Source organism: Natator depressus, chromosome 3 (assembly GCF_965152275.1).
Source record: "Natator depressus isolate rNatDep1 chromosome 3, rNatDep2.hap1, whole genome shotgun sequence".
Classification (NCBI taxonomy): Eukaryota; Metazoa; Chordata; order Testudines; family Cheloniidae; genus Natator; species Natator depressus.
Window position 1 is genome coordinate 191,476,211 of NC_134236.1, and position 56,177 is coordinate 191,532,387.

The following is a 56,177-nucleotide window of genomic DNA, read 5'->3' on the forward strand; positions in this document are numbered from 1 at the left end:
ACGCAGCTGTTCCAGGAGGCACTCTAGACAGCTGCATTCCACAGGGCCCTGGGCTGGAACCCGGAGTAGAGGGTGGGCCTGGGTTCCCCCCAAACCTCCCAACTCCTGATCAGACACAGGAGGAGTTGACCTGGACTGTGGGTTCCACCAGAGGTGAAGGTCTCTAGGCTGTTCCCTGACACACATGGTGGATCAGCAGAGACTGCGGGGATTGTTCTCCTTTTTTCCCATGCTGGCCAGTGATGAGATTAGCTGAGTGAACAGCAGGTTTAAGCCACTAACAAAAGTGGCCAAACTGAGGGCTGTCATGAATCTCCGAGGAGAGCAAATCTGCCAATAAGCGCAGGACCCACCAAGGCAGAGGAGGAACTTAGTCACAGCTGGTATTATCTGGACACCACACTGCGCCTCCTGGACGGTGCGAGTGCCACAGACTTCACACCACCATGACTATTTCACACAGCGTTCAGAATGCTGAGTTGTATACCAGGAGGCCAGCGGCTCAAAGGGAGCTACAAAACCTCCCAAACAACCTCAAAGAAGTGTTCTAGACACAGAAATGTCACAGCTCTGAAGTCTGATATCTGAAGCCCTTGCTGGGCTAGTCCATTGGCATGTTCCCCTTTCCAGGGCTAGCCAGATCCTCTTGGGTCATGAGATTTTGCACCTTAAACTTGGTTCTTGCCTGTGTCATTAAGGGTGGGAGAGACAGATTCCACATTTGTCTACAGGCTCCAAGCCCTTCACACCCTCTATCAGCTTTCCCCTCTCACTTCTGGGAGGCGTGCCACAGCTGCAGGATGGAGGCACAGCCTACATTAAGTGACTTGGATAAGGTCAGTGAGGATGTCTGAGCCTGAGCTGGGACTTAAAGCTGGGATTCCTAAGCACCAGGCCAGTGCTCTGTCTGCTAGCCCATCCTGCCTGTCCCAAGGGGCAGAGGAAGAAATGTTTCCATGGCAGGTTGATTTAACAAATAAATTTTCTCAAAGGGTTAGAAAAGCAGGCCTGGTGATAGATAATGACAATGAACGAGCTCCATCTCCTCACAAGCTGTGTTGCCAAAGTGATGAACTTTAGCTGGTGTTGGGTTACAAATCACTTTAATACTAAATGCGGGGGCAGTGAAATGTTGCTACCCTTATTGTATGAGTAAAGGGCAGCAGAGCTGTACTTAGCCTGTCCTGACTGACGGGGTCACCCTCAAATGAACAGAACTCACTAAGCCAGGAGCTCAAATGCCAGACCCCTGTGAAGGGAAGAGGTGATGGGGGGCAAGTGTCCCTGCCAGGAGGTGGGGGTGCTACCTGAGAGTCCTAGGCATGGTTTAACCTGCTTCTCCCCCGTGTTCAAAGCTCGAGTTAATTAAAGTTCTAGTCGAAGTCTTTTGTGTTGTTAAGGGATCACTAGAACTGGAGTCACTTGTTGTGGGACAGCATTTCTGTCCAGCCTGCTTCAGCAGGGAGGGGACGTTCCCCCCCTGAGAGCTGGGTAGAACCTCAAGAGACTGACCTGCAGGGGTTACGGCAGAGCAGCAGGTGGCCGTAGAAAGCGAAAGCGTGCAGCAAGGCAGCCAGGGGAATGGAGCTGATGGAGTGGCCAGCGGAGCAGTGGGCGGGGTGGCGATGCCAGAGTAAGTGCATAGAGCATGGAGCAAGCAAGGTGCCTTCCTCCCTCCCCCCCACCAGGTGGGAGGTGAATTCACACAGATGCACCTCTGAACCCTGGGGCCTCTCTGACCAAGGAAGGACAACCACTGTGGGTGGGGTGTGGTGAGGGAGCAGAGAGGGACATAGTAAAGGATCTTTTGGTTGTTGAACTCAAGAACCTGAGGCAAAAGACACTGCCCAGCATTGTCTGGGGTGGGGCTTTTGCTCATGGTTGAATCCTGCTTGTGGCGTTTTCCCTAATTAGTGCTGAGTGACTTCCCTCCTTTCATTAAAAGTTTCTTTTCTACGCTCAGACTCTGTGCTTGCAAGTGGGGCAGTATTGCCTCTTAGAGGCACCTAGGGGCGGTGTGTAATTTTCCCAGGTTACTGGGTGGGGATTGAGCTAGTTCTGTGTTGTATAGTTGAAAAGGAACCCCTAGATATTGAACCTGGCCCTGGTTGCTGCCGACTCCACCTGGCAGAAGGGTTACATGATGTTTTACCCAAAGCATTATGCTAATATAATGGGTTATAAAGAGAGCATGTTGCCTAGTGGATAGAGCAGTAGACAGGGAATCAGGGCAGCCTTAGTTCTAGTCCTGTCACTGGACTTTTGGCAAGTCACGCCCTATCTGTGCCTTGGTTTCCCCATCTGTAAAATGGCAGTAATGATACTGATCTCCTCTGTTAAGCACATTGAGATCTACTGCTGATAAGCTCTGATCCCGGTAGCTTGTTCCCTTGGTGACAGATAACTGGGTGTTCCTCTGCATCCCCAGTTCCAGGCATCCATTCCCTTCAGCTGTAAAATGGGTACCCTGCTGCTTATGTTTTCCTGTCTAGAAACTCCCCCCCACCCCCGGGGACTAACACTCAATCTAGTGAAAAAATCTAGTGAAGGTGAAAAAACCCCAAGGTCCTGTCAATCTGAGCTAGGACAATATTCCTTCCCAACCCCTAATCTGGTGATCAGTCTGAGCCTGAGCATGTGAGAAGGATCCACCAGCCAGGCATCTAGACAGAGGATTCTCTGTATCACCTCAAAGCACTGGTCAACCCAATCTAGTGTCCCATCTCCAGCTGTTGCCCATCCCTGATACTTCAAAGGAAAGCAAAAAACGAACAAACAAAAAATCCCAGAATACAATTGTGCACTGGGGAAAGAAATTCCTTCCTGATCCCTGCAGGTAACTGGCTGAAAGCCTGAAGCATGAGAGTTGATTATAGTCAATATCTTAGATAGAGGGGGTGTATGGGGATGGATAGATAGATAGATTAGATAGATAATGACAATGAATGAGCTGCATCTCCTCACAAGGTCCCAGCTCTGTGGTGTTTCCCTGGGAGGCCTCCCCACCCTGCTGTTACACTGACCTAATGAACCATGTGGGGAGCGTCTTTTACCCACAAATCCCCTCAGTGCTGCCAGCAGACTGCTTCCTTGAGGAAAAGCCTGGGTCCTCCTGCCCAGCTTGTGGGAAATGAGCACCGAACCCTGCAAAGTCTCCTTCTCAGCCCTGCAAGGGACATGAATGTGTTTGTTTATCTCATGACTACATCCTAAATTCCCAACCCGTACAGCATCTAAAAGGGCCCTCAGGGTGAAAAGCAGCCCCCCAGCCCCATTAATAGTGCCTGGAGCCAGCCTGGCCCCCAGGGAGGGGTTCTGCAGCCCAGAGTTGTGGGGCAATCCCCTCTCTCAGGATGGGTCACAGAGCCACAGTGGCAGCAGCCCCAGGGCGATGGGGACAGAGGGAGTTTGGATCCAGAGCGTGAGACCATCCTACAGTCGTGGGGCTGGGTCCGTAGCCTGGTCTCTGAACCTCTTCCCAGCACAATGGGGCGCGATGGGCAGATGGAGCCCGGACGTACCTGCTGACAGCATTTCTGACACCCTAGAGGGGAATGAGAGACAGAGCAGAGTCAGTGCCCTGGGACCAGCCCGACCCCTTCTGCCCCAGATGGGTCCCTCTGCTCTCTCAGCCCCAGCCCTGCCTGCTGGGGAACTGCTCATTCCCAGGTTTCCAAAGCTTTGGGTTCATGTTTAAACTGAACTGGGAGTCTCTTGGCTTTGTAATGACTGGGGTTTGGCTGGGGTTTCTAGCAGGCATGGGCGGGGGGTAGCATAGGCCGGGGAAGGCTGTGCCTCCCCAAAGAGCCTGGCATGGCCCTGCCCACGCTCCACCTCCAGGCTCCCTCCTGCCTGCTTCCAGTTCCCTTCCTGCTCTGTTGTCAGTGGCCGAGAGGCTGGGGGAAGCAGGCTGGGGCCGGTGCACAAGGCCCCAGGGCTGGAGGTGCTGGGGCTGGGGGCGCTCCGGCCACATCACCTGCCCGTCCGCCCTGCGCTCTGGGACTGGAGCTGGGAGGGTGTGGGGGGGCTGGCAGCAGTGGGGGGGGGGGGCGGGCGTGTTCTGGGCTCTAGTGGGGGAGGGGGAGTGGAAGGGTTGGGGCCTCAGCCAGAGTGGGAGGGACCAGGGGCTAGCTTCCCCCAACAGCTCGTTCACCTGGAGGGCCTATGAGAGTCAGGTGCCCAAGTCCCATGGGAAGTCAGGGGGCACTGGGGGCTCCTTGGTCTCTTTGAAATGCCGGCCTTTGGTTTCAGTCACTTCTGAAATTAGAGCCCAGCAAACCCAGAGGTAGAGCAGTGTAGTGGCTGTGGACACTGAGCTGGGAATCAGGCGGGGTGAAAGTGAGCGGGTACGGCGTACCGGTAAGAAGCCGGCACCAGCCCGTACGAAGCCCACGTTAAAGTGCTGCCACGGCAGCGCTTTAACGTCCCTGCCTCTTTTGCCTCCCCCGCCAGCAGGGTCCATACTGGTAGGGCCGCCGATGGCAGAGGTGGGGTGGGGGGGCAAGAGGGCAGCTGCCTCGGGGCCGGCCATTTAATAGAGCCCTGGGCTCCCGGCCACCACCGCTGCTACTGCAGCAGCGGCCAGAGCCCCAGGCCCTTTTAAATCACCGCTGGAGTCCCGGACGATGGGGGCCAAGCAGCAGAGATGGGCTGGCCGGGGAAGGCTGACCCCCCCAACCCCGCCCCTTCCACCGGAGGCCCCTCCCCTTCCGCCCAAGGCCAGTCCCCCATCAGTAAGAATTTATTATTACTTTCACCCCTAGAATTAGAACATCTGGGTTCTGACACCCCCTCTGCCACTGACTGGGGATGAGACCCTGTTTGCCTCAGTTTCCCCTCCCACCCTGCATCTGCCTGGTCTGTTCAGAGTGTGAGTCCTTCAGGACCGGGCTGGTCTGTGTAGTGCCTGGTACAATGGGGCTCTGATCCCAGCTGAGGCCACCAGATGCCACTGTGATGCGAGTTAATGGAACAACAAACTGAATATCTCCCAGGGGCCAGATCCTCAGAGGAGCTGAGGCACCAACACAAACAGCTGGTTTGTGGAGATGCTCAGTACCGACCCAAACGTGTTGTCATGGCTACGGGTTAGCTGCCCTTCTGACCCCCACCCCTTCTGTGGGTGCGCTAAGGGAACATCTACACTGTGAAAAAAGATCCGCGGCAGCAAGTCTCAGAGCCTGGGTCCACTCACTCAAGCTCGTGCTGCAGTGTAGACATTTGGCCCAGGCTCTGAGACCTGGCAAGGGGGGAGGGCTTGAAGCCTGGGCTCCAGCCCAAGCGGGAAATCAGTGGAGCTGAATCAGTGGAGCCAGGCTCAGAGACTCCCAGGTGTAGATCTGTTTTTGCAGTATAGATGTACCCTGAGTGACCCAGACAGCTGTAAGGCCTCATGCCTTTACTTGCCTGGGTGGGATCACATCGTTCTCCCAAGCTCAGACCAGGTGTAAGGTTCCAGCACCCTGTGGCTCAACAGTGCTTACGCAACAGGTCCAGCTGGGTTTGGTACCCGCAGTTCTGCTCTCGGAAGCTTGGCCAGTGGTGGATACAGCCTTATTAACCAAAATTCTGTCCACAATTATCAATAGCAACAAAGCAGCACATAAGGGGAAAAGTTCCAAAGGCAACAAAAGCCTAGACACTTCTGTCTTCCCTAACAGCTCAGCCCCCTTGGCAGGGAGCCCAGGCATGGCTGACATGCTCGAGTCCCGTCTCTGTAGTCTGGATTCGCCATGGGTGAGTCTTCCTGAACTCCAGCCGGGGGCCTATTGTTCTTCTGTTTTCTGAGCCTGGTTAAAGCCATTCGGGCAGCTCAGCAGGAACTAGAACATCATAGTCGTGGGTGTGTGAAGTGAGAGGGTGTTGTCCAGGCTTTTGTCCTGCCCCTGCCGGCACATAGACAGAGCCTCAATGAGTGAACTCGTTACATGCATTCACCAGCCATTGCAATAGCCCAGCCAGCTCCTGACACCAGTAAATCCATCTCCCTGGCTGAGCATGTGCCGGGGCTGAGCATGTGCAGCCCTGACACTGGCCTTCTCTGGGAAAAGGGCAGCGTTATCCCTCTCCTGCTCTCTTGCCACAAGGTGGTAAACACCAGTCCAGAGGCCTTAGCCTGTGCCAATCCCTCCTGTAGGTACATGCCCAAATTCAAGAACTGCTGGTGTGATTCGTTCCAAGCTAGGAGGACTAATTCTCCAGTGGCCCACGATGTACCTACTTGGGGCTGCCACCCCTTGTGTGGGGGGAGGGGGCAAAACTCTGGCTGATGGTGGATGTTCATCTGAGGCCTTCACGAGGCTCCCCATGGTTATTGCTGCCCCATTGCCCCTCATGGCAGGGCCATGCAGTCTGCGCTCCAGCTACCCCGCCCCAGAGCTCACCCCTGCCCCAGAGCTCACATAGGATGTCGCTCGCCTGCCCAAGGTGGCGCTGCCAGGCTCCCACCCCTGGGAAAAGGAGCCTGGCCAAGGCATTGAGCCCCGTGACGTTCCCTGGTGTTATCTGGACCGGTGATCTACTAGGTCACTCCAATCCTTGACTCTGGAAGCCAGCCTTAAGTTCTGAGAACCCCCACTCCTGGGCTGTTCCCACACAGCCTCTGGCATGTAAGCTGCTCCCAGCTACGGGAGTGAGCACTTTTGGCCAGACACTGCTTGGATTGTGCAACCGAATGACACTAGCCAATATCTCCGGTCCCAGACACAACCCTAGGAACCCCCATCTTGCAGTTTTTCGGATTTTTCAGGGGAGTTGTTGGACAAAGGGAGGAGGGGTGGTTCAGATTTTGGGTGGTTCCCTCATTTGCAGTGGCAAGATGACAAATGAAAGAAGATTGAGAAAAGGGAAGTTAACGTTTTCCCTAAAGACCTCTGAAAATTGAAAAAAGGCAAAATAATTGTTCCTCTTTTAAACCCACAAAGTAAAAGCGAAAACTTAGCATTAGCTCAACCTTGACGCCAGTTATTCTGCCGTCCTGATTCTGAAGAGAGCTGTGTGTGCTCTACTCCCAGCAGAGTCACTCAGGGAGGCCACCCTGTCACATCTCCCAGAAGTATCTACATCCACACGGATTGCTCTGCTGTACCTCCTACATCCTCAGCTACACCCAGGAGAGCTCCATGGAGCCCACTCTGCAGGTGGCCTCTTAGCTTTCCCTCTCACCACTCCCAGCCAGAAGAGCGGCATACAAAAGTGTTGAGGAGGTGGCAACTGGAAGAGCTCCTGTGCCTAGAAAAGGTGGCCCCACCAACAGGCATTCCTACACTACCTCCCCAAGGTAGCCTACACATTTCAACCTGCCATGATCTCAGGCAACCTCAAGCTTCCCTTGGAGCCTTTCACCATCACCCAGGCAACCCTCATGCTTCTCATCACTGAACCCTCCCACCCAAGCACCTTCTACTACCCACCCTAAACATCTCTTCACCTCACTTCCCTAGAGCCTCCACCCAATCATTCAGCCTACCTCACAGCAATGACCCTCACATCTCAGCAGCTGCCCCAGAAAACTCATCCCACCCACCCCTAAGCTATCTTCCCTTCTCACCTACCCTAGGGAAGAGGCTACATGTGTGAGCATAAGGAGGACTTTTTCCACTCTATTTCTGGGAAGGGCAGGGAGAATAGGCTATTACACACTCTGGGGAGGGCAGGGAGAATAGGCTATTACACACACACACACACACACACACACACAGAGCTAGGGTGGGGAAGGAAGTCAGTGAGTTTTCTGTCCTCCGCGAGAAGTATCACACATTTCTGCCCAGAGGTTGGTGAGTTTCTTGTGGTGAATGTATCTGAGTTTTTGCCCTAATTTCCACATTTCCATCTGATGTGTGATGTGCCTCTTCATCTATGACTCCTCTCCTACAGCAGTCTAGTTTCCAAGGGTGGGGCTGCTAGCATGAGTTTGTTTCACTACGAAGCAGAATGTGGGTCTGAAGTCAGTGGTTTCACTTGCCATAGAGGAGAAATACATAGAAGTGACAAGAACGTGGCATTAGGGGTATGAGAATAATTAGCAAATTTCTATACTAGTCAGATTCACTGTAGGAAACACAGCAGAAGTGGGCTTTTTAAGAGACAAAGAAATAGATTCCATGTAGAAGTCATGATTCAGTGGATGCTATCTTGTTCCTATTCTGGATTTAGGCCAGCTGTATGCCACATCTTCATCAGATCAAGAGATCTTCCAAGTGGGGTGTTTAGTCAGAAAGGGGCATTTTTAATTAATTGCATCCCAAATGGAGATTCTACAGCCCTGACACTGACTAAAATTAGAGCTGTTTCAAGGTGCAAAGAATATTTCACACCTTTGATGGAATAAGAGATTGAAGAGGCTCCTGCATGATAAAGCACACATCTTTCAGCATATATCCCAATATAAAACAGTGTGAGGACTGCGGTGTGCTTTTGGGGCAATGCCCTGCAAATATTGTACCCATTAAAATGCATCGTATCTTGAGGCAGATATAACGCTGCTCCCAAATGTTATGTGCAATTTAAAGGGAAATTGCATTCATGCATCTCAGATTAGCACTGAAATTTCAAAGAATAAGCACATCTCACTGAATAATCTCTGAAACTCAATTGAATACACAGAGACATTGATATTTGGTGTCATCTTTTGACAGGTCAAGCATTGGCATACCCCAGAAGGGTACAGTTTTCTAACGATATACAATACATTTGACTCAAGACTCAAGTTCACCCATAACCAGCCTTGGTTAGAGTTCCACCTGCACTCATGAATCAGCAATGTTAACTTTAAGTTTGAACTGTAATCTTCTCAACAAAGCTTGGATTTCTCTGGATAGCCATGAAAATGTTGAGGCTGCTGTTTGTCAATGCTCTTGGCGTTTGAAAACATCCCTCTAAAAATCATACGAGAAAGCACCTAGCACAATGGCACCCTCATCTTAATTGGGGCATCTAGGCACTAATGCAATACGTCACAATGTTTTCTAGTAGAGTTACTAGCCCCCCGCTTCCAGTACTAGCAAACCAGTAAGCATGAACCTCGTCTATGGGTCTGACCAAAAGCACCCCTGCATCATACCCTACACACTACTGTAATAATCTTTGAACAAAATACACCTTGTGAGGTATCATTTGAAGACTAAACTCGCTGGTCAATGACATCATGGTAAATGTATATAGCAACATATGTAAATTATCAAATTCCCCTCTGATATTCTTAGCATGTGTTCAAAACCACATTCTTCTGCCTGGGCAGGGCTATTCTGGCTGAAGAAATGTGTGTTCACCTCAATTTACATATAAGTAGTTGTGATAAATAAAGTGGAGGGGAGGTCCCTTTTATGGACACCCAGCCAGACAGTTAGCTATAAAATCCCTCTTGGTAGCTGTTCTCTGCTTGTTTTACCTGCAAAGTGTTAACAAAGTTCCCCGGGTAAAGGAAAAGGAGTTGGCACCTGACCAAAAGAGCCAGTGGGAGGGCCAGAACTTTTTTAAATGGGGAAAGAAACTTTCCCTTTGTCTATTCTCTCTGGGCTGGAGGGACAGAGCAGCCATGCTATAAGCAGCTTTTAGCCAGGTATGATCATAAATCATCAGATCATACCTAGAACTACTTATCTGAACTCCAAATGTGTAAGTAGATCAGAATGTTTAGCTAAAGGCAATCAGGTATATTTTTTAAGGCTTGTGGATCACCTCTGTGCTAACCCCTGATGCTTTTGCTTGCTTGTAAGCTTTAAGCTGAACCCCCCCCCCCCCCCCAGAAAGCTATTTTGGATGCTTAATTTTTGTAATTGTTTCTTTTAAGATCTAGCAAAAAGCCTAAGTTCCAGATGGATTGTTTTTAATAAAATTTACCTTTAAGAACGGCATTGGATTTTTGGTGTCCTAAGAGGCTTGTGTATGTTGTTTGATTAGCTGATAGAAAACAAAGGAAATTAGCTGTGGCTTTCTCAGCTCTTCCCTGGAGGGGGGGCGGGGTAAAAGGACTTGAGGATACCCCACAGGGAGGAATTCCCCAAGTGCTCCTTCCTAGGTTCAAAGGGACGGGGGGTTGCATTTGGGTGGTGTGGCAGTGTTTACCAAGCCACGGTCAGAGAAAAGCTGTGACCTTGGGAGTTTAGTACAAGCCTGGAGTGGCAAGTATTAATTTTTAAAATCCTTGTGGGACCCCACTTCTGCACTTGGAGTGGCAGAGTGCGGATTCGGCCTTAACAGTAGTAAACAGGGTCCTCAAGACAGCAGGGAGAAGAAATGGCAGGAGACAAAGCAAATTTGCACATCTGCAAACACAGGTGAGAAGAATGAACATGGAGCCTACACAGTCAGACTCCATATCACCTTCTTTACTGTTGCTTTGAGGGATAACCCTCAGAAAAATCCATTTAAAAGGTTTAACTGAACTATAAAAGAAAGGGGTATAAAACCCAAAGTTCTCTCTCTTTCACCTAAGATGACAAAGGAACCAGCCTCTTGACTTCAAGGCAAGATCCTGACCTGAGATTTTGGTCAGCCATGTTGCTGGGAATATGTGGTAAGGATTTTACGTTGAAACCAATCTAGCATGTTAAGTTTTAGCTACCAAAAAAAGCTTCTTTATTTTTCCTCAGCCATTTCTGACTTTAATACCTTATAGTCGTACTCACTAAATGAACTTATTGTAATTTTAATCTAAACTAATCCAGTATTGTTTAAATTAGGGCTGTCAATTAATTGCAGTTAACTCAAAAAAATTAATCGCGATTAATCTCACTGTTAAACAACAGAATACCAGTTGAAATTTATTACATTTTTGGAGGTTTTCTACATTTTCAAATACATCAATTTCAATTACAACACAGAATACAAAGTGTACAGTGCTCACTTTATATTGTTTATTACAAATATTCGCACTGTAAAAATGATAAAGAAATAGTATTTTTCAATTCACTTCATACAAGTACTGTAGTGCAATCTGTTTGTCATGAAAGTTGACCTTACAAATGTAGGTTTTTTTGGTTACGTAAATGCACTCAAACAAAACAATGTAAAACTTTAGAGCCTACAAGTCCACTCAGTCCTACTTCTTGTTCAGCCAATTGCTAAAAGAAACAAGTTAGTTTACACTTACGGGAGATAATGCTGCCCACTTCTTAATTACGTCACTTGAAAGTGAGAACAGGCATTTGCATGGCACTTTTGTAGCTGGTGTTGCAAGATATTTACATGCCAGATGTGCTAAAGATTCATATGCCTTTCATGCTTTGGCCATCGTTCCAGAGGACAAGTTTCCACGCTGATGACACTCATTTAAAAAAAATGCATTAATTAAATTGGTGACTGAACTCCTTGGGGGAGAATTGTATGTCTCCTGTTCTGTTTTACCCGCATTCTGCCATATATTTCATGCTATAGCAGTCTCAGATGATGACCCAGCACACATTCATTTTAAAAACACTTTCACTGCAGATTTGACAAAATGCAAAGAAGGTATCAATGTGAGATTTCTAAAGATAGTGACAGCACTCGACACAAGATTTAAGAATCTGAAGTGCCTTCCAAAATCTGAGAGGGACGAGGTGTGGAGCGTGCTTTCAGAAGTCTTAAAAGAGCAACACTCTGATGCGGAAACAATCCGAACCGCCAAAAAAGGAAATCAACCTTCTGCTGGTGGCATCTGATTCAGATGATGAAAATGAACATGCCTCGGTCTGCACTGCTTTAGATCATTATCAAGCAGAATCCATCATCAGCATGGAAGCATGTCCTCTGGAATGGTGGAAGCATCAAGGGATATGTGAATCTTTAGTGCATCTGGCATGTAAATATCTTGCAACGCCAGCTACAACAGTGCCATGCAAATGCCTGTTCTCACCTTCAGGTGACGTAAACAAGAAACAGGCAGCATTATCTTCTGCAAATGTAAACAAACTTGTTTGTCTGAGTGACTGGCTGAACAAGAAGTAGGACTGATGGGACTTGTGCGCTCTAAATTTTACATAGTTTTATTTTTGAATGCAGGGGGTTTTTTGGACATAATCCTACATTTGTAAGTTCAACTTTCATGATCAAGAGATTGCACTACAGTACTTGTATTAGGTGAATTGAAAAATACTATGTCTCTTTTTTTTTTTTACAGTGCAAATATTTGTAATCAAAAATATAACGTGAGCACTGTACACTTTGTATTCTGTGTTGTAACTAACTGACATCAATATATTTGAAAATGTAGAAAACATCCAAAAATATTTAAATAAATGGTATTCTATTATTGTTTAATCGTGCGATGTATTGCGCTTACTTCTTTTAATCGCTTGACATCCCTAGTTTAAATTGAGTTGTTTGGTAACTCCAGTTAAAGTAATAAACTGTTGAATATTGACCCTTTGCAGGGGCAATGGATCCTTAATATATGAACTGTCCAGGGCTGGACAGTGCACAGCACACATTTTGAGAAAATCCAGGACTCACCCTGCAAGTAGTAACCAGGGCTCATGGGAGCCAGAGTATGACTGGAGTGTTGTGGACAGGCTGCTGACCAGGGCTGTAGCTATACACAGACACACAGGATGTGACATGCATGCTGTTGGCTGTTTGTGAACAGCCCACGTAGAGATCTACAACAGCACAAAATTGTGAGGCACAATGGTGACAGCCCCTCACTGGCCTGGATTGTACCCCGGGATGTAACAGTAGCAGGCTGGGAACTACAACAGCAGCAAAGCATTGAGACACCCAGTGTTGCAGAGCATGCAGTGACAACCAGTCACTGGTCTGGAGTGCAGCCCGGAATGTGACAATGGGTTTGCAAAGAAGTTTGACTATGGGACAAATAAGTTCAAAGCACAGAACCTGCAAACCCATGTCATTCAAGTAAAGATTTGTTTTGAACCAAACTTGGAAGTGTTAGTACATTAGAACCACAGAATTGTGCAATTTTTAAACATCATGCATAAGACAACAGAACAGGAAACTGTCCAACATGACAGGTGCATCCGATGAAGTGAGCTGTAGCTCACGAAAACTTATGCTCAAATAAATTGGTTAGTCTCTAAGGTGCCACAAGTCCTCCTTTTCTTTTTGTCCAACATGAGTATATCTATAGCATTCTCTGACCTATTTTACGGATTCCAGACAAGTAACAAACATGGTGCATGCTGGGAGTTTCTTGGTAACTTCACAGCATCTAGGATGTTCCATGCCATGGACGAGTGGTGGTACTACAAGACAGGTGACCTACTGTATCGGGTGATGTATCGCTGACCGGCATGCCACAGGCCAAAAAACGCTGCTCTCTCCACAGCTTCCTTTTAGGAGCCAAACTTCTTCATGAAAATTGACAGTTAACGTGTCCTGAGTGGGATGGGGGTGGAAGGAAAGGAGGATGAAATTATATGTAACAATCTGGAGCCATTAACACTGAACTTAAATATAAAAAGGCAAGAGAGTCCTCACAGCAGCCCTAACTTGCCTTTCACAATCTGCGTATAATACCACATCCTTGCAAGAGTCTACTCACCTATTAAGATACAAACGTATTCTTCTCAGGCAAATGAGTGAGTAAAGTATTACTAGTTTTTTCCATTATGCTAAAGCAGGGAGTACGTTTTATGCCTTGTCTGGAAAAATGTACATGACCGTTTCGCAACGCTCTATTAGGATATACATTTAACAGCTTAACCGATAATCAAAAATACCACATTCTATCTCGTGCGGTTGACCTAATGGTGGTGAGAGAATATTAATATTTACATTTCCTGACTGTTGCAGCTTTTAATTCAGACTTAATATGCTGTGTTCACATAGGCTTTTTTCATTAAATTCTAATTAGTCATTACAATGCGTAAGTGCAGGTACATTATTTATATAAGTGGAAGGTACATCAAGGCACTTAGATGAGGTTGCAGAAGTGTTTATAATAAAGGATCAGAGCTGATTATACTTTTCAAGTAAGATTCTGGCAGGTTTTCATCAATCTGGGAGAAAGTTGGTTGTTGGGTTTTTTTTAAGTTTGAGCCAAAACAGCTCAGTCATTTTTGAGATGAAGAAAGTGAAGATACTTTTTCACTGACATAAAATAAAATGAAAATGGACTTGTTTTTCATATTTCCAGTAGATTAGTGGTAAAAACCTTTACATTTAGGTTGAGATAATCACATATGCAGTGTAGGGACAGTGCTCTGGTGAAAATGTATTGTGATTTGTTAAAGTTATGGGTTATTTTAATATCCCATGTGCATGCACATTTCATAGGATTCTGTTACCATCAAGTTCTGCATGGGTGTAACAGCTTAGGAAAATTCTCTAGCACAGCTCCACAGTTACAATGAGGGAGATCGTTGAGGTGCTTCATTAAAGGTGTTGACAGCTGTACTTCTAGATTGTTCGAGACAGCTGCACATAGGACTATATAGAGCAGTTAATAGGGTGCTTGTCAGTGACAAGGCTTCAGTTGTTACCAAGTAGGGGGTGCTCTCATTGGCCAGGCAACAATGATCCAACTCCATCTGTCTCATCCCAATGGGAGTTGGGAACAACATGCTGAACAACACAGGGCTTCTTATACATGTTTCGCTGGGTGGTGCAACCTGGTTCCTCTTCTGATGTGGGCCAGTCAGAAAGCAACCACGTTTCTGGCAAAGATTTGAAATGCCCAACCAGGACAGAAGCAGTGTCCCGTCTCAATGAGAAAATGAGGTGTCTCTCTTTCAGCTTCTTGCAGCTCTGTCTGGAAAATTATATTATCTTAATGCAAAACCTCTTGTGACATCCTAGTTTGTGAGAGACATGTTGGACCATACTTTGAACACATGCTGGCTTACCTTCAGTCAGTAACACTCTTCAAGTTACTGTCCATGGCCCTCTTTACAATGTGATCCTTTGGCTAACTTTGCACAACTCCATGCTCTTTCCCTCTGCACTCTTGGTCATCTGCAGAAATACCCATCTTGAAGTTAGAATAGAGTCTTTATGTGAAGTCTCTTCAAACTTCTGAATAGTTCTGTCATTGTTATTTAGTTCATCATCATGCAGCAATATAAAGTCATTTGATTCATTTTCTTGGTCCATGTCTAGTAGGATAACAATTAAAATAGCTGTCCACACCTCTGTACCAGTACCTGATATTCCCTACACGCCAGTGATTTTTTGAAGCAGCCCCACTACCTAATCTGAAACTCTCCCTGCAACTGCCAGTCATATAATTGATCAGGCCTTATGACATTTTGGTTGATTCATCTTAAAGAGTTACACTTCACATTGGCTTCTGTGGTGGGGCGGTGCCCCACCCCCATGCCAGATTGGGCTACAACATGCCAGAGCGGCTGCGCAAGGCGGCAGCCAATCAGGGAGGGCCTGTTAGAGAGCCAATCAGGGCCAGTATTACAGCCAGCCAATCAGGGCTAGGCTAGGCCCTATATAAAGGCTGCCCAGGAAGGGAGCAGGCAGTCTCTCCTAGGCCTTCAGAGGGTGAAGGTCTATCTTTTGTGTGAGGAGATGCAGTGCAGTGTGAACTCCTACCTGGTACCTGCTGGGTTGTGGGCCCTGAGAAAAAGGGCCTAGCCGGTGCAAAGGGGCTGAAGGGGAAATGCTCCAGGGAGAGAGATGGACAAAGGGAGAGAAGGAGGGCAGGCAGGAAGGCTGCTGCCAAAGGATCCCTGGGTCAGGACCCAGAGTAGAGGGTGGGCCTGGGTCTCCCCCTTGCACTTCCACCTGGCTGTTTGGAGTGGCCATGATAGACTGCACCAGACCACTGCCAAAAGGGGTTAGACTTTGTGGTGTGGTTGGCCATTGTGGCTGGGGTGAAGAGAAGGACTGCTGATAACACCAAACCCCTGGAAGGCGGTGAGACTGGAGCAGTGGGCACTGCCGGAGGGCAGCGTCCTGAAGAGGATGCTGGGAGCAATGTGGGTTGAGATGCCAATCTAGGGCAAGAGATGGACAGGACACCACTGGCAGAGGGTGCTCTGCATGAACTGAGCTAATTTCCAGAGTGAACCACAGGAGGTGCTGTGGTGGTGAGTCCCAACCCTGTCACATCTTCTCAACATAATATTTGAATATATTGACTTATTTTCATATAAAATAAATATAATTCCTTTTTTAAAGATTAGCTGTATATTTCTTAAAATAGTTGGCATGGTCCAAACTATTTGCAATACTTTATGGTCAGGTTACCAAAACAATGAAGTTTCATCAGACTGAGGGGTCTGTTCGAGTGCCTTTGGATATCATAAAATTTAAGGTATAGTTTTTTAAATCTTAATGGACACCTTTTTGGTTTATTTATCAATGTTACACCTTATACTATATCAAACTGCACATCTTGATCTACTGCGTATTTATTACAACTCTATAGGTGTAAAACATATAAAATAGAAAAAAGGTCTTTTTTTTTTTTTTAAAAAAAGGAAGCGACTTCACAACTCGGCAAGCGTTTGTGGTTAAGCTTAGTTGGTTAGCTGTTGTAGCTACTTGACCTGTGGGGAAAAATTGAAACAGCATCTGCTGCCTGATATCCTTCAAAGTCTTAGGCCAGAACCCTCAGCGTAACTTAAGCCTATGTGTGGCAATTAATAAGCTCCATACTTTCCGTATCATGACTACAAAGAGCAAACTTTTTAAATAAGTAAACTAGAGAAGACATGAGACTTATGCTGTTTACTGATAGTCTATAGACTTGTAAAAGCACTCTGCTCATCAACGGTTATATCTGAAGTGTGTAGCTTTGCCTGTGAACTGCGTGCACTGAACATACATATTGGTGTGTAAGAAGCTAATATGTGCTATGGAATGAATGAAAACACACTTAAGTACATTGTAGATTGCAATCTGCTTAACTTTTTCAAGTAAATATTTCACTTAATTTTTATTTTCAGTTTGTATTAAAGTATCTGGTGTTACATAGAAAATAATATATTCTATACCAAAATAATACATTAGAACATTAAAATCGCATAGTGAAGCACTCAAAAGTCAGGAAATAGCAAAATGAGAGCTGTCTGCATACCTTTGATTTTCGTTTTCTTTGATTTTTTCATTTTGATTTCTCATTGTATATGCATTAGAAATACACGCTACAGCCAATTCTTATTAACTAAACTAAAATGTATTGGAAAAACAAGAGTGGTTTAAAAGATCAATATACATACAGACATGAGTTCAATTCATTGAGGTGCAGATTCATAGCAGAGATGGTGAGCTTTGTGGTTGCAAAGAGTTCTTTCAGAAATAGTTCATAGGTTATAGTCCAATGTCCAAATATCACATTCAGGGTATACCAGCATAACTGGGACCTCAATCTTGTGACTCAAACTTCCCCTGATGAAGCTTAAGCAGATCTGAGATGACAGAATACAGCAAAGACTGGGGCTGTTGATTACATCGTTGACCCTACTCATACATATGTAAATACACAAAACCACAATTATCATCTCCCCACATGTCTTTTGAGGGTTATTTATTTCGCAGGATGTTTAACCCTTTCTAGCCATGCGTCACACCCCCAATGTGAGACTAGTGTGGAAGGGTGAAATTAGAGATCCTGGATATACCTTAAGGACCTTCCAACATTGATATGAGCTGTGTTTACATTGAATTCTTTGTAAGGCCAAATTATTGATGCATGCTTTGGCCCCAGCCAAAACTTAGTCCATACTTTGTGAAAAACTTTAGTGATTCCAGGGTTTGGTCTATGTGTTGAACTAACAGCCATTAATGTTAGCTATAAAGCACTTACTCTGGCATTCGGCCATGAAGGCTGTGAGGTGTTGTACCTCAGTTCCCCTTCTGCACAGCAGTTCAAGCTTGTAGTGATTTTTCTGCTGTGGAAAGCTCTAAGCATTAGCTATGAAGCCTCAACTTTAGTAGTCTTTTTAACACTTAGTGTGTTCTTGTTGAACCAAACAGCATAATCATAAGGGTTTCTATTATGTACCACTCTTAACATGTTCAAGGCCTTTTCCAAAAGACCATGCACATTACATTTTTATAGTTCTTGGTATCAGCAACAAGTCATTAGCAATAGCATTAACATCAGTTCTATCACAAGTATACATTTACAATTATTTTTGTCATGCAAAGCCTTTGGTTTAGACAAATCATTCTTTACTTCAGCTTGTTCAATATCCCTTTTGAATCTTTGTAGCTTTTAAGAAACACCCTGAGGTCAAGAAACATAGGCTTTCAGCTTAACCACTTCCTTGGGGATTTTGGTATTTTAGGGTTAACCTCTGGCTTTTATTTGCAAGGTTTAATCCCTCCCTTCCTCCCTATCCAGAAGAATCAAAATCTGAACTCTTTTGTGCAACAGACTCCATTGGCTGGCTGGGTGCATCCTCTTTGCTAATGGCTATGGGCAAGTCTCCCCCCTCCCACCCCCCCCCCCCCCCCCCCGTCAGTCAGGTAATTAGTATCAACACAGACACTAGCTTGTTTACTAGTTTTCAGATCCTCAAACTTTACCAATTCCAAGGCTGGCCTCTCTCTTAAAGAGATACCATCCAGTTTCACTAGCATGTTAGACTCAAAGTTCTTTTATCCTTCCTTTACCAACCTCTGCTTCCACATGGAATCAGGTGTCAAGTCCACTAAGACTACAAGTCATATCCAAAACATCTAGACATGCAACTTTGCCTGCTCTCCCCTGCATCCTTATAATCCAGTAACCCGATCTTTCCTCAGTACCTGAGTCACCAACTGCTTACTTAAAGAATCAACATGGAGACATTCATGTTCCAACAACATTGTCTCCCCAACAAGCTGGTTAAGCTTATAGGGCTGTTTTAAATTCCCTAAAACAATTATTCCATTTGAAATCTTTTCAAAGCTATCTGCACTTCTAAAGCAAAGTCAGTGGGTCTATACACCTCAGACTCTGGCAGTTAACTGGAACAAGTCTCCCAAACTGTTGCTTTCTCTTTACAGTGAATCACCCTGAGTTAACTCAATCAAATCACTTCCACATCCATCAATTGCAGCAAACTGCTTGCAAAAACTATCCTGAAGATTTTCCTCTTCAGGAATCTTTCTAAGCAACCCATTTTTCAAAGAAATTCTGCCCTTACCCTTTACATCTAGGGCTTGCTGTAAAAACATTTTCCTGAGCAACAGACTCTCTGTTCACTTAAATCCGGAATCACCTCTGTCCCAACAGGAGGATTTTCACAAAACCCCCTTTCAGGTAAACTGCTAGACTTCATAGTCACAAGATTAGAAACATTCTCTTCCTTATTACCCACTAACAGTGTGGAAACTTGTAACAGTCAAATCACCTTCATGCTTTCCTTGTGCCCTGGCTAGGATATAACCCTGATCAGACAAGGTTGTCATATCTTTACCCAGAAACACACCTGCAACAGGCAAAATAGAAGCACCAGAATCGCTTGGTCCATGGGAGCTATATTTGACATCAACTAGATGCAACCTAGTTGCAATGTCATCATCCCTAGCAGACACAAATTTAGGACCACTTCCTTCCTGGACTTTAGTTATAGCCAGAATCAACTCTGGGTCAAATGATAAATTTTCAGCCATCATAGGCTGACAGGCTTTCTGTGTGCTCTACAAACAGAAAATATCTGGAGAAATATTCCCCTTTAACAGACAAACAGCTTGGGATATCCTTTCCTTTGTCCCAGCACACATGGCTATTCACAGACAACTGCTTGGAGACTGGGGTAGCTCCCTTCATAGGCAAGTCATTATCCCTAACAAAGGAACATTTCCTTTACTGCCACAATTCTCCACACTGGTAACAGGTAAGGTATGGGGATACTCGTGTTCCACTAACCTTGCCTTCCCAAACTGCTGATTAGACAAAGCCAGCAGCCCAGAATGCCGCCTATGTTCATCTAAACTTTATTTGCGTTTCCCTCCCTTAACAGATAAGCTGCTGTTTTCCACAAACAGTGTCTTACTACACTGAGCTACTTTAAGCACATCACTTTTACCTGGGTCAGGCTTACTTTCCCAAGCTTTACTAGACAACAATTTATCACTCACCAAGAATGTCTCCCTTCCTTCCTTCCTTCCTCCCTCTGTTAGGGCTTTAACCTGATCACCAATTTTAATTTTCTCTAGAGAAACGTCTTCCTGAGCCTTATCTAATGCCAGATTCACTTCTGAGATACCAGACAGACACTTAGGAATTTTTTCCACATATGCACTACTTCTTTGCACAGACAAACAGCTATCTTCCTCATACAAACATATGGAGAAACCCTTCATAGGCAAATCTTTGCCACAGGTTCAGGATTAAAAGAAAAGGCGTACTTGTGGCACCTTAGAGACTAACAAATTTATTTGAGCATAAGCTTTCATGAGCTACAGCTCACTTCATCGGATGCATTCAGTGGAAAATACAGTGGGGAGATTTATATACACAGAGAACATGAAACAATGGGTGTTACCATACACACTGTAAGGAGAGTGATCACTTAAGGTGAGATTACCAGCAGGAGGGTGGGGGGAACCTTTTGTAGTGATGATCAAGGTGGGCCATTTCCAGCAGTTGACAAGAACGTGTGAGGAACAGTGGGGGGGGGTGGAATAAACATGTAAATAAAAATAGTTTTACTTTGTGTAATGACCCATCCACTCCCAGTCTCTATTCAAGCCTAAATTAATCGTATCCAGTTTGCAAATTAATTCCAATTCAGCAGTCTCTCTTTGGAATCTGTTTTTGAAGGTTTTTTTGTTGAATTGCCAGTTTTAGGTCTGTAATCGAGTGACCAGAGAGATTAAAGTGTTCTCCAGCTGGTTTTTGAATGTTATAATTCTTGATGTCTGATTTGTGTCCATTTATTCTTTTACGTAGAGACTGTCCAGTTTGACCAATGTACATGGCAGAGGGGCATTGCTGGCACATGATGGCATATATCACATTGGTAGATGTGCAGGTGAACAAGCCTCTGACAGTGTGGCTGTGATTAGGCCCTATGATGGTGTCCCCTGAATAGATATGTGAACACAGTTGGCAACGGGCTTTGTTGCAAGGATAGGTTCCTGGGTTAGTGGTTCTGTTGTGTGGTGTGTGGTTGCTGGTGAGTATTTGCTTCAGGTTGGGGGGCTGTCTGTAGGCAAGGACTGGCCTGTCTCCCAAGATCTGTGAGTGATGGGTCGTCCTTCAGGATTGGTTGTAGATCCTTGATGATACATTGGAGAGGTTTTAATTGGGGGCTGAAGGTGATGGCTAGTGGCGTTCTGTTATTTTCTTTGTTGGGCCTGTCCTGTAGTAGGTAACTTCTGGGTACTCTTCTGGCTGTCAATCTGTTTCTTCACTTCAGCAGGTGGGTATTTTAGTTGTACGCTCAATAGAGATCTTGTAGGTGTTTGTCTCGATCTGAGGGGTTGGAGCAAATGCGGTTGTATCATAGAGCTTGGCTGTAGACAATGGATCATGTGGTGTGGTCTGGATGAAAGCTGGAGGCATGTAGGAAGGAATAGCGGTCAGTAGGTTTCCGGTATAGGGTGGTGTTTATGTGACCATTGCTTATTAGCACCATAGTGTCCAGGAAGTGGATCTCTTGTGTGGACTGGTCCAGGCTGAGGTTAATAGTGGGATGGAAATTGTTGAAATAATGGTGGAATTCCTCAAGAGCTTCTTTTTCCATGGGTCCAGATGATGTCATCGATGTAGCGCAAGTAGAGTAGGGGCATTAGGGGACAAGAGCTGAGGAAGCGTTGTTCTAAGTCCACCATAAAAATGTTGGCATGCTATGGGACCATGCGGGTACCCATAGCAGTGCCGCTGATTTGAAGGTATACATTGTCCCCCAATGTGAAATAGTTATGAGTGACGACAAAGTCACAAAGTTCAGCCACCAGGTTTGCCATGACATTATCGGGGATACTGTTCCTGACGGCTTGTAGTCCATCTTTGTGTGGAATGTTGGTATAGAGGGCTTCTACATCCTGAAAACACCATCCTGGCCACTATGGAAGGTCACCGATGGATTGTAGTTTCCTCAGGAAGTCAGGATTATTTCTTTCTGTGACTGGTTTATGTCATCGACTTGACTGAACAAAGTTTTAACATCATCCCCAATCAAAAGATCCTTAGGCAATAACTTCCTTACACCAGCTATAACTTCATGTATAACACCATTCCATTCAAGATGGATTCTTGCTAAAAGTACACTTACAGTAAACTTGGATTGCAAATTCACACTTTGATCTGGTAAATCTTCCTCTTTGACAAAATCTGCTTTAACGAGTGATGTTAGAAGCTGTAATTTGCCCTAATCAGCTTTTACCATTGACTTTTACATTCTCTGCACAAGTTACGGGGTTACCTTCACCCAAGTTCACAGTAAAAGCATTTACATAAAAGGTGGCAGTGTTGGGGTAAATTTGGTATCCACATACAACTGCTTAGAGTCCAACAACATACCTACATTGTTACAGACTGGATAGTCTATCCCCATCTTTGCTGTTGAGAGAAGCTGGCTTTCCAGGATGATATAGTTCCTGTTCCTTTATTCTCTTGAGCTGAAGTTTAATTCTGTCCACTTTTGCCTTAGCTTCTAGTTCTGCAATCGAATATATGCCATTCTTTGTTCATGTTCAAAACACAGGTTCTCTTTCAGCAGCTTCTCCTTCCATATCTATTTTTTGCTTTTGTCCAAGTTCTAGGTACTGGTTTCTCACTGCAAGCACTTTGCATCTGCTTCCATATCACTGTCAATTAACAGATTTTTTTTTTCCAGTTCCTGCTCTGGGGCCTTTTTCTTAAGAAAACCCCCCACTATGAGCACAATTCTTCCAAGCTTTATCTGTTAGGATCTTGATCATGGGACACTGTAATTTTTAACCCTTAAACTCTCCAATGTCAAAATTTAATTTTGACAAGCATGTGGTTCTGATCCAAAACACAAATTAACCTGTGGTAATGTGTATTCAAGCACAACTACACCACTGTGACCGGGGTCCTCATGGGGAGCCAGCTGTGGTCACTCAGTTAGGGTGAACTGCAAAGAATGGGGCAGACAATCCCCATAAAGCTGGTGGATATTCCAATACCTAGATTTACCAAGCCAGCATAAAACAACTTCTTTCTTACCTCACTGGTTACTCAGAAGTCCAAACAACACAGTTCCCTTAAAGTGATCCAGCCTCAGGCCTCCATCCAGGTACCCACATCAACTATGATGATTTCTGTAAATCTTATTTCATCATATAAAATAACAGGTTCTACCAATCCCAAAGGATTGGACACATTACCTCCCAGGTTAGTGAATGTTTCAGATCTTACCCAAATACATGCTACAGCCAATTCTTACTAATTAAACTAAAATTTATTAAACAAAAGAGTTAGAGAGTATGGTTAAAAGTTCAATATACATACAGACATGAGTTCAATTCATTTAGGTGCAGATTCATAGCCGAGAGGGTTGCAAAGAGTGCTTTCAGAAAAAGTTCATAGTTTATAGTCCAATGTCAACTACACATTCAGGGCATACCAGCATAACTGGGACCTCAATCTTGTGACTCAAACTTCCCCTGAAGAAGCTTAAGCAGATCTGAGATGACAGAATCAGGACCCAAGGATCTTTTATACAATTTCATGTCCTCTTTGACAAGTTGGGATTTCCTCTGGGAACAAAAGATGATTAGGATGACTTTGAAGGAGGTCCATCACCAGTACTTAGCTATACGAATTAACATAAGGCTATTTGCTTGTTCTTCCACCATTCACAGTACATTTCAAAGACAGATGAATACTGAGATATCCCATGTTTACAATTCATTTAAATGATACCAGAATACAGCAAAGACAGGCTGTTGATTACATTGTAGACCCTACTCATACTTATGTAAATACAGAAACATTATCTCCCCACATGTCTTTTGAGGGTTATTTTGCAGGATGTTTAACCCTTTCTAGCCATGTGTCAAACTCATTACACTAACTAGGCCTAGTACAATTTATAAGAGGAAATTATGCTTCCTTACAGCAAAGTTAGTTGAGAGATCGTGAGCCTTTCAAAGAATTCAGCATAAGAAAAAAATCACTCACATTATGTGGTCAGGAGAATAGACCACTCTTTAGCTTACAAGCCAATAGAAAGTGTTGTCTTTTTGTCTAAAGATTGTATCACTATTTGAACCTTTGGTTAAAGTGGCAACTGCCTAACAGCATACAGAATTGATAAAACTCCAGATAAGTATTTTGATTGTATTCTAACTTATCTGCCTGTTATGTTTTGGCTGTAATGAGTGATAGCCAAGATTTGCTATTTATACATGCATAGACCATGAATATGCATAGACTATGAATATCACCTAGACAAGGTGATTTTGAATTGAACTGACCTCTGATAATACAGTAACTTGTCTAAATTAATTCTATTGTAGAATTAGTTAATTGAACTGAACCCTTTCATAATTCCATTGGCACAAGCTTGATTGTAAATAAATAAGGATATCTATTTAAGGATTCATAGTTCCTTGCAGGTACCAAAATCACCTGTCCAGACTAGTAGAGAACTAGGATAAAAATTGGATTTTGTAACAAGATTGCAGTAATACCTTGAATTAATTACACTGATTTATGATCTCTTGAAATTCACAACATCTTAGTTCAGTTTCTGACATCATGAACACTATGATCTAACAACCTTTGTTTTACTTTCTGTAATTTCTCTTTTGCACTCAGAGCTATTTTGGCTAATAAAACAAATACATTATAACAGTTCATCACTTTATTATACTGAGAGCAGTTGGGACTAGTAAGTGATTACACAGCTCTCCAACTGAGAGGAGAGAACAAAACCATGTGTGACAGGTTTCAGAGTGGTAGCTGTGTTAATCTGTATCAGCAAAAACAACGAGGAGTACTTGTGGCACCTTAGACTAACAAATTTATTTGGGCATAAGCTTTTGTTGGCTAAAACCCACTTCATCCAATGCATGGAGTGGAAAATACAGTAGGCAGGTATATATACACAGTACATGAAAAGATGGGAGTTGCCTTACCAAGTGGGGGGTCAGTGCTAATGAGACAATTGAATTGTCTCATTAGCACTAACCCATCACTTGATAAAACCATATGTGTGACAGATTCCCTCTTAACAGCCATCATCAACTCACATCAACTTCAATAGGGCCAGATTTTCATATGCCAAAAGATGCAGATTGGTATCTAGTGGGATGCTGAAAACCACTAACCAGGTTGGGCACCTAAGTCTCATCTTTAGGTGCCTAAATACATTTGAAAATCTGGCCTTTAGAGAACTCTGGAAACCCAAGTGGATCCATCCATTGTAGAGTAACTACCAGAGAAATAGGTCCACTCTCCACTATACCTCTGAGTCCCAAAGGAATGAAAGGGGAGGCCTGTCCTCAGAGAACCATTTTGGTCATGGCAATGATATACTCCTTGCTCTCTTCAATCCCATACCAAAAATGAGGTCCAGACCATTCTCATCTGTAAGTGTTGAGCTAGTAATCACCTTGGCTTATCCCATGGTTCTCATGAAGGCCATGAGATCCTGTATTAAACTACAAGGGTATTGAAGTCACTCACAGCACCACCAGGTTAGCTAAAACCTAGGACAGGAAATCTGGGGTGCAGTGGGGTAGCATGTACACTGCCACTATTGCTACTCCCTCTCAGACACACACAAGGAAGACACACTTGGAAGAATCCCTTTAGAGGGAGTTCTCCTGCATGTGAGGTCAGATACAAATTGCATGGCCTGAACAGACCACCACCAACCCCACCCCCAGCAGAGACCGCAATACTGAAATATAGGCAGCTGAATCATCCAGCCACATCTAGGTAATACAAACAAAGGCAGACACCAATCAAGGTTTCCATAGCTAGAGCAGTGACTTTGTTAAGAATTACCAGCTGCTTCACTCACTGACTTATATGGGGTGAGTTTTTGTTCTGTGGTTTTGCAGTTCTACAGAGTATTTTCGGATATGTACGCTCAAACTATAACAAGCCAACAGCCACAAACATTATCAAGAAGCATGGCTGAGTGAGCAGCCTGTATCTTAATCTTCAGGCTTCCCTTTAGTAGCAGAATGGGCCAAACATCAGCAATCCTGTCAGCTTGTAGGAAGTGCTTGTTGCAAGCTGATTTCCCGTGAGGCGTTTTACAGGGAGACGAAGACGAACCGACACATCCATCCCTGACTGCTGCTCCTGCGGGAGTGTGTTTTCTGGTTTATTTCTGAGATGGAAGACCATTGCCAAAGAACAAAAGCTGACCTCACTGGGACAATTCATTTAGGTAATGGAAACTGGAAATGCATTACTTGTATACAAACACAGATTCAGCCTGTATATACAGGAACAACACATTTCCCAAGCATGGGGTCATCTTTTGATTGTGATAACTAAAGATCCATTAGGGCAAGAGCCAAGTGTGTTCATAGGGCAACCATTCTCAGCCTTGGGGTCATTACCTGTAGAACCTAAGCAGATATTTTAAAAATATTGTAGGCCAAATTGTCCCTACTGTCTCCACAGGTGGAAGGACATAAAACTTATGGCTGCAGGTGAGGAGGGAATAGAGTGTGAAAGGGGGAAGTGCTGTCACCATGGTATCATCCCCCCCCCCCCAACCTAGTTTCTCTTAAGCCTAGATCCCATGACTCCACACTTGCAGATCCCTGTGTCCACGTGGAGTCTCACTGAAGTCAGTGGGGTTCTGCATGGTGCAGGGGTCCATCCAGGTGCAATCTCATGCAGGATCAGGGCCAAAGTCAAGTTGCAGCTCCGTGATATGAATGCGTCTTCCAAACGCAGTCACTGGAGTGAGGAGCTGCTGCAGGAGCCAATGCTGTCCAGAAGCTAAGGGCAGCTGGTGGGCAATACTGAGGCACATGGCCCTCAGGCAGATGACTGTGGACTCTTGCAGATCTCCTTAGACATTCATTAGTGTGAACTGCTTGCCCATTCTCCTGCATGGAGGTGGGGCAAACTTCTACTTCTCTGGAAGAATGAAGAGAACTGATAGAATTTATGGTGCCATGTGAGCCACAAACCCACACAGGGGATGCTGGGTAAATGTAAATTTGCATGGTAGTTCATACCTGAGCCTGCAAAAAAACCTAAATGGTGACCTCCAACACAGCTGTATCAACAGCTTGGCACATCTGACTGTCACACAGTCCATTCATCTGGAAAGTTATTGTGCCTTCACTTTATGAGGTCACCGGTAAGGTTTTGTGTAACAGAGTGAGTTGGATGCTGCTGGGGAATTTCAGTATTTGTCAGAAATTGCAGCAACCGCATTATGGAGTGTGTTATCAGTAGTGCCCCAGGTGATATAAGGGAGACAAGGAATGTTAGGGTCTTTTCCTACAGCTTCCTATTTTCATGCTTTCAAGGTTTAAGTGCTGTCCCTGAACAAGGATGGATTTTAGCATGTACTTTAGTGCTTTCTTGAATTGCCACTGATACCAGGATAGGAGATCTGGCCCATAGATCCTTTCACAGAAAGATGAGGCTCTGGGGCCCAGTCCTCCAATCTTTGATCACACAAGTCCCATTCACATTAAAGTGATCATGCACATCAGTGTTGCAAGATCTGTCCTACATAAAGCAGTCAGATAAAACAAGGGCTGCCTTTGAGAGTCTTGAAGGGGCTCTCAAAACGTAAAGAGTATGTTTCAAGAACTAGCCAAATCTTGGCCCAGAACACAAACCAATTTTTAAATGTTCAGTTTACCCCACACCCTCACTTTTCTACATCTTCATTTCCTGGCTTTGTCTGGACTCAGAAATGGAAAGAGTAAAATATAGAGAGGCTGCCATCCTGGCTGATTTCTAGACCACTTTGGTCAAGAATAAGTAGCTGAGTTTTTGGTTGCTTATTGAAACCAAACTGTCTAAGCTTTTGAGGTTCTCCTGCATATAGGAAAATGGTAGCATAAACCAGGGCTACATGCAGAATCTGACACCGCTCTAGTTTTAATCCTTGTCCAAGTCATCTTCCTAGTAGCCTTTTGTGGACACATCTAGATTATGTAATCGGATAAACAGAACCACCCCAATGTTAGTACTTATTCTGCTTACAGAAGGTGCAAAATTTTTCTCTCATAAATACTATAGGGCTTGCTACACTGCCCCACAGTTCAGACTACCAAGGTGTGAATAGCTGTGTGCACTGAAATGCTGCCCTGTGACTCCCCTTGTGTTGATGCTGCAGGCACAAACTAAAAGGTTTCTAGTTTGTGTTAATGTAGTTCTCTTCAAACAGGACTGCATTAATGTGTAGTAGGAACCTTTTAGTTCACGCCCACAGTATCCACTCTTGCAAGTGACCGCACAGCACTTTGGTGCACAATACTATTCACACCCCTGTAGTCCAAATTGATGCAGCATAGATGTAGCTTACTTGAAGACCTTGGACTGTAAGTGAGTAACAAAAGAATGCTGATAGCTGACAATTTGAGTTAGTTTTATTTACATCAGTTGCATGATCTTGCCCTCAACTAAGTTAATGACAAAACTCTCACCATCTTCAATATGAGCAAAAGAAGGCACAAGGTGTTACCTTCACAGGATGCACTAATAATTACAAAGAAACAAGTTAGTAAGACACATTTTATACTACAAATTAGTAAAATCTCTTGGTTACAATAGTGGAGAGTTCAACAGTTTGTTAGTAGCCATGACAGAAATGAAACTGCCCACTCTACCCACAAGCGCCAGGGAGAGGAGATTCTATGGATGAAATCACTTCTCTGGGCTACATCTTAATATTCCCTTTTGCTACGAGCTCTCAGTTAGCTTTTCTTTGCTGGAGGCTGGTCTTCATTTCCCAGTCCTACAAACAACTTGAATTGCTTTGATCCATTCTGTACGCTCCACAGGTGTGGCTGCTTGCAAAAAATAGTGGACTTCATTTGCTGTGATGATTTCAAACAGGTTGGTGTCAACGTCATGCTTCTTGGCTAAAGGGTGGGGGGAGGGAAGAAAGTAACAAATTACAGATGTGAATAGAGAAAGTTTAGCCCATGTTTATAGCATTTCTGCTTCTAAAACCATACTGGGATGTCCTTCCTTTTTACCATATCACTTTCTCTGCCATTACTAAGACTTCTCAAATACCAACAATCACATCTGTGAATAGAAGCCTCCGCCTGTGGAATCAGGAATAGGAACTACCAACACTATAGAATGAGTGACACATTTATCAAGTGCTAAGGGCCACGTCCAACCCTCCCACAAGTCACATCTGTGGTGTGGGCTGAGTGCAGCCTCCAAAATCAGCCGAGCACAGCTATCTGCAAAGAAAGGAAGCTCAAACCACCCCAGAGTGTGATGCCTCCATCCATCCTTCACCCATGGCAGCACAGCTCTCTCAGAAGTCAAGTACTGTACCCAACAGCCAACCTTGCTGTGTTACAAACAATCCATCCTTCAAAGGAGAGGAAATCTTATGGAGTGGCTGATAATGTTCCTTGCAGGATTAAAACATGGTGGTTTGTCCCTCGTGAGCATTTTCCCTGGTTTCAGAAGAGTATGAGGTATAGATCAACTGTTCCTTGGCCTAACCTCTCTTGCTACAACACTTCCCCTCCAGAGTCATGGACTGCCCAAAGTTCATGGGGGGCCTTGTGCAGATTACCTCAGCACAGAAGCCAAGTAGAGTTAGCCTAAGCATATGACCAAATATGCATTTCCCTAATCCCCTTTAGCTCAGTCTTTCTTCACTGCAGACAAATCAGGATAGCTGTGGAGACCCAGCTCTGGGATTAACGCTGCTGACCTGATCCATTCATTCATGATTTGTGAATGGCTTATTTCTGAGCCAAGATGTTGTATGACTGCATCTAGATGTGTAAGTGTGTACTGCAAACACCACACTGCTGTGCATGTGTATGTTTCCTTACCATCTGGTATGTCTTCGACAGCTGTCACCACACAGCCCCTCAAGTAAATCGCTCCAAGTGGATCTTCTCCCTGATAGGAATGCCAAAATAAATAGTCATGGGCATGGTTTAAAATCCAACATGTCTGCTTCTAAAACTGTCCAGATATATCTGACTGGAGTTCTTCACTGGAAGCAGGGATGAATGATGCAAAAATATGGCCCAGATCTATGAGAAATGGGCACAGTGGGATGGGGCAAATCTGCATGTGGCTGGGGGAGCCCCTTTGGAATACAGGCTCCGCTGAATATTTTGGAGGATCCATTCTGAGCTCAGTGTGCAAGAAGAACATAGAGATTTGTACAAAGTGCAAGATCTGGATTGACTGGGCCCTTCCTTCACTGAATAGAAGCAACGCACCTGCAACATTCAGCCAGCAGATGCAGTTCCACTCAATGTTTGAGAAGGGGGCTTGTTCCAGAAAGTCCGTCTCTACAGAAGGACAACCACCACCACAGACATGCTAGGCCAGATTCTTGTTTACACTCTAGCTCTCTTATGCAGCTCAGGACTGTGGCTGCAAGTGGCCAGGGGACAATTCTCCTTGTGGAGAGAGAATTTCTGCTGGCACAAACCTGAAAGAAGCAGCACTTGTGCCCTAACACAGGCACATTCCAGCAAAGGGGCTGGAAGGGCAAGTTGTCAGTGTGCTGCGGGTGTGGCAGAGCAAAACTCCTCTATGTGCTCTCTGCTGGCTCTAGGCCACCCTGACACCGCTAGGGCTTGGCCAGCATAGGATCAAACAGACATAACTGGCACCTTATTGGACCCACCCCTGCACTGAGCTCAGATTCAGGGAAGCATTGAGCCCCGGGAGCCAAATTTATCCCTAATGTAAGCAGGTACAGCTCCATTGAGGCACCTACTTATATTTGGGAAGAATTTGCCCCACTGTAATTATACAAGAGACAGAGTATCCTGGCTCAGGCTAACACAGAAAATATAACCGTAAAAAGGCTGACTGTATTTGCTTAACTTGTTTTTTATGGCCTAACAGATTTTAATCTAGTCTGGGCATGTAAACAAAGGTGTATTTGTGACACTGGTAAATCAGGTGCCAGCTCTTGCCAAGGCTGTAGGCATCAGCTGAGCACTGACAAATTCATAGCTGGAAACCAGACCAGCTTACCTGTATGTTAGTATTGTTCAAGTTAGGTGTTAGACTCATAGCACTGTGTTTAGTGTTTAGACTCTATAAAATGCTTGTAAGTTGCTGCGTGCATTAATCTTACTTGTAATGTCTGTATCCCTTGCTATAAGGTAATATGAAAGTTTTTCTTTATAATTGTAAGAATGTCTCCTCTGAATCTGTGAACATAGGCAGGAAGAGAGTTTTCCCTGTCCTTCAAGGACAATCAAGACTAAATAGGCCATTTTACGACAAACTTTGTTGATTGCCCCATCCACCCATGAAGAATTTATGTGCAGGAACACTTGTCCCATCAGTTTGAACTCTGGGGGAAGGGCATATAAAGATGCTCACAAGAAAGACTGGTTATCTCCTTGCTGTTTAGACATTCACAAGGGCTGGAGCTAAGAAACAAAAGCAGATATCCCCAGGATCAATCTGGGTTAGCCCTAAACTACATCTGTCACCTTTTTGAACCTAAGATTATAACTCATTTGTGCTTATGTTGCCTGCTTCAATCTGTAAATAACTCATTTCTTTCTCATAGTTAATAAATCCTTAATTAGTTTAGCTAATCCTATAGTATCAGTGTGGTCTTTGGTGTGGGATCCAAGGTACAAATTGATTTGGGGTAAGTGACTCATCTCTTGGGACTGGGAGCAACCTTAATATTGTGTGATATATTTTTTTGGTGTAAGTGTCCATTTATCACTAAGCCCAGCTTGCCTGAATGGCAAGAGAGGCTGGAGTGCCTAAGGGGACTGTCTGTGACTCCATGGTTAGACTGTTACTGTGATCCAGGAATTCACATTTGTTACTGGGGTGGTGAAATCTAATTGTAGAACACACCACCAGTTTGGAGTGTCTGTCCCGCTTTTTGACAATCTGCCCTGAGGTTGGCACTCCCAGTCATGAACCACTCCAACGGCCTGACAATACTGTTAATGTAATTAATCACTGGCTAAAAGGACAGATGCAGGGAAGCACAGATTGGCACTCCCAGCTGCCTCTTTTCCAGGGCCAGGAACTTTCACTCAGCCATGCCCAACCAGCACATGTAGAGACCTGACATTCTTTGCTTATCTAGAGAACAGCTACAGCTAGTCAGAAGCAGCACAAGTACTCCCCCCATACACACACGCTGCGCCCCCCCCCCCCAAACACTTGCAAAGGAATATTCCATTCATCAGTCCAGCTGGAGATCAGGTCTTTAAGAAGCCCTTGAATGATGCAGGTAAAAATATGGACAATCACTCACCCCAGCAGGATCATAATAGTGAAGATATGCAGGGTCCTCTCTTAGGACAAACTTTCTCACTTTCCAGTTTTTCCTCCGATGCCCCTAAGCAAAGTTACAAAAAGTCACCTAATATTTTCCTTTGTTTAAAAGGAATCACACACAAGAATAGGAAAAAATGCTGAAAAACTAATGTTTTGGCCTTGATATACGGGTGCCTTCAATGAAGGAACTTACACTAGATAATGTTTTCAAAAGTACCTAAGTGAATTAGGCACCAAAATGAACTTAGGCTTGATTTCAAGATTTCATTTAGGCACTTCTTAAAATCTTACTCAATATCTAATTCGGTAGCTAGTTTTTCTGCCTGGACAATAAGAAAGTCACACAATTAGTATTATTATCCACTTAAAATAGATCAGCATTTTTACCGGCCATAACTACAGTCTTGAAAAATAGACATTCAAGCCAGAAGCAGCAACAGTGGCCTGTCACAGTCCACTGTGACTTTGAGTGGGATGATCAAAACCAGACTAATATTAGTCAAAAGGGGCTATCAGGCATTTCCTCCCACTATTTCAAAAATATTTCCATTTCTCAAGTAACTATTGCTGTTCATAGGGAAGTTCTTTACTCATTAGGTATGGGCCAACAGTGGTGGGTGTGGGGAAGTGAAGAATGACAGAAATGTGGTGAAGGGTCACATCTCTTTAAATAGTGGATGCAGTATAACAGGAAGAGTACAAATGACATGGCCAGTAAGTAGTCATGCTCCCTGCAGATTTGTGGCATCATTCACAGACTCAGACATTCAAGTAGTATATCCATGTTATCTATGCATTCATTATGACACCTCTCATCATGTGTTCTAAACACCAAATAGAATTAGGGAGCAGAAAAGGTGACAATAAAAGGGGCATTTCTGTCTCAGTTCCTCTGGAGAGGGGACTAGGGACTCTTCCTAGACAAAGAAGAGGCATTATTCCACCCAGCAATGATATCCAATTAGCTATCTTTTTGTTTTTTATAGAGTCCACCACTCTAGTACTTAAAACTTGATACTGCAATGAGCTCTGTCAGCAGAATACTACACCAGTGAAGTCAATGGGGTGCTGGGTGGGTGCTGTGGTCTGCCCCCCAGGAAGTTCACTGCAACATTGGGGCCTCAGTGTCTTAAAGGATATTGCTATGAACAACTTTGTAGCAGTTAAACCTGTATCCCCAGAGGGGGTGGAGGATGTAACAGATCTGTACAATTCTAGCTTCTACATTCCATGGCTTCTGATAGTGCTAGGTCACTCCCAGAAGCACTGGCTACTTACCCTACCTGCAGCCCTACCAAACCCCGCTCCTTGGAACTTATTTGGCTTACCCATTTCTATGACTAAATATCACATTATCTTCCTTTGAAATGTACATGGGCTTTCATACATGTATGGAGCATGTCACATTGCTCCAGGACAGGGCATCATATTTTAAATGTTGGCCAAAGTAAGATTTTTGTTTTCAGTCAGTTAGCTGGGGGTGATCAATACCTAATATCTTCCACCCACCCTGGAGTCTCTTGTCGCATTGTGCTGCTGCACTGTGTTAATGTCACTGAAAAACCCTGATCCTGCCTGACTATTCTGCTAGTATTCTGATTCCCGTCGTGCTCCTTCAGGGGTGTCATAAGGAAAAGGTTGTTACAAAGAGGGAGAAAAATTGTTCTTAACCTCTGAGGATAGGACAAGAAGCAATGGGCTTAAATTGCAGCAAGGGCGGTTTAGGTTGGACATTAGGAAAAACTTCCTAACTGTCAAAGTGATGAAGCACTGGAATAAATTGCCTAGGGAGGTTGTGGAATCTCCATCATTGGGGATTTTTAAGAGCAGGTTGGACAAACACCTGTCAGGGATGGTCTAAATAATACTTAGTTCTGCCTTAAGTGCAGGGGACTGGACTAGATGACCTCTCAAGGGCCCTTCCAGTTCTATGATTCTATGAAAAGCTATTGTAATTGGTTGTATATTGTGTATAGAAAGGAAGGTATCCTGGGGAGAGTTATTGTCTCCCTTTCACAGAGAGGGATCAAGTAAGTGACTTGTTCAGGGACACACAGGAAGTCTCAAGCAGAGCTGGGATATGACCCCCCAGTTTGCAAGGCAGTGTGGTCTAGCAGATACGGTGCTGTATAAGGAGACTGGAAACATGGGTTCTAGTCCCATGTGTTCCACTAACCTGCTGTGGCTTCCCCTCACGCAGTTTTCCTGTCTTGTCTCTTTAGATTATCAACTTTTGGGGCAGGATCTATCCCTCTCTATGTATTTATAGCACCTCGCATGATGGGGCTCTGAATTTGATTGGGCCTCTAGGCACTACTGTCATGTAAATAACAACAGTAAACCTTGTTAATTCAGACAAAAGTACCGGTGAATCTCACCAGAAAGAACTTCTGTGCAAAGTGAGGAGGTTCAAGAACATTCTGAGAAAGATCGCAGCTGCTAAGTACTCATGTAACAGCCACCACCTTGGCCAACACACTGGAGATGGAACCAGGGTCCTCCAGAGCTAAAAGCACAAACTGCTACAACCTGAGCTAAAGCACTGTTGCTAGGGACTAGCCTAACTCATATTTTCTGTGGATTGACACACAGGGGGGCCTGTAACACACACACACACACACACACAGTGTGCTACACTCAGATGGCCCAGCTTAGCTCCAAGCTCTTGAGAAGCTGCTGGATATATTTTATTCTTGTATTTCGTTGACTTCATTCCTGTTGTAAAACAGCAGAATGAGTGAAATACTGACCTGCTTCAGTAAACAGCCCTGTTTGACCACTATCCCTCTGAACTCTTCCTTCAAGACCACGTCGTCATCACTAGAATTCCCTTCACAGAAGAACCCACTGTCTGCCTGTATGAACACAAAGAAGAGGACAACCTTCAGTAATCACGTGCTGCTGGGGTTTGTTTTCCTACCGAAAGGAGGTCAGCTTGTGCTTGTCTTATTATTTGCTAGCCGTGAGGCCAAAACAACCCTTCCTCTGGAAAATCTCCCAGAAAAGCCAAGAAACTCTGAGTTTCAGCCAGCAGAGTTCCCACAGAGTCATCCATTGAATGTTGGGGCCAAAGGGGCATAGGGCCAGGTTCTCTGAGGGATTTTCCCATGGATCTCAGGACATTTGGAGAAAGCTGGAGCATTGTTCTACGTCTCAGTGCGCGTACACTACTCCCTGTTGACCCCTTTCTTTCCCCATGATAATAAGGCTCCCACCATTCGAACCAGTGACTGCTCCAAACCTTCCCTTACAATGACTTTCAGTGTGCAGAGTGGAACTCATGTAAGTGCTGACACAGCCAATTTCCTGCAGGCTTGAGAAGGAAGGATGCCAGTGAAAGCTACCATCACCTGGATCCACTATCCAGCCATGCCCATTCCCTCCTCCACAGGCATTCACGAAACTTGGAAAAAGCAGGGAATCCTGCTGCCTACGCTTAACCCCCTTTCCACCAACAAGAGCTGGCCACTGGGGTCCATATTCTGCACTTGTCTATTCCCTCTGTGGGGTTTTGAAGCCAGCACTGACTTTAGTTGTCTCCAGATGCCTGCAATATTTTCAAGTTTCACAAAAACCCTGCAATCAGATCAGTGTAATGCAGTTTACTGAAACATTGCACAGTTCAAAAGATGCAATTGCAGAGAAATAGTTATCTATGAGCCACATAACTCTATTACGTTTTGTACTTCATGCAATGTCAAGTTAAATGCTGACATGTTGTGATACTGGACTTTCTTGATGCCCTACTTGCATGTATTAGAACTTGAAAAGAGCTGAAATAGAATGCAACAGTGTGAAACAGGTGTGGTCCGAGCACAGGCCTGGGAGCCAGGAATTTGACTGCCAGTGTTGCCTTGGGCAAGACACAACTTTTCTGCCTCAGTTTCCCCATCTGTAAAAATGCCCTACCCCATAGGCACTTTATGAGGATAAATGGATTAATGGGCCAAATCCACAGTCCTTACTCAGACAAAACTCTTATTGATGTCAAGCTTTCCACCACAGATGTGATTAGTGTAAACAGAACTTATAGGAGCAAGAGCTTTTAAACAACATTTAATAGAAACAATCATTATTTGTTAATGTGACTCAGTATACCAAATGACTTTAAACATTTATCTAACATGAGTGGTATTTCATGCTCTTCAGATAACCAGCTTATGTCTGTAATACCCTATTAAATTACATCCATCAAATGTATGGTTACCAATTTAGCTCAGCTGAGATGATCCCAGGTAAGGCGGGGGGAGGGAGGGGAGTGAAACAAAATATTAAAGAAAGAAGCTTTTCCGCCTGCTAAAGGTTGGGTGCGACCTGCTCCTGGTGTCGACTGAGTCACGTCCGGTGACTTTACTGACAAAAATCACTTTGTAACACTTCACTCCTCTGGGAAACTGCAGAGCAAGTCCAGCCCTGTGATCAGTGAACTGGATTCTTCTCAGGCTCATGCATCAGAACTGTGTCATGTAACAGAAATGTTAGCTAAGTTCCAGTTGCAGTATTTCTATTGGTGAGGATGTGTAAGCCAGAAAGAACCCAGCTTGACTTTCAGATCTCAGATTGAGTTACTGAGCTGGCTGCTAGGACAACCGTTTTTTAAAAAACAAAACAAAACAAAAAAAAACATTATATTGGGCAATTTCATTCTGGAAGCCACAGAGAGAGAGACAATGAACATAGACCTCCAGGACAGCAGTAAGTCTGGAAGCCCATGTTCAAACTTTGGAAGATAGAAGAACACGCCACAATACTCACAAAGTAGTAATAGGCATCAGATAAATCAAGGAAGGGGGTGTCTGTTAATCCTTCAGCAGCATTCTTGGAAGTGTCCCCAGCTGGCTGCAGGTAGCCTTCATTTAATAGGGAAGAGGCTAGCATGAGACCCTCCTTGCGATTTCGGATAGCGTTGTTCGACACCAGCCAATCAATCACACAGCTGCCTAGTCACAAGATAATAAAACGAGCTGTGTATTAACAGCCATTACCCAAGAAAATAACCATGACAAGACCTGTTAAGCATACAGAGGCAATTGGCCTGCTCTCTGTGTTTGTGAATCTGATATTTTAAATGACAAATATGACAGGCTCATCTGGGTATGTGGCAGCGTACTCTTGCTGACTCACACTGTTAGTGCTGACCTGCTGACTCATGGTGGCAAGGGTAGCTCATTAACTGTACGGCAGACAGAAAGGAAGTGGGAATAGTCAGGGGAGACAGTATGGAGCTGATAAGTCCTAAGTGAGGAATCCTAGGAATAGCCAAGCCTGAGGAAAGAGATTCTTTGGAGTTACTTTGTTAATAAAGCAGTACCCCAGGGAAGGGGTGAGTTTTGACCCTTTCCAGCACACTATAGACTTTGCCTTGGAACAGGATGGGAGCCCTACCTACGCACAGGATAGCTTGGCTGATTTGAAGCCAATACCGCACAGTACCCCTTTAAGAATATTTCAGTGGCACTAAGGATTTCATGACACTGCGGATGAAAAGAGCTGCTTCAATTCTTTCATCTCTCTGATCATATTTTAGAACAGGCACAATCTGTTCCATCTGTAACCACCTCCTACCAGGCCGATGGCAGACACTTCTGAACACTCTACAGAAACCCGCTTTCTATTGATGGAGAAAGCTTTCACTAGTTGTTCTCTGAATTTTATAGGGCTCTGGCTGGGCCCTACAAAGCTCAGAGATGCTGTGGTGTACACCCCCAGTGTCATGACTTGAGCCCTACTGTATATTTCATTGCCTGGAGCGCTTTAAATGGCAAATGGGGAAGAAGAGCTTGTTACCTGTAAAGCAGTGATTGAACACTTTTTTGTCTTTTTCCAGCTTCAGTTCTTTTATTCCTTTGTCAGAATCCTTCATTGAGAGATACAAGGCACTGTGTGTAAAAAGGAACCATGGGAATTGTTAGCAACTAGGCAGCTTTAACTATTTGGCATAATAATGTAGTCCTCATTCTGTACTGGGGAAGTGCCTCACGTTCTCCTGGCACTGTTGCCTCTCCAACACAACAGCTTCCTGGGCGTAAGCCCAAGGAAGACAAACGACTGCATGGAGGCCTCCCCAGCTCACAATTTGACTCTTTTGCTGACTTCAGCAGCAGGCCTGGACAGGACAGGCCACAAGGCTCAATATTCCACTTGGGCAACAGAACAAGATGGGAATCGATAGTGTGAGCAGAGACACAACACACTCCAAGCGCTGTAGAAAAGCTTCACAGAATGGCCTTCTTCCTGGACATCCCTCCTTGTATTAAGATCCTCCAGCAACTTCTCCCTGTCCTGTCTGGGAACTGGAGGATCAAGAACTCCTATGAGTTTGACTTACTGACAGAATCCTCATGCTTTAGGAGGCCCTGCAGCAGCCTCAGCAACTCATGGTCTGATTTCCCTCCTCCAGAGCACCTTTTTGCATGCCCCAGATAGCTCCATTGCTTTAGGCCCCTGAGTTGTAGAGCCAGCCCTCTAGCAGAGGAAATTAAATTCTCTGGGCCAAGTCCTGAGGTTCTTGTTCAGTTGTTTGGTCCTTTGTCAGACAAATCTCCCACTGAAGCCAACTGAAGTTAGCCTAAGTTCAGGACCGGGCCGTGTGCAATTTTGGCTCCCACCAAAGAATATCCTTAGCACACCACAGCTTTGTATTTATTTTTCTGGAAGATCATATTCTGAGACAAAACCTGTTTCCCTTAGTTTTCTAAACATTAACAAATGGATGCCATATTTCCTTGCCTTCGCATATCTTTTACTTTTCACTAGATTCAGGTTCTCTGACAGGCCGCTTAGTCTGGCAAGTATAGCTAGTAGAGCAGGCTGGAGAATGTTCCACATGGAATCAAAACTTTTGAACATTTTTGCAAAATGGAATAGTATTGAAACATTAGGGTTTTGATTTAGGTCTCTCTCTCTCGCTCGCCCTCTCCCTCCCTCCTTCCCCCCAACCCCTGAAGTGAATGGTGCATCCAACTTGGACCTCAGAAACCTTCCCATCAAAAAATTGTTGAAACCAGTACTTTGAAAATGTTCCAACGCTCATTGCTAGCCCATTTCTGCAGTGCTTTATGCTTTGGCTTGGTCCACAATTTATGGGCTCTTGATATACAGTAACTGAAATCTGGTAATTATACAAGTGGATTTAAGGGGAGTTGTTAGAGAAACTGTAAAGACTAAACTAAAGAGAGCTCTTCCAGGGAGATTATTAAGCAAGAAACCAGTGATGCAGAAACTCCTTCCTTTTTCCTATGTCTTACTCTCTCAATCATCAACTTCTAGAGCTTAATTAATCTATTAGGGCATGTAAAACATACCACATGAAACATTACATGATTAGGTTGATCAGAAAATAAGGTTTAATGGAATTATCCTGCTTTTGTAGTGCAGTCCCCATGTCTCGGCTAATTTCAATGGAATTTGAGTTTTGCCCCAGTTGCAGTAGAACTGGCCAGAGGAACATCTAGTCACCATCTCCTCTCCTCTCCCTGTTCTCTATTCCTATTGCTCCAGTTCTATTTGCAGTGACAGCCTGGCTAAGCCAGCAGATTCCTTTAAAGCCAAGATTTTTAAAAGTGACTAGTGATTTTGAGTGCCTCCATTGCTGAAATACCTTGAAAGATGCCTGATTTTCAGCTGGCAGGTGTGCAGCACTTTCTAAAAATTGGGCCCCTTCAAAGTGTCTCCAAGCTGGGCTCCCAAAAAACAAGGCACATAAAACTAATGGCCACTTTAAAAAAATGAGCCTCAAGGTTATGAGTAATAAACAAGTCTAAATACATCCTATGATTATTATCCCATCTTCCCTTTCCCCATCCCGCTGCGCACTTGTTTGGGTCACCCACTTGCTACATCTTGTTTTTTAGGGGCCATTGACATCAACGGGAGTTTTGTCATTGACATCAAAAGGGCCAAGATTTCACCCTTTCGTTTGTAAGTTCTTTGGGGCAGGGACTGTCATTTACTCTGTTACAGAGCCTAGCGTAATGGCCCAGGACACAATTCAGGGGGCTAGGTCCTAGACAATGTAAATAATATTAATAAGTTATTTTCAAAGTTGTGGTCTATTTTAATAATGGAAAAAACTTACAACTATGAAGGACTATTACATTCAATCACCTAGACTCCTTTTCTAGTCTTTGCTGAGCTGATGCATACAACTGTAAAGTAGACAACTCTGTGGTCCTTGTTAATTCTATTGTTACTTGAACCTTCAGGCAAGTGTAATTCATTTCATTTGAAATCAGCTTTGGATCTCGCATTGCAGCATCCAAAATAGAGCTGCTTGCCATGCATCCTATTCTCTGGAAAGGTTTTAGCATTGCTTTGGGATGCTACATGTCCTGTTACTTATGTTTCAGTGACTACTGTACATATGTTTAGTCATCATGATTTAGAAATGACCCTCCAGTGAGCCTTATTGCCTAGGAGGTGGTCTTCAGCTATTACAGTTGCAGGTCAGGGAGACAGAAGACCAGCCTTGCCTACATGGTAGTGAATCCCTCCCAAAGAACTCAGGTTGATGTTACATTATCTGACTCTACTGTCTACTCCCTGCTGATGGAAGGGAATGGTGGAAGAGAGACATTATACCACACCTCAGATTGATTGTTTCAGGCAGCCTGATGGACTTTCTGGTGGATTTTCTGGCGAACCTTTGGCCTCCCTCGATGCATTGAATAGCCTTCTTGATATCCCGCACCCAGGCATCTCTCTCCTCAAGGTAGGCGGCTTGGAAAAAGTGGTCCTGCTGTTTGGCTGTGGTGAGCTTGAAGACAAACTATAACAAGAATAAGGATTTTTAAAGGTGTCTTTATGTAACCAGTGGGTTACAATTACACCAGCATCAACAAACTGCCCAGCCTCACTTAGCAGGAGCTAAGTATAGTGTCCTGAACACATGATTAAAGCAGAAACACTCTGAAGAGATAGGTAAGCAGACAGTGCAAGTAATCAGCTCCTTGTACTGTTACAGACTGAGCATTCCTGACATTCTTACCAGAGCCAGGTTATGTAGTACTGAAATAACTAGTCAGGTGCTATAGCTACTTTATAGGTGCAGAGAAATCCTTCCCTACCACCCTGTGCATCTATAAAGTAGCTGGAGAAGATTCCAGACTAACACTCCGAGTACCAGACGGAGGGTTTGTCTAGCATGCCCACCGGTGCACCACGGCCCCAAAGAGACATAGGGCCTTATCTTGAGCACATCAACCTCAGTGGGAAGACTCCCATTTGTGTCAGTGCGCTTTGGATCAGGCCCATCGTTTGCTGCCATAAGGAATTATTAGATTCTAACCTTCAATATTGTGTGCTATTAGCAGGAAATAACAGTAGAAGAAATACGGTGCCTTTTGAAAGGAGCAGAAAGATGTGCAACAGAACATATTCCCCTGAGCCCGTGCAGGCAGGATAGCTCAGGGACCTTCTACACAGCCATTTCATGCTCCCCACCATGAATAACTCAGTAACAGCAAAAGCAGTTTTTGCCCTAGACTTTTATCTGCCTTTAGGAACGTGTAGGGCTAATTTTTAATGTAGTTACTATATAGTTACTTAGGTGTCACATCAAAGGGAGAATAGATCTCCTTAAAGCAGAGTTAGGTAGAAGTAATAACATCAATTTGAAGAAACTCAAGAGTGGATTTTTTTAACTGATCAATTTAAATATTTGTTCTGGTCAATGTTCCCAAGAGATATTAACCTGATGGTCATCCAGCAATATTCTCTAGGCATTTCATCAGTCACTCAAGGTTTTCCATTTCCTCTAAAATCTGGTGTCCCATAATTTAATTACAGAGTAAATACAATGGGTGCTCAATCAGATTTATTAATAACCATCTAAATGAAACTGTTACATTAATGAGCAGGCAGTACTGTATGCCCTCAAAAAGAAAAGTACAGACTGAAAACTGCACATCTAACAGCTAAATGCAGTGAATCCACTGAAATGAAATTAGTATACTATAGTAAATGCTATAGTAAATCCACTGAAATCTACCAGTGTAGTCCACTGAAATCTACATGTGTAAATGAGAGAGGAAGGATGGCCCACTGGGAAGGGGAGTAGGCTAGAACTTAGTAGACCTGAGTTCTGTTCCTTTCTACATCACAGATTTGTTGTGGCCCTAGGCAAATCCACTTAGCCTTTCTGTGCCTCAGTTTCCCACCTCTAAAAACAGTGATAACACCCCTGTGTGGTAGAGCAGGCTATTATCAGGCTAAATACATCAAAGATTGTGAAGTGCTTTGAAATCTACCAATGAAAAGTGCTATATAAAAGCTAGCTAGTAGATTTAAATGGCACAATTCTAGACTTTCAAAATATTAATCTTTGAGATCCCAGTTGTTAAGGACCAAATTCTGCAGTCCTAAAATTGTGCAAAAACCCTATTGACTTCAATGGGGGAAAGATTCCAAGTCTGCAAAGCACTAGATGATCATAAACTAAGGCTTGGTCTACACTAGAAAATTAGGTTAGTTTAATTATGCCAGTCAGAAGTGTGAAAAATCCACACTCCTGACCAGTGTGGCTCAGCCAACCTAAGTCCCTGTGTAGACTGTGCTAGGCCAATGGAAGAATGCTTCCATTGACCTAGCTACTGCCTCTCAGGAAGGGGGATTACCTACACTGCCAGGAGACTCCCTCCCATCGGCGTAGGTAATGTCTACACTGAAGTGCTGCAACAGCGCCACTGTTGTGTTTCAAGTGTAGACAAGCCCTAAATCCAAACAAAAACATAATCCTCTCCTATATGCCATCACTCCCAGGTCTCAATGTACTCACCTCCAGAGCAGTGGAATAAACAGCCACATCCCAACACCAATATACAGCACATGTCAAAAATAACAAGCTAGTCTGCTACAGATCCCTGTATGGAAAAGTGTGGTATGCAAACTAGCACACCACAGTATAACATACAAAGCTAAGGCAGGCGCTTACCAAATAGAGACTCGATTACCGTAACCTGGAGGAGAAAGTTAGGAGACTCAGTGTACCCAGTGCAATCCCAGAGAGGAACAGCTGTTCAATGAAACAGCTGAGAGTTTGAAACAGAGACATTTTCTACTCCAGTGTATAAAATATGAAGGAGGATGAGAGAATTATTTCCCAGATTGTCAGTAGTGATAAGACCTCTCATAAGAAAGCAATGAAGAAAAATGTGACTTATCTTTGAAAGGAGAGAAGCAGCGGAGATAGCACCACTGTAAGAAACAACGTGCCACTAAACCAGGATCGTCCATAGTGGTGGATGAGTACGTGGGATGGCCTAGATCCGGGGCCCTCAACCTTTTTCTTTCTGAGGCCTCCCCGAACACGCTATAAAAATTCCATGGCCCACCAGTGCCACAACACTATTGTTCTGCATAGAAAAGCCAGGGCCAGCATTAGGGGGTAGCAAGCAGGGCAGTTGCCTGGGGCCCACATCGCAGAGGGCACCAAGAAGCTGAGTTGCTCAGGCTTCAGCCCGTGGTAGTGGGGCTCGGGCCCCATGGTACATTCCCGCCTAGCGGGGCTTTGGCTTTCTGCCCTGGGCCCGAGACAGTCTCATGGGGGCCATGTTTGGCAGACCCCCTGAAACCCGCTTGCGGCCCCCCAGGGGTCCCAGACCCCAGGTTGAGAACCACGGGGCTAGATAATAGTTAGTTCTGCCATGAGTGCAGGGGAGTGGACTAGAAGGCCTCTTGAGGTCCCTTCCAGTCCGACAGTTCTATATTTCTATGATTCTGTGATATAAAATCTCAAAGCACATGGTAAAACCCCATTCAGGGCAGATTTTTCCTTTCACGTATTAGCAAATGCCAATAAAGAATCAATATACTGAAAACAAATAAAGTGTGCTGCTAAGCTACTGAAGTTAATCAATGGCTTTCATCTTTCTAGGTGCTGATTTGGGAAAGCATGTCTATTCAGCTTTCAGAGTAGCAGCCGTGTTAGTCTGTATCCACAAAAAGAAAAGGAGGACTTGTGGCACCTTAGAGACTAACAAATTTATTTGAGCATAAGCTTTCAAAGTGAGCTGTAGCTCACGAAAGCTTATGCTCAAATAAATTTGTTACTCTCTAAGGTGCCACAAGTCCTCCTTTTCTTCATGTCTATGCAGGACAGCTGAATAGAAGTCCCTGAGACATAAACACCTGCATACACTTAAGCACATGCTTATGTGCTGTTCTGAATTGGGCCCTACCGAGTAGAACTTGAGTTGAAGTTGGTATAAGTTGGGTATCAGAATAAATGCATTCCATTACTTACAGCAGTTTCATTGTCCCTGAATCTCCCAAAGTGTTTTTAAAAATCATCTAAGCATCAGCTGTCTGAAGTGAGTGGATGCAAGCAAAGTCATCAGCCGCTGTGCACCAGGGTGATTCACACAGAGAATATAAATGCATGTAGCCAATTGGAATTAGACAAAGGATGAAATATTGAAGGGGAAACTCAGGGCTATTCCAATTCTTTTTATGGATATTAAAGCTACAAAATGTACATTCTCCAAATATACGTTCTCTTTTGTTGCACTTGGAGAGCTAAGTAAACACCCCGTAGGGTATTTTATAGCTACTGGAGACTTGTTTCACATTCAGTCAGAGAGTCAGAGAGACGACACCTCCAGCAGCAGAGTGCCCCATTCACCATAAGGCTACATCTAACTAGCTTGTGAGATGTGACAAAGGAATATTGTTAAACATTTTGTTTCAGCCATCCAGGGAGGAAGGAGGGCCCAGCCATTGGAACACTAGCCTAGTCCTAGACTTTGGTAGGCCTGAGTTCAATTCCCTGCTCCACCACAGACTTCCTGTGTGACTTTGGATGTGTCACTTAGCCTCTCTGTGCCTCAGTTCCCCATCTGTACAATGGGGATAACAGCACTGCCCTACCTCACAGCAGGATTGTGAGGATAAAGACTGTAAAGTGCTTTGAGATCTACTGATGAAAAATGCTGTGTACATTATATATATATAATGATTATTCAGTGGCTGTAAAAAATACTTACCATTCTTTTGCCAAAATCCTGACATGGGCTATTGATAGAGCTTCCTTTCAGGGGGATCATTCCTTTGGGACTGTTGTCAATCTTCTTCTTATAGAATTCAATTCCATCGTCTAGGAGCACTACCCACATTGGCTTCCAGGTGTTAAACATACTTCCCTGCGGTAGATCAAATAAGCCAGTTATATGACATTTTCTCCAGTCAAGAAAGATAGGTTTCAGAGTCAAGAAAGAGACACTTTTAAATGCCCTTCCAAGGCAGATCTATCATAAGCCCTGTCTCGCTCTCCATTTTAAATCAATGAATTGTTCTCTTTCTACAAACATTATTTCCTCCTCCCTGTAATCCTACTAACATGCTTCTCCAAAATTGTATCCAACAAGCCAACCTGCATTTTTTCCCTGTATCAGTGAGACTTTATCACACAGACCAATGCCTTTTTTTAGATGTTATTTTTTGCAATACTTTAAACAACATTCAAAATTTCCACCCCTGGCTGGTTTATAGTTTAGGCACTGAAATGAAGGCTCGATGCTACAAGATTGTAAGCACCTTGGGGCTCTTTCTGTTCTGTGTTTGTACAGTACGTAGCACAGTGGGGCTCTGGTCCATGACTAGGGCACTTGGATGCTACAGTAAGACAGCTAATAAGTAATAATAATAATTAATAATACAAATTGCTGGGGCCTCTCAGTTCCCATTGAAGACAATGACAGGGAAGGGTGTTAAGCATCTTGCTGGATCAAGCCCTCTGTGGATGGATCTTCAGAGATGCTGAGCACCCACAATACCCAGAGAAGTTGATGGAGCACGCAGCTGCTTAGCATCTCTGGGAAATCATATACCTAAATATGGATTTAGGCACTGGACTTGAGTCACCCAGCTTTGAAGACTGTAGTTTGCACAGAAACAGACATGAATTATTCAGATAGCCCAGCTCCACCATTATTGCTTAACCGTTAGCAATATTTTGTCACTTTTGTTGTACCCAAACCATCACCGGAAAAGGAAATTTCATCTGCCCATATTAAAAGAAGAGGAAAATTTGGCTCTAGGGTTTTATTTCAGCTTTTAAAGCTCTATTTCCCATTACTACTGCACAAAGATGATGTGTGATTTGTAACTAGAAGTTTGGATGTTTATCGAGGGCCTGGTGCTACGTACATTGAAATTAATGGCAAAACGCTCATTGACTCTCACAGTACAAGACCCGGTGCTGCATGGACTTTAAAAATCAATCTTGGAATTTTATAGGCCTCTATCATTTTTGCAGGATCTGCTCACTAAATTTTCAAAAGTGACCACTGAGTAGAGATGCCTGAGTCTTTGGGCACCCAACTTGAGACACCCAGGGTCTGATTTTCAGATGGGCTGAGCACCCATGGTCCCACTGAAGAGCTAAAGATGGAAACCCAAAAATTAAGTGCACGAAATCACAGGCCGCTTTTGAAAAAGTTGGCTTTAGTCTCTTTGAAGAGGAGACTGTAGCTTGTTATGTGCAGTCTGGCCCTGAGGCAGAGCTTGAGTCACTGCCACCGATAGACCCCCAAGACACAGATCACACCCACACCGGGGAAATTCTCAGGGGAGGCTTCCACTTCCTATGTGCAGTGTGAGGCAGGAACTCCACCCTGCTGCATGGAGGGTGCATTTGGATTCGTTAGATTTGACAGCTGCATGTCCTGCTGCCTCATTTAAATGTTGTGTGTCTGTGACAGCAGATTGGACAAGAATTTCTTTTTAAACAAAGCATTCCAACATAACACCCTCCCCGCCCCTGCCCACCTGAACCCTCAGAAAGCTTGCTGTACTCTGAATCAGACATTAAGTTCCATTGCGGAGGGAGTGCTGATTATCATGGGACTTTCTGTGCCTGCTGACAGTGGGACTTTCTTCCACATCCAGTACTCTGCTGCAGAAGCAACATGTTCCTGGTATGGAGAAGCTATGGCTCAAATAATAGCTCTTGGGTTGGCCACTCTCCTCAGTCCAGGCTCCACAGAGATCTACAAAAAAAGAATGAAACAGGCCACCACATTCTGGCTAATATAAATAAGTGGGGAGAATTTAGTGAGTGTCCCAAGAGCCAAATTGACCTGCCAGCTGATTTTTTGGATGGGGAATAAATCAGAATCAAATTAGGATGCAGAGTTAAGATCCATGACTTTGAGAGGCCTTTTGTCCACTGTCAAAGTGGTGCCAACCCCAGTACTTTTACTTATAAGCAAATGACCATAGGGCTTGGCAAAGAACAAAATCTGCCCCTCTTACACAATGGGGCTACTTGCACAGCAAGCTATTTAGTGTGACTCAGAATAGCAGACTCAGGTCCATAGTCTGCAAACACAGAGATGACCGGGAGGGATAGCTCCGTGGTTTGAGCATTAGCCTGCTAAACCCAGGGTTGTGAGTTCAATTCTTGAGGGGGCCATTTAGGGATCTGGGGCAAAAATTGGGGATTGGTCCTGCTTTGAGCATGGGGTTGGATTAGATGACCTCCTGAGGTCCCTTCCAACCCTGATATTCTATGATTACTCAGGTGATAAAGGCGAGCAGGATTTGGCCCACAGTTTCTTAAAACTAAAGAGAATTATTTCAGTTACCCAAAGACCACAGTTAAGATAGTTGTTTCCCAAATGTCCCTGCAAGATGACTAGCAGCTTGAAAAGCAGTTCATGTAACAGTCTCCTGCAACTTCCTCCTAATAAAACTTCTCCTTTCTTTGACATCTGTAGCACTGAATGCTAGAAAATAATTATTCTCTCCTGATGGAATGGTAGAACCCACAGAAATTCACAACTTCTAAACTACCAAACTTAAAGATACAGGGTCAGGTCCTTGGCTGGTGCAAACTGGCACTGACATCAATGGGGCCATGCCAGCTGAGGATCTGGCCCACAACAATATTCATAGCTGATAGCAAGGAATGAGGGACGGAAGCTAATGGAGGTTGGCGTGAGCACACCCTCCATTTGGTTGTGGATGTGAAGGGCTCACCTGTACCTTTGGGAGGACAGACATTTGCCTTTACTTTTTAGGAGGCCATTACTGAAAAGCCTCAACTGAAAAGGATCACAGAGAGGAGTCAGAGATGAGACAGATAGAGGGCTTGCTGTCCCAAAGTTAAACCAGGAGTGAATCAGTGCTACAACTTCCTTGGCTGAAGGTGCTCTGTCGTGGGATGCACAGCAGATCTCTCAGTGTCTGTCTTTAGGATACAGCACAAGTCCTACTGATTTCAGCTGCCTTCTCCTTTATGGCCATCGCCACCTCTCCAGTACACTGGCATTACCACCACCAGGGTGAAGCTCCCTGATGCAGGAGAGAGAGCATTCTCAGGGGCTGCCCCAGCGTAATAACGCATTCCCCACTCCCTCAAACCTCTCTGTTTTCCTGCAGAAGTTACTACAGTAGAACCTCAGAGTTACGAACACCAGAGTTACGAATTGACCAATCCACCACACATCTCATTTGGAACCGGAAGTACACAATCAGGCAGCAGAGACCCAAAAAAAGGAAATATTGTACAGTACAGTACTGTGTTAAACAGGAACTACTAAAAAAATAAAGGGAAACTTTAAAAAAAGATTTGACAAGGTCAGGAAACTGTTTTTGTGCTTATTTCATTTAAATTAAGATGGTTAAAAGCAACATGGTTCTTCTACATAGTAAAGTTTCAAAGCTGTATTAAGTCAATGGTCAGCTGTAAACTTTTGAAAGAATAAGAGTTATGAACATTTCAGAGTTATGAACAATCTCCATTCCCCAGGGCTTCATAACTCTGAGGTTCTACTGTATGGTGACCAGCAGTGATATACCAAGGCAACTGGCCCAACAGAAAGATTTTCTTGCCTTGAGTTACCCATCGAGATGCAAGGAAGTGTGATCTGCACCCTGCTGTACTCCCAGGAGCAGCAACACCTAGGCAGAGATACACACCTCTTACATGGCAAGAAGAAGGACCACTGGTGTCTTTCACTAGGGAAGGGCAGCTAAACTCCTCACCGGTGGAGACTACTTGGGACTTCTATGGGATCAGTACATTTCCTGGGTGTCCTGCTCCCACCCATTCCACAGCTGGCCCCACCCACTTAGTGGGCTGCATTGGCCAGCTCCAGGCCCTCCGGTGGAGTATGGATTATGGGTAGCTTGCTCTACACTTTGTGCCACAGGGATGGCAGACTGGTTCTGCCAGCAATGAACCTGGCCCCCTGCCTCCTTAGGATTTTAACGATGCCACTTCAAGGTTGTTTTCGGTATTTACTTTCTTACATTTACAACAAAAATGAAAGAACCAAGGTGAGAGATGGGGAAGAAGCCTCACACCAGCTCAGTTCACCAGGAGCAGAGCTCTGGTCCCACACAGATTAGGGGCTCCACCAGACCCAAGTTCTTCTCCTGGGTTGAAGACCTGTGCAGCCAAGATGCTCCGTAGGGCAGAGATCCTCTAGCCAGAGTTTCTCAGGGGGGTCACAGCTGCTTAACTAAACAGCTTTAAGCTAGACTGATCTCGCAAGGGCACTTTAGCAGAGGTATGCCCTTATGATGTGGATCCCATGGCGAAGAATCCCTGCTCAGAGATGCAGAGGAGCAGCAGCTGCTATTCCAGACCAGCTCCTCTGCTGAGGCTGTGCCTTACGCCCCACTCCCTGCCTTCAGGCTGGGATGGAGAGTGGGTCCTGTCTCACCGGCTCCCCCAAAAGCTTCCCACATGAAGCCCATTTACTTGACTCAGTGGGGTGTGTTCATTTCATTGCATTTTTTTCTTTGTAACAAAGGAGTCCACTTTCCCAGAAAAACTTTTAACCACAGGGTTTACCTGAGGTTAAACCCAATTTAAAGCCCAAAGAATCAGCACTATAAGAGAAGTAATGACATGGAAATTTGTTCAAAAGATCCTTTTGTCTTACACTAAACAGTAACATGGTACATTGCCTAATTCATTGTTATAGTACAGAGTCATATGCCCTCAAACTGGGCAAGAGTATTCAGCCAAATTTCTTTGGATCTGTGTTTAGAATGCTCCATTAATACATATAAAATGTATATTATACATAGAAAATGAGTTTGCCTTACTTTACAGTAGACTGAGAAGATGCAGTTGCTCCTCAGTGTATATAGTTGCAAGTAAGTAATGCTGTACTAATGCCCTGCTTGAGGAATTGGTTGATCACTTGTTTGCATTTTTCATGAAAAATAATGCAGAAAACATTTTTTTAAAAAGCAAAATTAAGTTTCCCCATCTGCTCAATTGGTGTCAGCCCTAACACTTGCCCATTGCCTGTTTAGATTTGCCCACCTACCTTCTTAACCAGGTAGCCTTCTCTTATTTTCTTTGGTTCTCGCTCCATGCTCAAGCCAATCCCTTTTTCAGTACTGACAGCGCCAGCAGTTGCAACGTGTTTGATAAAAAAGGCTCTTGTGGGCTGCCTTTTCTACAGCTGTGTCACTTGTCGTAAGTTCCTCTGTCTGTTAATCACATGAAAACAAGTCTATTTCCTCTTATGGGTCAAGCGATTAGAATAGGGAAATGCAGAACTGTGTGTTTATTTATAGGTTTTCTTTGCAATACCGTAGAGAGCAGATCTATCAAAAGTCCAAATGCAATAAAATGCTACCAAATAGTGGAAAATTCCTATAAAATGGCTAGAACATTCTAAACACAGACACAAAGAATTTGAAATTTGGCTGCATGCTCATGCCCACTTTGAGGGCATATGACTCTGTACTATAATAATGAACTAGGCTATGTACCATGTCACTGTTTAATGTTGGACAAAAGGATCTTATGAATAACTTTCCATGTTATTAGCTCTGTTATAATGTCGATTCATTGGGTTTTACAAAGACAAAGACTTATTGTGCATTTGGCAATAAGCATCACTTAACTAGTTTAATGAGAAAGCGCCCTCTCCTGATGTCAGAAGCAGTCTGATTTTTAAAATAAGTGGTTGTTATTGTTGATGGAAGAGTGCTATAGTCTGCCCTTGGGGTTGGTTATCACATACGTTTTTAAAGGCACGCAGTTTAAAAAAACAATCACATACATTATCTGAAACTTAGTTAGTCAGTGTTCCAAGTCACACCACTCAGATGACGACATCTGAATAGGATTACAAGAAAACATCATTTTCCTGTTGTTTGCATCATGCCCTTGACAGCACTTGATGTACAGCCACTTTCCCAATTTCCCATACTGAGGCAATCGACCAGCTTCCGCTGCTGTTTGTGTGGTCTTTCACCAGCAACAGGAGAGAGAAAACCATGTAAAACAAATGGGCGGGGAAGGGATTGTTCAGGCACAGAAGCTGAAAGCACGTGCTGTGGACAAATTTAGCAGCTGAAAACACGTTAATCTCATTCATTTTAAATAACCTAGCTTTCAAACCGATAACAATGCCCCTTCAGGTTCCATTGTGTGTATGCCCAGCCCCCACAAAACACCTACTCCAACTGGAGTTAGCAGCTGCAGCCTTTTGCCCTACTTACATACTGTGACGGCACTACTGAAGCTGCAGAAACCAAGACCCCATCCCCGGCCCACCCCTATTGGTGCCTTCTGCCCTGAACCAAACAGCACTACCATGGTTTCTCCGAGAGGCAACGTGGTTTAGGAGTAGCAGCCGTGTTAGTCTGTATCCGCAAAAAGAACAGGAGAACTTGTGGCACCTTCTTGGGCCAGTCAGTTCTGCTCCCTAAGTCTTTGTTTCCCCTTCCACCCTTTGTCTGTTTAGATTGTACGCACTAGGGGGCAGGGCTCCACTTGCTTCTAAATTGTAATTGTGCATGGGAGATGGCCAAGGAGTGGCTGCTGTGTCTGTAGCTCTCCCCTGCTCTGGGCAGCAAAAAGGCTTACACGTTACAGAAGTCCCTTCTCAACACAGGTGAATTTCATCCAATGCAAAGGCTTTGGCCTCTAGGGCTCTCAGTCTGTCTCCGATTTCACTCTGATTTTTATAAAAATCTGATTAAATTTGTGACTCAAGGAACTTGATTCAAACTTGGGTCTTAGACCCCAGCCTGTTGTTATTCTAAAACAAAACACTGATTCATTTGGCCATTCGGAAGCTACAAAAAAACTTTCTAAAAACAATACACAATTTCCGGTTCTCTTGCTGCACAAATTCAATAACTTTGTAATATATTTGAATAAACAGCAGCACTGATAATATTATGAGTCTATACAACTGGGAGTTTTTTCAGGTTCAGTTAAGTTCAAATAAACAGGCCCCTCCCAGAACCCCTAATTTCAGTGATGTGCTAATGGCACTGTGATGAGTTGCACTCGCCTCCTTGAGTGCCCCCTGGTGGCTGAGGGCAGAGCTTCCACTCTCTGCTGCTCTCAGCACCTTCTGCAGCTGTCAGTCAACCTCTGTGGGTCTTCTGTGGCTCAGCCCTCTGGTTGGGTCATACAGTCGAAACCTTTTCCAGGGTATAATAAATAGAAGAAGTTCCTTACCCTTCAGGGCCAGTTATAGATGAATAGTGGTTTCCTTCCCTTGTGGGGCTTAATTCCCTCTCTAGAATAAAATCAGCAGGGTTCCTCTTGAACTCCTGCTGCTGATTGTGGCCTGCAATAAGCCCTTTGACTAAAGCCTAGGGAGCATCGCATCTCTATGCATCTAGAATTGCCTTGCTAGTGGAAGGCAGCTATTTTTATCTCGGCCTGCTGGGCCTTGACCGGCTTTTGCTGATCTCCAGCCTTTGTGGCTGCTGAAAGACCAAAATTGCCTTTCGAGACAAGCCCAGTGGTCTAATACTTACTGCTCTTTTCCTCTTCGAAAGCTGTTTTCTGGGTCGGGGTGTAGCAGAGCAGTGGAGCCTCCAGCAGGGGCCCATGAAGATGCACCCCATCACTAGAGCCAGTATAATCTCCTGGATCTTTCTGCTACTCCTTTCAAATATGGCTTCCCTCTGGAGCTTCCCCTTGACTTGTAACCCAGACTACCTTGCTTCTACAGGATGGCGGAAGAGGGGTATGTGACGCTCAGCTCTAATGTCTGCATTCACCAGATGAAAGGCCTCCCATTCTCCTCCCAGCCGTAAAGGAGAACCTGGCACTCCGGAGGTGGGAAATGGTCCTGCTGTCTTCATCACTGGAAGTTCCTGCCCTCTGTGTGCAGGAGCTGGGAAAGTGGCAAGAGGACTTGGAAGCTCAGCATGTTTAGGTCTGTCTCTGAAGGTCACACACCAGTGAGAAGGGACGTTCTAAGAGTTCAGAAGCTCTGGTAAAGTTTGTAATAAGCATCAGAAAGACCTTTTCTATTATGGCTCAGGACCTTGGAATCAAGGCCGTCCTTAGGCATATGCAGAATATGCAGCTGTGTAGGGCACCTGAAAATTTGGGGCACCACTGGGTCTTAGCATCCACCCCCCCACCTCTTCCTATCCCTGTTCTGACCCTTCCTGCAGACTCCCACAGCAGGCTTCTGCAGCCTGGTGACTCTTATAACCAGTTATAACTCTAATAACTTAAAAGTGAAAAAGCCTTCCAGGCTGCCAGACCTATTAGCACAACATTGAAACTGTTAAAGAGCCATTCAAGTGGTAATGAAGCCATTTAACAGGCATTTGCCAACCCTCAGGTATATACTGTCAGTTTTTGAAATTACTGACAAAAACAGTTGTGCATTACTGTAATATTTACTCAGAACATGTTAGTCTACCGGACTTTAGTTAAAATTTGCTTTAAAAATATTTCATTAGTGAGTTGGTGAAGATTACAAAATCACATCTCTAAAAAATCCTTGCATAGATTTTTAGATGCACAGTCATCTTTAGCCTTAAATGCTTGGATCTTCAGACATATAGTTTTTTAAATAAATCCTTCAAAGGACCACCCTTATCTAAAATACGCATTTTAATTTTAATTACTATAGTAAAAAAAACTTGCTTCCAAAGTCTTCCTGTCCTCTCAGTCCATCCCTTTCTCCCTTCACCTTCCCCCCCCCCACCTCGAAGAAAGCCCTTAAAGGAACAACACCCCTTTGCTTCCAGATAGCTGGACAAAGAGTTTCCCTTTCTTTACTTCTGACTATCTGATGAACTAGTTTCAAGAGAACCCTCCAGCAAAATCACTACCTAGTAAGATACAAAATCCTTTGTTATGCCTAAAATCCTTGGAAACATATTTTTTAAAGTTGGTAAAATTTCATAAACATGTCTATTGTTATGGAGATCACACAAAGTAAATTAGTGTTCCCTTTTTCTAAAAGTAATGAACATTGTTATGAACACACTAAACCTCTGTGACTGATTAATTTAAAATAATGCCTTTTTCAGAGAATTAAATATGTAGTAATCTGGAATGATCACTTTATGAAGGCTTAAGAGTACATTTAAAATATAAAATCAGCTTAGAAATACTAATTAAGAAAATGTAAAACAGTGAAGAGCTGCATCATGTATTCCATAATATTTAATGTTGTATTCAGCAAGACAGCTGACTCGCCCTTACTACAAAGTTTTTGCAAATAAATCTCTGACAAACTTCAGGGCATATCAAAAAACCTGTGACTGACATTTTTTATTCCCAAATTTATGCTTTTAATTAGGCACCTTCTGCATGTTCAGTCTTCGCCATCTGGCATGCAGTGGAAAACATGCTCTATTTTCTTTAGAAAGAAATTGCAGAAGAGTGGTTTTTTCAAATGTCATTTGCTTCATGTGGGTTCATGGATTTGGCTGGAAGGGGGTGAGCAGAGTGGAGGAAGGAAGAGAGGGGGAAGACACTGGGGAGAGGGCGGGGCCTGAGCAAAGTGGGGCGGGGCCTGGGGTGGACCAGGAGTGGTGTATGGGTGGGGCCACAGGCAGAAGAGGTGGGCTTGGAAGCTAACCTCCCTGAGCGGCAGCTTCACCCACTGCACATGACAGCAGGGAAGAGTGGGTCGGCTCCCGCACAGCCAGTGCGCATTGCAGTCTCCTTAGGCAGGGGCCATATTCACAGAGCCAAATGCACAGGCACTGCGCATTCTGCGTGAGGGAGAGGGTACGGGGCTCTCTGCAGGGAACTATGCTTCTCCACCGCCGTGAGGCAAGCCAGGCATCTCGGTATCCTTTGCTGCCTCGTCCTCCCCCCTCCCCCCCCCCGTCGGGCATAGGGGCACCAGTTTAATAATACTGCATAGGGCCCCATAAATCCTAAGGACGGCCCTGCTTGGAATGTTCTGTTCCTATTGTTCTCACCCCTTTAATACAAATGGGTTAACAACATCACAATACATAACTAATAATGCTTTACCTTTCTATGGTACCTTCCATCCAAGGGCCTCAAAGTGCTGGGATATGTATGTTAACACAGGTGTTTAAAAACATAGTTTAGACAAGGCCCAGGTATAAAAACACTAAGTATTCTGGTGGTGGTGTTGAAATTACTGGGCCTACAAATTTACTCTAATTGTGGGTTTAACCGTAAAAACTAAGTAAGTCCATAAGATGACACAATAACTTATAACAACAAATGTTAATGGGGAAAAATACAAAAGGGAGACAGAAAGACTGCATTAGTTCAAACAAAAAGGCTGCCTCCTATCATTCAGGGACTATTAAGATTATGCTTGTTAAACAAGAAACGTTTGGAACCAGAAATCAGAGAACTCCAATTGATGTGTCAGAAACTAGGCCTCCATGGTGGACGAAATAATGAGGGAATGAGCTATTCCACCCACCACTTGCTTCGTGGGCCCTTAAAGAAAGAGAAAAATTGGCTACTAGAGTGAGCTTCACCATCAAGGCTACCACCTGCACTGTCTCCTGAGATCCTGGTTCTGAAAAATGCCCTTACCAGACCAGGCCAGAGAGAGGGAGCCAGACAACATCACCACCTCCACTGACTAAAACCCAAACACCACCTGGGGTGTGAGACTTTGTCGTTTTCTTCCTGCCCTCCCCACCACCTTTTTCTCCCCTACCTTGTTTTTTCTCTTTCCTATTTCTT

General features: G+C 44.3%; 1 protein-coding gene across 1 annotated transcript; it reads right to left on the bottom strand.

Moving 5' to 3' along the window:
- Positions 1–28,407: 28,407 nt before the first annotated feature.
- PLEK (pleckstrin) lies at positions 28,408–50,619 on the bottom strand. The gene is made up of 9 exons (XM_074947161.1): positions 50,545–50,619; positions 45,244–45,399; positions 40,849–41,030; positions 38,051–38,142; positions 37,019–37,203; positions 35,014–35,118; positions 32,241–32,324; positions 29,815–29,884; positions 28,408–28,872 (listed from the first exon to the last, which is right to left on the bottom strand). Exons 1-9 carry the CDS (start codon positions 50,590–50,592, stop codon positions 28,733–28,735), a joined length of 1,062 nt encoding a protein of 353 aa, XP_074803262.1. The 5' UTR covers positions 50,593–50,619; the 3' UTR covers positions 28,408–28,732.
- Positions 50,620–56,177: the final 5,558 nt, after the last annotated feature.

Bases quoted from the DNA above. Each gene is read 5' to 3' on its own strand.
- PLEK (XM_074947161.1), bottom strand. From the start codon at position 50,592: ATGGAGCGAGAACCAAAGAAAATAAGAGAAGGCTACCTGGTTAAGAAG. The intron at 35,119-37,018 runs GTGAGTATTGTG...GTGTTCATACAG, and splicing joins CTGATGCCTATTACTACTTT to GCAGACAGTGGGTTCTTCTG. The intron at 29,885-32,240 runs GTGAGTGATTGT...CATTCCTATCAG, and splicing joins ACTATTATGATCCTGCTGGG to GGAGAAGATCCACTTGGAGC.